The sequence below is a fragment of the Durio zibethinus genome, chromosome 9 (assembly GCF_047325235.1).
Source record: "Durio zibethinus cultivar Kanyao isolate XHJ-2024 chromosome 9, ASM4732523v1, whole genome shotgun sequence".
Taxonomy (NCBI): domain Eukaryota; kingdom Viridiplantae; phylum Streptophyta; class Magnoliopsida; order Malvales; family Malvaceae; genus Durio; species Durio zibethinus.
Window position 1 is genome coordinate 20,737,586 of NC_143170.1, and position 72,089 is coordinate 20,809,674.

Here is a 72,089-nt window from a genome sequence, read left to right on the forward strand (position 1 = left end):
AATTATGATTTAAAACATCGGACTTTATTTCTGAACAATTCTGGGCTTAAAAACCATTCGCACAATTATTGCATGATTTTAATTTTTCATTGTGTTTCATTCTTATTTGCTTTTAGATACATTTTTAGGTGCTCTAAGGATGTTGAGAATAAATAATAATTATCCAATGATGGAACTTTTTGAAATTTCAAATGTTAGTATCTTGTTATTTAAAATTAAACAAATTGAAACTTAAATTAGAATAATATTCAAATAGTTATGAATATTTAATGCATTGACATAACTATATTTATTGTTATAAATAATTTTTAATTAGCTACTTAATAAATCAAATAATATATATTTAACAAAATAGCTACAATTAACACAATAATTAATTATTAATTAAAAATAAATTATAATAAAAAATAAACTATTTGTTATGTGATATAATTATATTACATAATTATATAAATTTATAAGCAATTCAATAAATTTATTCATAATTAATAAATAATTAAAAATTAATATAAATCATAAAAATTAATAATTATATTATGAATAAAAGCTTTAAATTTGTCCTGAGATATTATATCTACTATTATCTAATTTATCGTAAATAAATTTAATTATCTAATAAAATATATATAATAATAATTAAATAAGATTATTAAATTCTTAGTTATAATCTATACAATTATAATTAATTCAATTAAATAATTTTAATTATCAATTAATTTATAATTAATAAAAACTATAGCTATTTCTATAGTTTATTTATTTACTATTTATAAATATTTAATTAACTTCATTCTATTAACTTTAATAAATTAAATTATTTCTTGGTTATAATTATTATTATTATAAATACTTATAATTTATTATTAATTATCTGGAATTGATTTTAATTTAAATATTTTAATTATTGATTTTTATTAATTAATAGATATCTAAAAAGATTTATTTTTTAGATCTATTATTAATTTTTAAAATATTAATAGAGTAGTATTAATTTATTCCAAACAATCTTATATGGACAAAAACATTTGTTTTACGACAAAAAAAAGGTCATAATTATTTGAAATAAATAATTATTCAAATAATTATAATTATTTGAACTGGTTAGGTAAGCAAAATTATTTGTTAAATTTCTTATTAATTTTTGAAATATTAATAAATTCATTTTATTTTATTCTGAATAAGCTAGCATGAATTGAAAAAATTATTTTACGATAAAACAAAAGATCATAACGATTTAAAATAGATAATTGTTCATATAGTCTTAACTATTTAAACTGGTTCGGCAAACATATTTTATTTTTTAAATCTCTTAGTTATTAATTTTTCGAGTATTATTAGACTAGTATTATTTTATTTCGAATTAGCTTGTATGAACATGCATAATTGTTTTATGACAGAAGAAAAAAGGTTTACTTTTTAAATAACTGATTTAAACTATACATTCGTTCCAATAGTCATAACTATTTAAACGGGTTCGATAAATAAATTTATTTTTTAAATTTCTTACTTACTAACTTTTGAAAGGTTAATAAATTAGTGTTATTTTATTAAGAAGCTTGTATGATAAAAAAACATTCATTATATGACCGAACAAAAGGTAATATTGATTTCAAATAGATAATTATTGAAATAGCCATAATTATTTGAACTAATTCAGTAAACAAAATCATTTTTTAAATCACTTGTTAATTTTTGAAATATTAATAAATTACTATTATTTTATTTCGAATAAGCTTGTATGAACTAAAACAGTTATTTTATGACAAAACAAAAGATCATAATGATTTTAAATAGATAATATTCAAATAGCCCTAACTATTTAAATTTGTTAAATAAACAAATTAAGTTTTTTAAACTCTTGCTCATTAATTTTTGAAATATTAAGAAATTAGTATTATTTTATCTTGGATAAGCTTTTATAAACTGAAACAATTGTTTTTTTGTCAAAACAAAAGGTCATAATGATTTTAAATAAATAATTGTTCAAATAGTCACAACTATTTAAACTTGATTGGTAAACAGATTTATTTTTTCATATCCTTTGTTTATTAATATTTTGAATTTTAATAATTAAAAGTTTTAAATATTTAAATTAAAATATTAAAATATTATTAGTTAATTATTGATATTTATTAATAAATAAGCTATGAAATAATAATATAATTTATGAATTTTGTTAAATAATTATTAAAAATAATCATAAATATTTTAAAATGTATATTTGTTATTTTACGATAAATTATCGATAATTAAAATAGATAATTATTCAAAAATCCGATATTTGAGACAAGACAAATATTAATCAACTGTTTTATAAGCTTGTATGAACTAATATTAACAAATTTAAATAGCTATGACTATTTGACCAATTGTCTATTTAAAATTGTTATGACCTTTCGTTTGTCATAAAACAATTGTTTTAGTTCATACAAGCTTATTCAAAATAAAATAAAACTAATTTTTTAATATTCCAAAAATTAATAAGTAAGTGATTTAAAAAGTTAATTTTTTTATCGAATCAGTTCAAATAGTAATGTCCATTTGAATAGTTATCTATTTCAAATCGTTATGACCTTTTGTTTTTTCATAAAATAATTGTTTCAGTATAAAAGCTTATGCAAAATAAAATAATACTACTTTATTAATATTTCAAAAATTAATAAGAGATTTAAAAAATAAATCAGCTTGCCAAATTATATCAAATAATTATGGCCTTGAACAGTTATTTATTTCCAATCATTATTACCTTTCGTTTTGTCATAAAACAATTGTTTTCCAACATACAAGCTTATTAAATAAAATTGTTATTACCTTTTCTTTTTGTAATAAAACAATTGATTTTCAACTTATAAACTTATTTGAAACAAAATAATTCTAATTTTTTAATACTTCAAGAATTAGTAAGAGATTTAAAAAGTAAATTTATTTACCAAACTGGTTTAAATAATTATGACCACTTCAAATAATTATTACTGTTTGAACAATTATCTATTTCAAATTATTATAAATAAAAAAGGGCAAATAGATAATAATTATGATTTAAAACGTCAAATTTTGTTTCTGAACAATTTTGGGCTTAAAAACTATTCGCACAATTGTTGCACGATTTTAATTTTTCATTGTATTTCATACTTATTTGTTTTAGATACATTTTTAGGTGCTCTAAGAATGTTGAGAATAAATAATAATTATCCAATGATGAAATTTTTAGAAATTTCAAATATTAGTATCTTATTATTTAAAATTAAACAAATTGAAACTTAAATTAGAATAATATTCAAATAGTTATGAATATTTGAATGCATTAACATAACCATATTTATTGTTATAAATAATTTTTAATTAGCTACTTAATAAATCAAATAATATATATATTTAACAAAATAGCTACAATTAACACAGTTATTAATTATTAATTAAAAATAAATTATAATAAAAAATAAACTATTTGTTATGTGATATAATTATATTACATAATTATATAAATTTATACGCTATCCAATAAATTTATTCATAATTAAAAATTAATATAAATCTTAAAAATTAATATTTAAATATGTTTACCAATTAATAATTATATTATTAATAAAAGCTTTAATTTTGTCCTGAGATCTTATATCTACTATTATCTAATTTATCATAAATAAATTTAATTCAAATTGAATTATCTAATAATATATATATAACAATAATTAAATAAGAATATTAAATTCTTAGTTATAATCTATACAGTTATAATTAATTTAATTAAAACAATTGATTTTCAACTTATAATCTTATTTGAAACAAAATAATACTAATTTTTTAATACTTCAAGAATTAGTAAACGAGTTAAAAAATAAATTGATTTACTAAACCGGTTTAAATAATTATAACCAGTTTAAATAGTTATTGCTATTTGAACAATTATCTATTTCAAATTATTATAAAAAAAAGCCATATAGATAATAATTATGATTTAAAACATCAGACTTTGTTTCTGAACAATTCTGGGCTTAAAAACCATTCGCACAATTATTGCGCGATTTTAATTTTTCATTGTATTTCATTCTTATTTGCTATTAGATAAATTTTTAGGTGCTCTAAGGATGTTGAGAATAAATAATAATTATCCAATGATGAAATTTTTTGAAATTTCAAATGTTAGTATCTTGTTATTTAAAATTAAACAAATTGAAACTTAAACTAGAATAATATTCAAATAGTTATGAATATTTAATGCATTGACATAACTATATTTATTGTTATAAATAATTTTTAATTAGCTACTTAATAAATCAAATAATATATATATTTAACAAAATAGCTACAATTAACACAATTATTAATTGTTAATTAAAAATAAATTATAATAAAAAATAAACTATTTGCTATGTGATATAATTATATTACATAATTATATAAATTTATAAGCAATCCAATAAATTTATTCATAATTAATAAATAATTAAAAATTAATATAAATCATAAAAATTAATAATTATATTATGAATAAAAGCTTTAAATTTGTCCTGAGATCTTATATCTACTATTATCTAATTTATCATAAATAAATTTAATTACCTAATAAAATATATATAATAATAATTAAATAAGAATATTAAATTCTTACTTATAATCTATACAATTATAATCAATTTAATTAAATAATTTTAATTATCAATTAATTTATAATTAATAAAAACTATAGCTATTTCTATAGTTTATTTATTTACTATTTATAAATATTTAATTAACTTAATTCTATTAACTTTATTAAATTAAATTATTTCTTGGTTATAATTATTATTCTTATAAATACTTATAATTTATTATTAATTATCTGGAACTGATTTTAATTTAAATATTTTAATTATTGATTTTTATTAATTAATAGATATCTAAAAAGATTTATTTTTTAGATCTATTATTAATTTTTAAAATATTAATAGAGTAGTATTAATTTATTCCAAACAAACTTATATGGACAAAAACATTTGTTTTACGACAAAAAAAAAAGGTCATAATTATTTGAAATAAATAATTATTCAAATAATTATAATTATTTAAATTGCTTAGGTAAGCAAAATTATTTGTTAAATTTCTTATTAATTTTTGAAATATTAATAAATTCATTTTATTTTATTCTGAATAAGCTAGCATGAATTGAAAAAATTATTTTACGATAAAACAAAAGATCATAACGATTTAAAATAGATAATTGTTCATATAGTCTTAACTATTTAAACTGGTTCAGCAAACATATCATTTTTTAAATCACTTATTAATTTTTGAAATATTAATAAATTATTATTATTTTATTTCGAATAAGCTTGTATGAACTGAAACAATTGTTTTATGACAAAACGAAAGATCATAATGATTTTAAATAGATAATATTCAAATAGCCATAACTATTTAAATTTGTTAAATAAACAAATTAATTTTTTTAAACTCTTGCTCATTAATTTTTGAAATATTAAGAAATTAGTATTATTTTATCTTGGATAAGCTTTTATGAACTGAAACAATTGTTTTTTTGTCGAAACAAAAGGTCATAATGATTTTAAATAAATAATTGTTCAAATAGTCACAACTATTTGAACTTGATTGGTAAACAGATTTATTTTTTCATATCCTTTGTTTATTAATATTTTGAATGTTAATAATTAAAAGTTTTAAATATTTAAATAAAATATTAAAATATTATTAGTTAATAATTGATATTTATTAATAAATAAGCTATGAAATAATAATATAATTTATGAATTTTGTTAAATAATTATTAAAAATAATCATAAATATTTTAAAATGTATATTTGATATTTTATGATAAACTATCGATAATTAAAATAGATAATTATTCAGAAATCCGATATTTGAGACAAGACAAATATTAATCAACTGTTTTATAAGCTTGTATGAACTAATAATTAATATTATAAACTAATATTAACAAATTTAAATAGCTATGACTATTTGACCAATTGTCTATTTAAAATTGTTATGACCTTTCGTTTGTCATAAAACAATTGTGTTAGTTCATACAAGCTTATTCAAAATAAAATAAAACTAATTTATTAATATTCCAAAAATTAATAACTAAGTGATTTAAAAAGTTAATTTTTTTATCGAATCAGTTCAAATAGTCATGTCCATTTGAATAGTTATCTATTTCAAATCGTTATGACCTTTTATTTTTTAATAAAATAATTGTTTCAGTATAAATGCTTATGCAAAATAAAATAATACTACTTTATTAATATTTCAAAAATTAATAATAGATTTAAAAAATAAATCAGCTTGCCAAATTATATCAAATAATTATGGCCTTAAATAATTATCTATTTCCAATCATTATTACCTTTCGTTTTGTCGTAAAGCAATTGTTTTCCAACATACAAGCTTATTAAATAAAATTGTTATTACCTTTCTTTTTGTGATAAAACAATTGATTTTCAACTTATAAACTTATTTGAAACAAAATAATACTAATTTTTTAATACTTCAAGAATTAGTAAGAGATTTAAAAAATAAATTTATTTACCAGACCGGTTTAAAAAATTATGACCACTTCAAATAGTTATTACTATTTGAACAATTATCTATTTCAAATTATTATAAATAAAAAAGGCATTTAGATAATAATTATGATTTAAAACGTCAGATTTTGTTTCTGAACAATTTTGGGCTTAAAAATCATTCGCACAATTATTGCACGATTTTAATTTTTCATTGTATTTCATACTTATTTGCTTTTAGATACATTTTTAGGTGCTCTAAGAATGTTGAGAATAAATAATAATTATCCAATGATGGAATTTTTAGAAATTTCAAATATTAGTATCTTATTATTTAAAATTAAACAAATTGAAACTTAAATTAGAATAATATTCAAATAGTTACGAATATTTGAATGCATTAACATAACCATATTTATTGTTATAAATAATTTTTAATTAGCTACTTAATAAATCAAATAATATATATATTTAACAAAATAGCTACAATTAACACAGTTATTAATTATTAATTAAAAATAAATTATAATAAAAAATAAACTATTTGTTATGTGATATAATTATATTACAAATTATATAAATTTATACGCTATCCAATAAATTTATTCATAATTAAAAATTAATATAAATCTTAAAAATTTTTGTTTCTGAACAATTTTGGGCTTAAAAACCATTCGCACAATTATTGCACGATTTTAATGTTTCATTGTATTTCATTCTTATTTGCTTTTAGATTCATTTTTAGGTGCTCTAAGAATGTTGAGAATAAATAATAATTATTTGTTAGGTAAGCAAAATTATTTGTTAAATTTCTTATTAATTTTTGAAATATTAATAAATTCATTTTATTTTATTCTAAATAAGCTAGCATGAATTGAAAAAATTATTTTATGATAAAACAAAAGATCATAACGATTTAAAATAGATAATTGTTCATATAGTCTTAACTATTTAAACTGGTTCAGTGAACAAATTTTATTTTTTAAATCTCTTAGTTATTAATTTTCAGAGTATTATTAGACTTCTATTATTTTTATTTCGAATAAGCTTGTATGAACATGCATAATTGTTTTATGACAGAAGAAAAAAGGTTTACTTTTTAAATAACTGATTTAAACTATACATTCGTTTGAATAGTTATAACTATTTAAACAGGTTCGATAAATAAATTTATTTTTTAAATTTCTTACTTACTAACTTTTGAAAGGTTAATAAATTAGTGTTATTTTATTCAGAAGCTTGTATGATAAAAAAAACAATTGTTATATGAACGAACAAAAGGTAATATTGATTTCAAATAGATAATTATTGAAATAGCCATAATTATTTGAACTAATTCAGTAAACGAAATCATTTTTTAAATCACTTATTAATTTTTGAAATATTAATAAATTACTATTATTTTATTTTGAATAAGCTTGTATGAACTGAAACAATTCTTTTATGACAAAACGAAAGATCATAATGATTTTAAATAGATAATATTCAAATAGCCATAACTATTTAAATTTGTTAAATAAACAAATTAATTTTTTTAAACTCTTGCTCATTAATTTTTGAAATATTAAGAAATTAGTATTATTTTATCTTGGACAAGCTTTTATGAACTGAAACAATTATTTTTTTGTCGAAACAAAAGGTCATAATGATTTTAAATAAATAATTGTTCAAATAGTCACAACTATTTGAACTTGATTGGTAAACAGATTTATTTTTTCATATCCTTTGTTTATTAATATTTTGAATGTTAATAATTAAAAATTTTAAATATTTAAATTAAAATATTAAAATACTACTAGTTAATTATTGATATTTATTAATAAATAAGCTATGAAATAATAATATAATTTATGAATTTTGTTAAATAATTATTAAAAATAATCATAAATATTTTAAAATGTATATTTGATATTTTATGATAAATTATCGGTAATTAAAATAGATAATTATTCAGAAATCCGATATTTGAGACAAGACAAATATTAATCAACTGTTTTTATAAGCTTGTATAAACTAATAATTAATATTGTAAACTAATATTAACAAATTTAAATAGCTATGACTTTTTGACCAATTGTCTATTTAAAATTGTTATGACCTTTCGTTTGTCATAAAACAATTGTTTTAGTTCATAAAAGCTTATTCAAAATAAAATAAAACTAATTTATTAATATTCCAAAAATTAATAACTAAGTGATTTAAAAAGTTAATTTTTTTATCGAATCAGTTCAAATAGTCATGTCCATTTAAATAGTTATCTATTTCAAATCGTTATGACTTTTTGTTTTTTCATAAAATAATTGTTTCAGTATAAAAGCTTATGCAAAATAAAATAATACTACTTTATTAATATTTCAAAAATTAATAAGAGATTTAAAAAATAAATCAGCTTGGCAAATTATATCAAATAATTATGGCCTTGAATAATTATCTATTTCCAATCATTATTACCTTTCGTTTTGTCATAAAACAATTGTTTTCCAACATACAAGCTTATTAAATAAAATTGTTATTACCTTTTCTTTTTGTCATAAAACAATTGATTTTCAACTTATAAACTTATTTGAAACAAAATAATACTAATTTTTTAATACTTCAAGAATTAGTAAGAGACTTAAAAAATAAATTTATTTACCAAACCGGTTTAAATAATTATGACCACTTCAAATAATTATTACTATTTTAACAATTATCTATTTCAAATTATTATAAATAAAAAAGGCATATAGATAATAATTATGATTTAAAACGTCAGATTTTGTTTCTGAACAATTTTGGGCTTAAAAACCATTCGCACAATTATTGCACGATTTGAATTTTTCATTGTATTTCATACTTATTTGCTTTTAGATACATTTTTAGGTGCTCTAAGAATGTTGAGAATAAATAATAATTATCAATTGATGGAATTTTTAGAAATTTCAAATATTAGTATCTTATTATTTAAAATTAAACAAATTGAAACTTAAATTAGAATAATATTCAAATAGTTATGAATATTTGAATGCATTAACATAACCATATTTATTGTTATAAATAATTTTTAATTAGCTACTTAATAAATCAAATAATATATATATTTAACAAAATAGCTACAATTAACACAGTTATTAATTATTAATTAAAAATAAATTATAATAAAAAATAAACTTTTTGTTATGTGAAATAATTATATTACATAATTATATAAATTTATACGCTATCCAATAAATTTATTCATAATTAAAAATTAATATAAATCTTAAAAATTAATATTTAAATATGTTTACCAATTAATAATTATATTTTGAATAAAAGCTTTAATTTTGTCCTGAGATCTTATATCTACTATTATCTAATTTATCATAAATTAATTTAATTCAAATTGAATTATCTAATAAAATATATATAACAATAATTAAATAAGAATATTAAATTCTTAGTTATAATCTATACAGTTATAATTAATTTAATTAAATAATTTTAATTATCAATTAATTTATAATTAATAAAAATATAGCTATTTCTATAGTTTATTTATTTACTATTTATAAATATTTAATTAACTTCATTCTATTAACTTTAATAAATTAAATTATATCTTGGTTATAATTATTATTATTATAAATACTTATAATTTATTATTAATTATCTGGAATTGATTTTTATTTAAATATTTTAATTATTGATTTTTATTAATTAATAGATATCTAAAAAGATTTATTTTTTAGATCTATTATTAATTTTTAAAATATTAATAGAGTAGTATTAATTTATTCCAAACAAACTTATGTGGACAAAAACATTTGTTTTACGACAGAAAAAAAGGTCATAATTATTTGAAATAAATAATTATTCAAACAATTATAATTATTTGAACTGGTTAGGTAAGCGCAATTATTTGTTAAATTTCTGATTAATTTTTGAAATATTAATAAATTCATTTTATTTTATTCTGAATAAGCTAGCATGAATTGAAAAGATTATGAATATTTGATTGGTAAACAGATTTATTTTTTCATATCCTTTGTTTATTAATATTTTGAATGTTAATAATTAAAAATTTTCAATATTTAAATTAAAATATTAAAATACTATTAGTTAATTATTGATATTTATTAATAAATAAGCTATGAAATAATAATATAATTTATGAATTTTGTTAAATAATTATTAAAAATAATCATAAATATTTTAAAATGTATATTTGATATTTTATGATAAATTATCGGTAATTAAAATAGATAATTATTCAGAAATCCGATATTTGAGACAAAACAAATATTAATCAACTGTTTTTATAAGCTTGTATGAACTAATAATTAATATTATAAACTAATATTAACAAATTTAAATAGCTATGACTTTTTGACCAATTGTCTATTTAAAATTGTTATGACCTTTCGTTTGTCATAAAACAATTGTTTTAGTTCATACAAGCTTATTCAAAATAAAATAAAACTAATTTATTAATATTCCAAAAATTAATAACTAAGTGATTTAAAAAGTTAATTTTTTTATCGAATCAGTTCAAATAGTAATGTCCATTTAAATAGTTATCTATTTCAAATCGTTATGACTTTTTGTTTTTTCATAAAATAATTGTTTCAGTATAAAAGCTTATGCAAAATAAAATAATACTACTTTATTAATATTTCAAAAATTAATAAGAGATTTAAAAAATAAATCAGCTTGCTAAATTATATCAAATAATTATAGCCTTGAATAATTATCTATTTCCAATCATTATTACCTTTCGTTTTGTCATAAAACAATTGTTTTCCAACATACAAGCTTATTAAATAAAATTGTTATTACCTTTTCTTTTTGTCATAAAACAATTGATTTTCAACTTATAAACTTATTTGAAACAAAATAATACTAATTTTTTAATACTTCAAGAATTAGTAAGAGACTTAAAAAATAAATTTATTTACCAAACCGGTTTAAATAATTATGACCACTTCAAATAATTATTACTATTTTAACAATTATCTATTTCAAATTATTATAAATAAAAAAGGCATATAGATAATAATTATGATTTAAAACGTCAGATTTTGTTTCTGAACAATTTTGGGCTTAAAAACCATTCGCACAATTATTGCACGATTTGAATTTTTCATTGTATTTCATACTTATTTGCTTTTAGATACATTTTTAGGTGCTCTAAGAATGTTGAGAATAAATAATAATTATCCAATGATGGAATTTTTAGAAATTTCAAATATTAGTATCTTATTATTTAAAATTAAACAAATTAAAACTTAAATTAGAATAATATTCAAATAGTTATGAATATTTGAATGCATTAACATAACCATATTTATTGTTATAAATAATTTTTAATTAGCTACTTAATAAATCAAATAATATATATATTTAACAAAATAGCTACAATTAACACAGTTATTAATTATTAATTAAAAATAAATTATAATAAAAAATAAACTATTTGTTATGTGAAATAATTATATTACATAATTATATAAATTTATACGCTATCCAATAAATTTATTCATAATTAAAAATTAATATAAATCTTAAAAATTAATATTTAAATATGTTTACCAATTAATAATTATATTTTGAATAAAAGCTTTAATTTTGTCCTGAGATCTTATATCTACTATTATCTAATTTATCATAAATTAATTTAATTCAAATTGAATTATCTAATAAAATATATATAACAATAATTAAATAAGAATATTAAATTCTTAGTTATAATCTATACAGTTATAATTAATTTAATTAAATAATTTTAATTATCAATTAATTTATAATTAATAAAAATATAGCTATTTCTATAGTTTATTTATTTACTATTTATAAATATTTAATTAACTTCATTCTATTAACTTTAATAAATTAAATTATATCTTGGTTATAATTATTATTATTATAAATACTTATAATTTATTATTAATTATCTGGAATTGATTTTTATTTAAATATTTTAATTATTGATTTTTATTAATTAATAGATATCTAAAAAGATTTATTTTTTAGATCTATTATTAATTTTTAAAATATTAATAGAGTAGTATTAATTTATTCCAAACAAACTTATGTGGACAAAAACATTTGTTTTACGACAGAAAAAAAGGTCATAATTATTTGAAATAAATAATTATTCAAACAATTATAATTATTTGAACTGGTTAGGTAAGCGCAATTATTTGCTAAATTTCTGATTAATTTTTGAAATATTAACAAATTCATTTTATTTTATTCTGAATAAGCTAGCATGAATTGAAAAGGTTATGAATATTTGATTGGTAAACAGATTTATTTTTTCATATCCTTTGTTTATTAATATTTTGAATGTTAATAATTAAAAATTTTCAATATTTAAATTAAAATATTAAAATACTATTAGTTAATTATTGATATTTATTAATAAATAAGCTATGAAATAATAATATAATTTATGAATTTTGTTAAATAATTATTAAAAATAATCATAAATATTTTAAAATGTATATTTGATATTTTATGATAAATTATCGGTAATTAAAATAGATAATTATTCAGAAATCCGATATTTGAGACAAAACAAATATTAATCAACTGTTTTTATAAGCTTGTATGAACTAATAATTAATATTATAAACTAATATTAACAAATTTAAATAGCTATGACTTTTTGACCAATTGTCTATTTAAAATTGTTATGACCTTTCGTTTTTCATAAAACAATTGTTTTAGTTCATAAAAGCTTATTCAAAATAAAATAAAACTAATTTATTAATATTCCAAAAATTAATAACTAAGTGATTTAAAAAGTTAATTTTTTTATCGAATCAGTTCAAATAGTCATGTCCATTTAAATAGTTATCTATTTCAAATCGTTACTTTTTTTTTTCATAAAATAATTGTTTCAGTATAAAAGCTTATGCAAAATAAAATAATACTACTTTATTAATATTTCAAAAATTAATAAGAGATTTAAAAAATAAATCAGCTTGCCAAATTATATCAAATAATTATGGCCTTGAATAATTATCTATTTCCAATCATTATTACCTTTCGTTTTGTCATAAAACAATTGTTTTCCAACATACAAGCTTATTAAATAAAATTGTTATTACCTTTTCTTTTTGTCATAAAACAATTGATTTTCAACTTATAAACTTATTTGAAACAAAATAATACTAATTTTTTAATACTTCAAGAATTAGTAAGAGACTTAAAAAATAAATTTATTTACCAAACCGGTTTAAATAATTATGACCACTTCAAATAATTATTACTATTTAAACAATTATCTATTTCAAATTATTATAAATAAAAAAGGCATATAGATAATAATTATGATTTAAAACGTCAGATTTTGTTTCTGAACAATTTTGGGCTTAAAAACCATTCGCACAATTATTGCACGATTTTAATTTTTCATTGTATTTCATACTTATTTGCTTTTAGATACATTTTTAGGTGCTCTAAGAATGTTGAGAATAAATAATAATTATCCAATGATGGAATTTTTAGAAATTTCAAATATTAGTATCTTATTATTTAAAATTAAACAAATTGAAACTTAAATTAGAATAATATTCAAATAGTTATGAATATTTAATGCATTGACATAACTATATTTATTGTTATAAATAATTTTTAATTAGCTACTTAATAAATCAAATAATATATATATATTTAACAAAATAGCTACAATTAACACAATTATTAATTATTAATTAAAAATAAATTATAATAAAAAATAAACTATTTGTTATCTGATATAATTATATTACGTAATTATATAAATTTATAAGCAATCCAATAAATTTATTCATAATTAATAAATAATTAAAAATTAATATAAATCATAAAAATTAATAATTATATTATGAATAAAAGCTTTAAATTTGTCCTGAGATCTTATATCTACTGTTATCTAATTTATCATAAATAAATTTAATTATCTAATAAAATATATATAATAATAATTAAATAAGAATATTAAATTCTTAGTTATAATCTATACAGTTATAATTAATTTAATTAAATAATTTTAATTATCAATAATTTATAATTAATAAAAACTATAGCTATTTCTATAGTTTATTTATTTACTATTTATAAATATTTAATTAACTTAATTCTATTAACTTTAATAAACTAAATTATTTCTTGGTTATAATTATTATTATAAATACTTATAATTTATTATTAATTATCTGGAATTGAATTGAATTTAAATATTTTAATTATTGATTTTTATTAATTAATAGATATCTAAAAAGATTTATTTTTTAGATCTATTATTAATTTTTAAAATATTAATAGAGTAGTATTAATTTATTCCAAACAAACTTATATGGACAAAAACATTTGTTTTACGACAAAAAAAAGGTCATAATTATTTGAAATAAATAATTATTCAAATAATTATAATTATTTGAACTGGTTAGGTAAGCAACATTATTTGTTAAATTTCTTATTAATTTTTGAAATATTAATAAATTCATTTTATTTTATTTTGAATAAGCTAGCATGAATTGAAAAAATTATTTTACGATAAAACAAAAGATCATAATGATTTAAAATAGATAATTGTTCATATAGTCTTAACTATTTAAACTGGTTCGGCAAACATATTTTATTTTTTAAATCTCTTAGTTATTAATTTTCAGAGTATTATTAGACTAGTATTATTTTATTTCGAATAAGCTTGTATGAACATGCATAATTGTTTTATGACAGAACAAAAAAGGTTTACTTTTTAAATAACTGATTTAAACTATACATTCGTTCGAATAGTCATAACTATTTAAACGGGTTCGATAAATAAATTTATTTTTTAAATTTCTTAATTACTAACTTTTGAAAGGTTAATAAATTAGTGTTATTTTATTCAGAAGCTTGTATGATAAAAAAACAATTATTATATGACCGAACAAAAGGTAATATTGATTTCAAATAGATAATTATTGAAATAGCCATAATTATTTGAACTAATTCAGTAAACAAAATCATTTTTTAAATCACTTATTAATTTTTGAAATATTAATAAATTACTATTATTTTATTTCGAATAAGCTTGTATGAACTGAAACAATTGTTTTATGACAAAACAAAAGATCATAATGATTTTAAATAGATAATATTCAAATAGCCATAACTATTTAAATTTGTTAAATAAACAAATTAATTTTTTTAAACTCTTGCTCATTAATTTTTGAAATATTAAGAAATTAGTATTATTTTATCTTGGATTAGCTTTTATGAACTGGAACAATTGTTTTTTTGTCAAAACAAACGGTCATAATGATTTTAAATAAATAATTGTTCAAATAGTCACAACTATTTGAACTTGATTGGTAAACAGATTTATTTTTTCATATCCTTTGTTTATTAATATTTTGAATGTTAATAATTAAAAGTTTTAAATATTTAAATTAAAATATTAAAATATTATTAGTTAATTATTGATATTTATTAATAAATAAGCTATGAAATAATAATATAATTTATGACTTTTGTTAAATAATTATTAAAAATAATCATAAATATTTTAAAATCTATATTTGATATTTTATGATAAATTATCGATAATTAAAATAGATAATTATTCAGAAATCCGATATTTGAGACAAGACAAATATTAATCAACTATTTTATAAGCTTGTATGAACTAATAATTAATATTATAAACTAATATTAACAAAATTTAAATAGCTATGACTATTTGACCAATTGTCTATTTAAAATTGTTATGACCTTTCGTTTGTCATAAAACAATTGTTTTAGTTCATAAAAGCTTATTCAAAATAAAATAAAACTAATTTATTAATATTCCAAAAATTAATAACTAAGTGATTTAAAAAGTTAATTTTATTTTATCGAATCAGTTCAAATAGTCATGTCCATTTGAATAGTTATCTATTTCAAATCGTTATGACCTTTTGTTTTTCCATAAAATAATTGTTTTAGTATAAAAGCTTATGCAAAATAAAATAATACTACTTTATTAATATTTCAAAAATTAATAAGAGATTTAAAAAATAAATCAGCTTGCCAAATTATATCAAATAATTACGGCCTTGAATAATTATCTATTTCTAATCATTATTACCTTTCGTTTTGTCATAAAACAATTGTTTTACAACATATAAGCTTATTAAATAAAATTGTTATTACCTTTTCTTTTTGTCATAAAACAATTGATTTTCAACTTATAAACTTATTTGAAACAAAATAATACTACTTTTTTAATACTTCAAGAATTAGTAAGAGATTTAAAAAATAAATTTATTTACCAAACCGGTTTAAATAATTATGACCACTTCAAATAGTTATTACTATTTGAACGATTATCTATTTCAAATTATTATAAATAAAAAAAGGCATATAGATAATAATTATGATTTAAAACGTCAGATTTTGTTTCTGAACAATTTTGGGCTTAAAAACCATTCGCACAATTATTGCACGATTTGAATTTTTCATTGTATTTCATACTTATTTGCTTTTAGATACATTTTTAGGTGCTCTAAGAATGTTGAGAATAAATAATAATTATCCAATGATGGAATTTTTAGAAATTTCAAATATTAGTATCTTATTATTTAAATTTAAACAAATTGAAACTTAAATTAGAATAATATTCAAATAGTTATGAATATTTGAATGCATTAACATAACCATATTTGTTGTTATAAATAATTTTTTATTAGCTACTTAATAAATCAAATAATATATATTTAACAAAATAGCTACAATTAACACAGTTATTAATTATTAATTAAAAATAAATTATAATAAAAAATAAACTATTTGTTATGTGATATAATTATATTCCATAATTATATAAATTTATACGCTATCCAATAAATTTATTCATAATTAAAAATTAATATAAATCTGAAAAATTAATATTTAAATATGTTTACCAATTAATAATTATATTCTGAATAAAAGCTTTAATTTTGTCCTGAGATCTTATATCTACTATTATCTAATTTATCATAAATAAATTTAATTCAAATTGAATTATCTAATAAAATATATATATAACAATAACTAAATAAGAATATTAAATTCTTAGTTATAATCTATACAGTTATAATTAATTTAATTAAATAATTTAATTAAAAAAACTGATTTTCAACTTATAAGCTTATTTGAAAAAAAATAATACTAATTTTTAATACTTAAAGAATTAGTAAAAGATTTAAAAAATAAATTGATTTACCAAACCGGTTTAAATAATTATAACCGGTCCAAATAGTTATTACTATTTGAACAATTATCTATTTCAAATTATTATAAATAAAAAAAGCCATATAGATAATAATTATGATTTAAAACATCAGACTTTGTTTCTGAATAATTCTGGGATTAAAAACCATTCACAAAATTATTGCGCGATTTTAATTTTTCATTGTGTTTCATACTTATTTGCTTTTAGATACATTTTTAGGTGCTCTAAGGATGTTGAGAATAAATAATAATTATCCAATGATGGAATTTTTTGAAATTTCAAATGTTAGTATCTTGTTATTTAAAATTAAATAAATTGAAACTAAAATTAGAATAATATTCAAATAGTTATGAATATTTAATGCATTGACATAACTATATTTATTGTTATAAATAATTTTTAATTAGCTACTTAATAAATCAAATAATATATATATTTAACAAAATAGCTACAATTAACACAATTATTAATTATTAATTAAAAATAAATTATAATAAAAATTAAACTATTTGTTATGTGATATAATTATATTACGTAATTATATAAATTTATAAGCAATCCAATAAATTTATTCATAATTAATAAATAATTAAAAATTAATATAAATCATAAAAATTAATAATTATATTATGAATAAAAGCTTTAAATTTGTCTTGAGATTTTATATCTAGTATTATCTAATTTATCATAAATAAATTTAATTATCTAATAAAATGTATATAATAATAATTAAATAAGAATATTAAATTCTTAGTTATAATCTATACAGTTATAATTAATTTAATTAAATAATTTTAATTATCAATTAATTTATAATTAATAAAAACTATAGCTATTTCTATAGTTTATTTATTTACTATTTATAAATATTTAATTAACTTAATTCTATTAACTTTAATAAATTAAATTATTTCTTGGTTATAATTATTATTATTATAAATACTTATAATTTATTATTAATAATCTGGAATTGATTTTAATTTAAATATTTTAATTATTGATTTTTATTAATTAATAGATATCTAAAAAGATTTATTTTTTAGATCTATTGTTAATTTTTAAAATATTAATAGAGTAGTATTAATTTATTCAAAACAAACTTATATGGACAAAAACATTTGTTTTACGACAAAAAAAAAGGTCTTAATTATTTGAAATAAATAATTATTCAAATAATTATAATTATTTGAACTGGTTAGGTAAGCAAAATTATTTGTTAAATTTCTTATTAATTTTGAAATATTAATAAATTCATTTTATTTTATTCTGAATAAGCTAGCATGAATTGAAAAAATTATTTTACGATAAAACAAAAGATCATAACAATTTAAAATAGATAATTGTTCATATAGTCTTAACTATTTAAACTGGTTCAGCAAACATTTTTTTTTTTTTAAATCTCTTAGTTATTAATTTTTCAGAGTATTATTAGACTAGTATTATTTTATTCAAATAAGCTTGTATGAACATGCATAATTGTTTTATGACAGAACAAAAAAGGGTTACTTTTTAAATAACTGATTTAAACTATACATTCGTTCGAATAGTGATAACTATTTAAACGGGTTCGATAAATAAATTTATCTTTTAAATTTCTTACTTACTATCTTTTGAAAGGTTAATAAATTAGTGTTATTTTATTCAGAAGCTTGTATGATAAAAAAACAATTATTATATGACCGAACAAAAGGTAATATTGATTTCAAATAGATAATTATTGAAATAGCCATAATTATTTAAACTAATTCAGTAAACAAAATCATTTTTTAAATCACTTATTAATTTTTGAAATATTAATAAATTACTATTATTTTATTTCGAATAAGCTTGTTTGAACTGAAACAATTGTTTTACGACAAAAGAAAAGATCATAATGATTTTAAATAGATAATATTCAAATACCCATAACTATTTAAATTTGTTAAATAAACAAATTAATTTTTTTAAACTCTTGCTAATTAATTTTGGAAATATTAAGAAATTAGTATTATTTTATCTTGGATAAGCTTTTATGAACTGAAACAATTGTTTTTTTGTCGAAACAAAAGGTCATAATGATTTTAAATAAATAATTGTACAAATAGTCACAACTATTTGAACTTGATTGGTAAACAGATTTATTTTTTCATATCCTTTGTTTATTAATATTTTGAATGTTAATAATTAAAAGTTTTAAATATTTAAATTAAAATATTAAAATATTATTAGTTAATTATTGATATTTATTAATAAATAAGCTATGAAATAATAACATAATTTATTAATTTTGTTAAATAATTATTAAAAATAATCATAAATATTTTAAAATGTATATTTGATATTTTATGATAAATTATCGATAATTAAAATAGTTAATTATTCAGAAATCCGATATTTGAGACAAGACAAATATTAATCAACTGTTTTTATAAGCTTGTATGAACTAATAATTAATATTATAAACTAATATTAACAAATTTAAATAGCTATGACTATTTGACCAATTGTCTATTTAAAATTGTTATGACCTTTCGTTTGTCATAAAACAATTGTTTTAGTTCATACAAGCTTATTCAAAATAAAATAAAACTAATTTATTAATATTCCAAAAATTAATAACTAAGTGATTTAAAAAGTTAATTTTTTTATTGAATCAGTTTAAATAGTCATGTCCATTTGAATAGTTATCTATTTCAAATCGTTATGACCTTTTGTTTTTTCATAAAATAATTGTTTCAGTATAAAAGCTTATGCAAAATAAAATAATACTACTTTATTAATATTTCAAAAATTAATAAGAGATTTAATAAATAAATCAGCTTGCCAAATTATATCAAATAATTATGGCCTTGAATAATTATCTATTTCCAATCATTATTACCTTTCGTTTTGTCATAAAACAATTGTTTTCCAACATACAAGCTTATTAAATAAAATTGTTATTACCTTTCTTTTTGTCATAAAACAATTGATTTTCAACTTATAAACATATTTGAAACAAAATAATACTAATTTTTTAATACTTCAAGAATTAGTAAGAGATTTAAAAAATAAATTTATTTACCAAACCGGTATAAATAATTATGACCACTTCAAATAGTTATTACTATTTGAACAATTATCTATTTCAAATTATTATAAATAAAAAAGGCATATAGATAATAATTATGATTTAAAACGTCAGATTTTGTTTCTGAACAATTTTGGGCTTAAAAACCATTCGCACAATTATTGCACGATTTTAATTTTTCATTGTATTTCATACTTATTTGCTTTTAGATACATTTTTAGGTGCTCTAAGAATGTTGAGAATAAATAATAATTATCAAATGAGGGAATTTTTGGAAATTTCAAATATTAGTATCTTATTATTTAAAATTAAACAAATTGAAACTTAAATTAGAATAATATTCGAATAGTTATGAATATTTGAATGCATTAACATAACCATATCTATTGTTATAAATAATTTTTTATTAGCTACTTAATAAATCAAATAATATATATATTTAACAAAATAGCTACAATTAACACAGTTATTAATTATTAATTAAAAATAAATTATAATAAAAAATAAACTATTTGTTATGTGATATAATTATATTACATAATTATATAAATTTACACGCTATCCAATAAATTTATTCATAATTAAAAATTAATATAAATCTTAAAAATTAATATTTAAATATGTTTACCAATTAATAATTATATTCTGAATAAAAGCTTTAATTTTGTCCTGAGATCTTATATCTACTATTATCTAATTTATCATAAATAAATTTAATTCAAATTTATTATCTAATAAAATATATATAACAATAATTAAATAAGAATATTAAATTCTTAGTTATAATCTATACAGTTATAATTAATTTAATTAAAACAATTGATTTTCAACTTATAAGCTTATTTGATAGAAAATAATACTAATTTTTTAATACTTAAAGAATTAGTAAAAGATTTAAAAAATAAATTGATTTACCGAACCGGTTTAAATAATTATAACCGGTCCAAATAGTTATTAGTATTTGAACAGTTATCTATTTCAAATTATTATAAATAAAAAAAACCATATAGATAATAATTATGATTTAAAACATCAGACTTTGTTTCTGAACAATTCTGGGCTTAAAAACCATTCGCACAATTATTGCACGATTTTAATTTTTCATTGTGTTTCATACTTATTTGCTTTTAGATACATTTTTAGGTGCTCTAAGGATGTTGATAATAAATAATAATTATCCAATGATGGAATTTTTTGAAATTTCAAATGTTAGTATCTTGTTATTTAAAATTAAACAAATTGAAACTTAAATTAGAATAATATTCAAATAGTTATGAATATTTAATGCATTGACATAACTATATTTATTGTTATAAATAATTTTTAATTAGCTACTTAATAAATTAAATAATATATATATTTAACAAAATAGCTACAATTAACACAATTATTAATTATTAATTAAAAATAAAATATAATAAAAAATAAACTATTTGTTATGTGATATAATTATATTACGTAATTATATAAATTTATAAGCAATCCAATAAATTTATTCATAATTAATAAATAATTAAAAATTAATATAAATCATAAAAAATAATAATTATATTATGAATAAAAGTTTTAAATTTGTCCTGAGATCTTATATCTATTATTATCTAATTTATCATAAATAAATTTAATTATCTAATAAAATATATGTAATAATAATTAAATAAGAATATTAAATTCTTAGTTATAATCTATACAGTTATAATTAATTTATAATTAATAAAAACTATAGCTATTTCTATAGTTTATTTATTTACTATTTATAAATATTTAATTAACTTAATTCTATTAACTTTAATAAATTAAATTATTTCTTGGTTATAATTATTATTATTATAAATACTTATAATTTATTATTAACTATCTAGAATTGATTTTAATTTAAATATTTTAATTATTGATTTTTATTAATTAATAGATATCTAAAAAGATTTATTTTTTAGATCTATTATTAATTTTTAAAATATTAATCGAGTAGTATTAATTTATTCCAAACAAACTTATATGGACAAAAACATTTGTTTTACGACAAAAAAAAGGTCATAATTATTTGAAATAAATAATTGTTCAAATAATTATAATTATTTGAACTGGTTAGGTAAGCAAAATTATTTGTTAAATTTCTTATTAATTTTTGAAATATTAATAAATTCATTTTATTTTATTCTGAATAAGCTAGCATGAATTGAAAAAATTATTTTACGATAAAACAAAAGATCATAACGATTTAAAATAGATAATTGTTCATATAGTCTTAACTATTTAAACTGGTTCGGGAAACATATTTTATTTTTTAAATCTCTTAGTTATTAATTTTCAGAGTATTATTAGACTAGTATTATTTTATTTCGAATAAGCTTGTATGAACATGCATAATTGTTTTATGACATAACAAAAAAGGTTTACTTTTTAAATAACCGATTTAAACTATACATTCGTTCGAATAGTGATAACTATTTAAACGGGTTCGATAAATAAATTTATTTTTTAAATTTCTTACTTACTAACTTTTGAAAGGTTAATAAATTAGTGTTATTTTATTCAAAAGCTTGTATGATAAAAAAACAATTATTATATGACCGAACAAAAGGTAATATTGATTTCAAATAGATAATTATTGAAATAGCCATAATTATTTGAACTAATTCAGTAAACAAAATCATTTTTTAAATCACTTATTAATTTTTGAAATATTAATAAATTACTATTATTTTATTTCGAATAAGCTTGTATGAATTGAAACAATTGTTTTATGCAAAACAAAAGATCATAATGATTTTAAATAGATAATATTCAAATAGCCATAAGTATTTAAATTTGTTAAATAAATAAATTAATTTTTTTAAACTCTTGCTCATTAATTTTTGAAATATTAAGAAATTCGTATTATTTTATCTTGGATTAGCTTTTTTGAACTGAAACAATTGTTTTTTTGTCAAAACAAAAGGTAATAATGATTTTAAATAAATAATTGTTCAAATAGTCACAACTATTTGAACTTGATTTGTAAACAGATTTATTTTTTCATATCCTTTGTTTATTAATATTTTGAATGTTAATAATTAAAAGTTTTAAATATTTAAATTAAAATATTAAAATATTATTAGTTAATTATTGATATTTATTAATAAATAAGCTATGAAATAATAATATAATTTATGAATTTTGTTAAATAATTATTAAAAATAATCATAAATATTTTAAAATGTATATTTGATATTTTATGATAAATTATCGATAATTAAAATAGATAATTTTACAGAAATCCGATATTTGAGACAAGACAAATATTAATCAACTATTTTATAAGCTTGTATGAACTAATAATTAATATTATAAACTAATATTAACAAATTTAAATAGCTATGACTATTTGACCAATTGTCTATTTAAAATTGTTATGACCTTTCGTTTTTCATAAAACAATTGTTTTAGTTTATACAAGCTTATTCAAAATAAAATAAAACTAATTTATTAATATTCCAAAAATTAATAACTAAGTGATTTAAAAAGTTAATTTTTTATCGAATCAGTTCAAAGAGTCATGTCCATTTGAATAGTTATCTATTTCAAATCGTTATGACCTTTTGTTTTTTAATAAAATAATTGTTTCAGTATAAAAGCTTATGCAAAATAAAATAATACTACTTTATTAATATTTCAAAAATTAATAAGAGATTTAAAAAATAAATCAGCTTGCCAAATTATATCAAATAATTATGGCCTTGAATAATTATCTATTTCCAATCATTATTACCTTTCGTTTTGTCATAAAACAATTGTTTTCCAACATACAAGCTTATTAAAATAAATTGTTATTACCTTTTCTTTTTGTCATAAAACAATTGATTTTCAACTTATAAACTTATTTGAAACAAAATAATACTAATTTTTTAATACTTCAAGAATTAGTAAGAGATTTAAAAAATAAATTTATTTACCAAACCGGTTTAAATAATTATGACCACTTCAAATAGTTATTACTATTTGAACAATTATCTATTTCAAATTATTATAAATAAAAAAAGGCATATAGATAATAATTATGATTTAAAACGTCAGATTTTGTTTCTGAACAATTTTGGGCCTAAAAACCATTCGCACACTTATTGCACGATTTTAATTTTTCATTGTATTTCATACTTATTGGCTTTTAGATATATTTTTAGGTGCTTTAAGAATGTTGAGAATAAATAATAATTATCCAATGATGGAATTTTTAGAAATTTCAAATATTAGTATCTTATTATTTAAAATTAAACAAATTGAAACTTAAATTAGAATAATATTCAAATAGTTATGAATATTTGAATGCATTAACATAACCATATTTATTGTTATAAATAATTTTTAGTTAGCTACTTAATAAATCAAATAATATATATATTTAACAAAATAGCTACAATTAACACAGTTATTAATTATTAATTAAAAATAAATTATAATAAAAAATAAACTATTTGTTATGTGATATAATTATATTACATAATTATATAAATTTATACGCTATCCAATAAATTTATTCATAATTAAAAATTAATATAAATCTTAAAAATTAATATTTAAATATGTTTACAAATTAATAATTATATTCTGAATAAGAGTTTTAATTTTGTCCTGAGATCTTATATCTACTATTATCTAATTTATCATAAATAAATTTAATTCAAATTGAATTATCTAATAAAATATATATAACAATAATTAAATAAGAATATTAAATTCTTAGTTATAATCTATACAGTTATAATTAATTTAATTAAATAATTTTAATTAAAACAACTGATTTTCAACTTATAAGCTTATTTGAAAAAAAATAATACTAATTTTTTAATCCTTCAAGAATTAGTAAAAGATTTAAAAAATAAATTGATTTACCAAACCGGTTTAAATAATTATAACCGATCCAAATAGTTATTACTATTTGAACAATTATCTATTTAAAATTATTATAAATAAAAAAAGCCATATAGATAATAATTATGATTTAAAACATCAGACTTTGTTTTTGAATAATTCTGGGATTAAAAACCATTCGCATAATTATTGCGCGATTTTAATTTTTCATTGTGTTTCATACTTATTTGCTTTTAGATACATTTTTAGGTGCTCTAAGGATGTTGAGAATAAATAATAATTATCCAATGATGGAATTTTTTGAAATTTCAAATGTTAGTATCTTGTTATTTAAAATTAAACAAATTGAAACTTAAATTAGAATAATATTCAAATAGTTATGAATATTTAATGCATTGACATAACTATATTTATTGTTATAAATAATTTTTAATTAGCTACTTAATAAATCAAATAATATATATATTTAACAAAATAGCTACAATTAACACAATTATTAATTATTAATTAAAAATAAATTATAATAAAAATTAAACTATTTGTTATGTGATATAATTATATTACGTAATTATATAAATTTATAAGCAAGCCAATAAATTTATTCATAATTAATAAATAATTAAAAATTAATATAAATCACAAAAATTAATAATTATATTATGAATAAAAGCTTTAAATTTGTCCTGAGATTTTATATCTAGTATTATCTAATTTATCATAAATAAATTTAATTATCTAATAAAATGTATATAATAATAATTAAATAAGAATATTAAATTCTTAGTTATAGTCTATACAGTTATAATTAATTTAATTAAATAATTTTAATTATCAATGAATTTATAATTAATAAAAACTATAGCTATTTCTATAGTTTATTTATTTACTATTTATAAATATTTAATTAAGTTAATTCTATTAACTTTAATAAATTAAATTATTTCTTGGTTATAATTATTATTATTATAAATATTTATAATTTATTATTAATTATCTGGAATTGATTTTAATTTAAATATTTTAATTATTGATTTTTATTAATTAATAGATATCTAAAAAGATTTATTTTTTAGATCTATTATTAATTTTTAAAATATTAATCGAGTAGTATTAATTTATTCCAAACAAACTTATATGGACAAAAACATTTGTTTTACGACAAAAAAAAAGGTCATAATTATTTGAAATAAATAATTATTCAAATAATTATAATTATTTGAACTGGTTAGGTAAGCAAAATTATTTGTTAAATTTCTTATTAAATTTTGAAATATTAATAAATTCATTTTATTTTATTCTGAATAAGCTAGCATGAATTGAAAAAATTATTTTACAATAAAACAAAAGATTATAACGATTTAAAATAGATAATTGTTCATATAGTCTTAACTATTTAAACTGGTTCAGCAAACATATTTTATTTTTTAAATCTCTTAGTTATTAATTTTCAGAGTATTATTAGACTAGTATTATTTTATTTCGCATAAGCTTGTATGAACATGCATAATTGTTTTATGACAGAACAAAAAAGGTTTACTTTTTAAATAATTGATTTAAACTATACATTCGTTCGAATAGTGATAACTATTTAAACGGGTTCGATAAATAAATTTATTTTTTAAATTTCTTACTTACTAACTTTTGAAAGGTTAATAAATTAGTGTTATTTTATTCAGAAGCTTGTATGATAAAAAAACAATTATTATATGACCGAACAAAAGGTAATATTGATTTCAAATAGATAATTATTGAAATAGCCAGAATTATTTGAACTAATTCAGTAAACAAAATCATTTTTTAAATCACTTATTAATTTTTGAAATATTAATAAATTACTATTATTTTATTTCGAATAAGCTTGTATGAACTGAAACAATTGTTTTATGACAAAACGAAAGATCATAATGATTTTAAATAGATAATATTCAAATAGCCCTAACTATTTAAATTTGTTAAATAAACAAATTAATTTTTTTAAACTCTTGCTCATTAATTTTTGAAATATTAAGAAATTAGTATTATTTTATCTTGGATAAGCTTTTATGAACTGAAACAATTGTTTTTTTGTCGAAACAAAAGGTCATAATGATTTTAAATAAATAATTGTTCAAATAGTCACAACTATTTGAACTTGATTGGTAAACAGATTTATTTTTTCATATCCTTTGTTTATTAATATTTTGAATGTTAATAATTAAAAGTTTTAAACATTTAAATTAAAATATTAAAATATTATTAGTTAATTATTGATATTTATTAATAAATAAGCTATGAAATAATAACATAATTTATTAATTTTGTTAAATAATTATTAAAAATAATCATATATATTTTAAAATGTATATTGATATTTTATGATAAATTATCGATAAATAAAATAGATAATTATTCAGAAATCCGATATTTGAGACAAGACAAATATTAATCAACTGTTTTATAAGCTTATATGAACTAATAATTAATATTATAAACTAATATTAACAAATTTAAATAGCGACCAATTGTCTACTTAAAATTGTTATGACCTTTGTTTGTCATAAAACAATTGCTTTAGTTCATACAAGCTTATTCAAAATAAAATAAAACTAATTTATTAATATTCCAAAAATTAATAACAAAGTGATTTAAAAAGTTAATTTTTTTATCGAATCAGTTCAAATAGTCATGTTCATTTGAATAGTTATCTATTTCAAATCGTTATGACCTTTTGTTTTTTCATAAAATAATTGTTTCAGTATAAAAGCTTATGCAAAATAAAATAATACTACTTTATTAATATTTCAAAAATTAATAAGAGATTTAAAAAATAAATCAGCTTGCCAAATTATATCAAATAAATATGGCCTTGAATAATTATCTATTTCCAATCATTATTACCTTTCGTTTTGTCATAAAACAATTGTTTTCCAACATACAAGCTTATTAAATAAAATTGTTATTACCTTTTCTTTTTGTCATAAAACAATTGATTTTCAACTTATAAACTTATTTGAAACAAAATAATACTAATTTTTTAATACTTCAAGAATTAGTAAGAGATTTAAAAAATAAATTTATTTACCAAACCGGTTTAAATAATTTTGACCACTTCAAATAGTTATTACTATTTGAACAATTATATATTCCAAATTATTATAAATAAAAAAAGGCATATAGAAAATAATTATGATTTAAAACGTCAGATTTTGTTTCTGAACAATTTTGGGCTTAAAAACTATTCGCACAATTATTGCACGATTTTAATTTTTCATTGTATTTCATACTTATTTGCTTTTAGATACATTTTTAGGTGCTCTAAGGATGTTGAGAATAAATAATAATTATCCAATGATGGAATTTTTTGAAATTTCAAATATCAGTATCCTATTATTTAAAATTAAACAAATTGAAACTTAAATTAGAATAATATTCAAATAGTTATGAATATTTGAATGCATTAACATAACCATATTTATTGTTATAAATAATTTTTAATTAGCTACTTAATAAATCAAATAATATATTTATTTAACAAAATAGCTACAATTAACAAAATTATTAATTATTATTTAAAAATAAATTGTAATAAAAAATAAACTATTTGTTATGTGATATAATTATATTACATAATTATATAAATTTATACGCTATCCAATAAATTTATTTATAATTAAAAATTAATATAAATCTTAAAAATTAATATTTAAATATTCTTACCAATTAATAATTATATTCTGAATAAAAGCTTTAATTTTGTCCTGAGATCTTATATCTACTATTATCTAATTTATCATAAATAAATTTAATTCAAATTGAATTATCTAATAAAATATATGTAACAATAATTAAATAGGAATATTAAATTCTTAGTTATAATCTATACAGTTATAATTAATTTAATTAAATAATTTTAATTAAAACAATTGATTTTCAACTTATAAGCTTATTTGAAAGAAAATAATACTAATTTTTTAATACTTCAAGAATTAGTAAAAGATTTGAAAAATAAATTTATTTACCAAACCGGTTTAAATAATTATAACCAGTTCAAATAGTTATTACTATTTGAACAATTATCTATTTCAAATTATTATAAATAAAAAAAGCCATATAGATAATAATTACGATTTAAAACATCAGACTTTGTTTTTGAACAAATCTGGGCTTAAAAACCATTCGCACAATTATTGCACGATTTTAATTTTTCATTGTGTTTCATACTTATTTGCTTTTAGATACATTTTTAGGTGCTCTAAGGATGTTGAGAATAAATAATAATTATCCAATGATAGAATTTTTTGAAATGTCAAATATTAGTATCTTGTTATTTAAAATTAAACAAATTGAAACTTAAATTAGAATAATATTCAAATAGTTATGAATATTCAATGCATTGACATAACTATTTTTATTGTTATAAATAATTTTTAATTAGCTACTTAATAAATCAAATAATATATATATATTTAACAAAAAAGCTACAATTAACACAATTATTAATTATTAATTAAAAATAAATTATAATAAAAAACAAACTATTTGTTATGTGATATAATTATATTACGTAATTATATAAATTTACAAGCAATCCAATAAATTTATTCATAATTAATAAATAATTAAAAATTACTAGAAATCATAAAAATTAATAATTATATTATGAATAAAAGCTTTAAATTTGTCCTAAGATCTTATATCTACTATTATCTAATTTATTATAAATAAATTTAATTATCTAATAAAAATATATAATAATAATTAAATAAGAATATTAAATTCTTAGTTATAATCTATACAGTTATAATTAATTTAATTAAATAATTTTAATTATCAATTAATTTATAATTAATAAAAACTATCGCTATTTCTATAGTTTATTTATTTACTATTTATAAATATGTAATTAACATAATTCTATTAACTTTAATAAATTAAATTATTTCTTGGTTATAATTATTATTATTATAAATACTTATAATTTATTATTAATTATCTAGAATTGATTTTAATTTAAATATTTTAATTATTGCTTTTTATTAATTAGTAGATATCTAAAAAGATTTATTTTTTAGATCTATTATTAATTTTGAAAATATTAATAGAGTAGTATTAATTTATTCCAAACAAACTTATATGGAAAAAAACATTTATTTTACGACAAAAAAAAAAGGTCATAATTATTTGAAATGAATAATTATTCAAATAATTATAATTATTTGAACAAGTTAGGTAAGCAAAATTATTTGTTAAATTTCTTATTAATTTTTGAAATATTAATAAATTCATTTTATTTTATTCTGAATAAGCTAGCATGAATTGAAAAAATTATTTTACGATAAAACACAAGATCATAACAATTTAAAATAGATAATTGTTCATATAGTCTTAACTATTTAAACTGGTTCGGCAAACATATTTTATTTTTTAAATCTCTTAGTTATTAATTTTCAGAGTATTATTAGACTAGTATTATTTTATTTCGAATAAGCTTGTATGAACATGCATAATTGTTTTATAACAGAACAAAAAAGGTTTACTTTTTAAATAACTGATTTAAATTATACATTCGTTCGAATAGTCATAACTATTTAAATGGGTTCGATAAATAAATTTATTTTTTAAATTTCTTACTTACTAACTTTTGAAAGGTTAATAAATTAGTGTTATTTTATTCAGAAGCTTGTATGATAAAAAAACAATTATTATATGATCGAACAAAAGGTAATATTGATTTCAAATAGATAATTATTGAAATAGCCATAATTATTTGAACTAATTCAGTAAACAAAATCATTTTTTAAATCACTTATTAATTTTTGAAATATTAATAAATTACTATTATTTTATTTCTAATAAGCTTGTATGAACTGAAACAATTGTTTTATGACAAAACAAAAGATCATAATGATTTTAAATAGATAATATTCAAATAGCCATAACTATTTAAATTTGTTAAATAAACAAATTAATTTTTTTAAACTCTTGCTCATTAATTTTTGAAATATCAAGAAATTAGTATTATTTTATCTTGGATAAGCTTTTATGAACTGAAACAATTGTTTTTTTGTCAAAACAAAAGGTCATAATGATTTTAAATAAATAATTGTTCAAATAGTCACAACTATTTGAACTTGATTGGTAAACATATTTTTTTTTTCATATCCTTTGTTTATTGATATTTTGAATGTTAATAATTAAAAGTTTTAAATATTTAAATTAAAATACTAAAATATTAAAATATTATTAGTTAATTATTGATATTTATTAATAAATAAGCTATGAGATAATAATATAATTTATGAATTTTGTTAAATAATTATTAAAAATAATCGTAAATATTTTAAAATTTATATTTGATATTTTATGATAAATTATCGATAATTAAAATAGATAATTATTCAGAAATTCGAAATTTGAGACAAGACAAATATTAATCAACTGTTTTATAAGCTTGTATGAACTAATAATTAATATTATAAACTAATATTAACAAATTTAAATAGCTATGACTATTTGACCAATTGTCTATTTAAAATTGTTAGGACCTTTCGTTTGTCATAAAACAATTGTTTTAGTTCATACATGCTTATTCAAAATAAAATAAAACTAATTTATTAATATTCCAAAAATTAATAACTAAGTGATTTAAAAAGTTAATTTTTTTATCGAAGCAGTTCAAATAGTCTTGTCCATTTAAATAGTTATCTATTTCAAATCGTTATGACCTTTTGTTTTTTCATAAAATAATTGTTTCAGTATAAAAGCTTATGCAAAATAAAATAATGCTACTCTATTAATAGTTCACAAATTAATAAGAGATTTAAAAAATAAATCAGCTTGCCAAATTATATCAAATAATTATCGCCTTAAATAATTATCTATTTCCAATCATTATTACCTTTCGTTTTATCGTAAAACAATTGTTTTCCAACATACAAGCTTATTAAATAAAATTGTTATTACCTTTTCTTTTTGTCATAAAACAATTCATTTTCAACTTATAAACATATTTGAAACAAAATAATACTAATTTTTTAATACTTCAAGAATTTGTAAGAGATTTAAAAAATAAATTTATTTACCAAACCGGTTTAAATAATTATAACCACTTCAAATAGTTATTACTATTTGAACAATTATCCATTTCAAATTATTATAAATAAAAAAAAGGCATATAGATAATAATTATGATTTAAAACGTTAGATTTTGTTTCTGAACAATTTTGGGCTTAAAAACCATTCGCACAATTATTGCACGATTTTAATTTTTCATTGTATTTCATACTTATTTGCTTTTAGATACATTTTTAGGTGCTCTAAGAATTTGAGAATAAATAATAATTATCCAATTATGGAATTTTTAGAAATTTCAAATATTAGTATCTTATTGTTTAAAATTAAACAAATTGAAAGTTAAATTAGAATAATATTCAAATAGTTATGAATATTTGAATGCATTAACATAACCATATCTATTGTTATAAATAATTTTTAATTAGCTACTTAATAAATCAAATAATATATATATTTAACAAAATAGTTACAATTAACACAGTTATTAATTATTATTTAAAAATAAATTATAATAAAAAATAAACTATTTGTTATGTGATATAATTATATTACATAATTATATAAATTTATACGCTATCCAATAAATTTAGTCATAATTAAAAATTAATATAAATCTTAAAAATTAATATTTAAATAATTTTTACCAATTAATAATTATATTCTGAATAAAAGCTTTAATTTTGTCCTGAGATCTTATATCTACTATTATCTAATTTATCATAAATAAATTTAATTCAAATTGAATTATCTAATAAAATATATATAACAATAATTAAATAAGAATATTAAATTCTTAGTTATAATCTATACAGTTATAATTAATTTAATTAAAACAATTGATTTTCAACTTATAAGCTTATTTGATAGAAAATAATACTAATTTTTTAATACTTAAAGAATTAGTAAAAGATTTAAAAAATAAATTGATTTACCAAATCGGTTTAAATAATTATAACCAGTTCAAATAGTTATTACTATTTGAACAATTATCTATTTCAAATTATTATAAATAAAAAAAGCCATATAGATAATAATTATGATTTAAAACATCAGACTTTGTTTCTGAACAATTATTGCGCGATTTTAATTTTTCATTGTGTTTCATACTTATTTGTTTTTAGATACATTTTTAGGTGCTCTAAGGATGTTAAGAATAAATAATAATGATCCAATGATGGAATTTTTTGAAATTTCAAATGTCAGTATCTTGTTATTTAAAATTAAACAAATTGAAACTTAAATTAGAATAATATTCAAATAGTTATGAATATATAATGCATTGACAAAACTATATTTATTGTTATAAATAATTTTTAATTAGCTACTTAATAAATCAAATAGTATATATATTTAACAAAATAGCTATAATTAACACAATTATTAATTATTATTAAAAATAAATTATAATAAAAAATAAACTATTTTTTATGTGATATAATTATATTACGTAATTATATAAATTTATAAGCAATCCAATAAATTTATTCATAATTAATAAGTAATTAAAAATTAATATAAATCATAAAAATTAATAATTATATTATGAATAAAAGCTTTAAATTTATCCTGAGATCGTATATCTACTATTATCTAATTTATCATAAATAAATTTAATTATCTAACAAAATATATATAATAATAATTAAATAAGAATATTAAATTCTTAGTTATAATCTCTACAGTTATAATTAATTTAATTAAATAATTTTAATTATCAATTAATTTATCATTAATAAAAACTATAGCTATTTCTATAGTTTATTTATTTACTATTTATAAATATTTAATTAACTTAATTCTATTAACTTTAATAAATTAAATTATTTCTTGGTTATAATTACTATTATTATAAGTACTTATAATTTATTATTAATTATCTGGAATTGATTTTAATTTAAATATTTTAATTATTGATTTTTATTAATTAATAGATATCTAAAAAGATTTATTTTTTAGATCTATTATTAATTTTTAAAATATTAATAGAGTAGTATTAATTTATTCCAAACAAACTTATAGGGACAAAAACATTTGTTTTACAACAAAAAAAAATGGTCATAATTATTTGAAATAAATAATTATTCAAATAATTATAATTATTTGAACTGGTTAGGTAAGCAAAATTATTTGTTAAATTTCTTATTAATTTTTGAAATATTAATAAATTCATTTTATTTTATTCTGAATAAGCTAGCACGAATTGAAAAAATTATTTTACGATAAAACAAAAGATCATAACGATTTAAAATAGATAATTGTCCATATAGTCTTAACTATTTAAACTGGTTCAGCAAACATATTTTATTTTTTAAATCTCTTAGTTATTAATTTTCAGAGTATTATTAGACTAGTATTATTTTATTTCGAATAAGCTTGTATGAACATGCATAATTGTTTTATGACAGAAAATGAAAGGTTTACTTTTAAAATAACTGATTTAAACTATACATTCGTTCGAATAGTCATAACTATTTAAACGGGTTCGATAAATAAATTTATTTTTTAAATTTCTTACTTACTAACTTTTGAAAGGTTAATAAATTAGTGTTATTTTATTTAGAAGCTTGTATGATAAAAAAACAATTATTATATGACCGAACAAAAGGTAATATTGATTTCAAATAGATAATTATTGAAATAGCCATAATTATTTGAACTAATTCAGTAAACAAAATCATTTTTTAAATCACTTACTAATTTTTGAAATATTAATAAATTACTATTATTTTATTTCGAATAAGCTTGTATGAACTGAAACAATTGTTTTATGACAAAACAAAAGATCATAATGGTTTTAAATAGATAATATTCAAATAGCCCTAACTATTTAAATTTAAATAAACAAATTAATTTTTTTAAACTCTTGCTCATTAATTTTTGAAATATTAAGAAATTAGTATTATTTTATCTTGGATAAGCTTTTATGAATTGAAACAATTTTTTTTTTGTCAAAACAAAAGGTCATAATGATTTTAAATAAATAATTATTCAAATAGTCACAACTATTTGAACTTGATTGGTAAACAGATTTATTTTTTTATATCCTTTGTTTATTAATATTTTGAATGTTAATAATTAAAAGTTTTAAATATTTAAATTAAAATATTAAAATATTATTAGTTAATTATTGATATTTATCAATAAATAAGCTATGAAATAATAATATAATTTATGAATTTTGTTAAATAATTATTAAAAACAATCATAAATAGTTTAAAATGTATATTTGATATTTTATGATAAATTATCGATAATTAAAATAGTTAATTATTCAGAAATCCGATATTTGAGACACGACAAATATTAATCAACTGTTTTATAAGCTTGTATGAACTAATAATTAATATTATAAACTAATATTAACAAATTTAAATAGCGACCAATTGTCTATTTAAAATTGTTATGACCTTTCGTTTGTCATAAAACAATTGTTTTAGTTCATACAAGCTTATTCAAAATAGAATAAAACTAATTTATTAATATTCCAAAAATTAATAACTAAGTGATTTAAAAAGTTAATTTTTTTATCGTATCAGTTCAAATAGTCATGTCCATTTGAATAGTTATCTATTTCAAATCGTTATGACCTTTTGTTTTTTCATAAAATAATTGTTTCAGTATAAAAGCTTATGCAAAATAAAAAAATACTACTTTATTAATATTTCAAAAATTAATAAGAGATTTAAAAAATAAATCAGCTTGCCAAATTATATCAAATAATTATGGCCTTGAATAATTATCTATTTCCAATCATTATTACCTTTCGTTTTGTCATAAAACAATTGTTTTCCAACATACAAGCTTATTAAATAAAATTGTTATTACCTTTTCTTTTTGTAATAAAACAATTGATTTTCAACTTATAAACTTATTTGAAACAAAATAATACTAATTTTTTAATACTTCAAGAATTAGTAAGAGATTTAAAAAATAAATTTATTTACCAAACCGGTTTAAATAATTATGAACACTTCAAATAGTTATTACTGTTTGAACAATTATCTATTTCAAATTATTATAAATAAAAAAGGGCATATAGATAATAATTATGATTTAAAACGTCAAATTTTGTTTCTGAACAATTTTGGGCTTAAAAACCATTCGCACAATTGTTGCACGATTTTAATTTTTCATTGTATTTCATACTTATTTGCTTTTAGATACATTTTTAGGTGCTCTAAGAATGTTGAGAATAAATAATAATTATCCAATGATGGAATTTTTAAAAATTTCAAATATCAGTATCTTATTATTTAAAATTAAACAAATTGAAACTTAAATTAGAATAATATTCAAATAGTTACGAATATTTGAATGCATTAACATAACCATATTTATTGTTGTAAATAATTTTTAAATAGCTACTTAATAAATCAAATAATATATATATTTAACAAAATAGCTACAATTAACACAGTTATTAATTATTAATTAAAAATAAATTATAATAAAAAATAAACTATTTGTTATGTGATATAATTATATTACATAATTATATAAATTTATACGCTATCCAATAAATTTATTCATAATTAAAAATTAATATAAATCTTAAAAATTTTTGTTTTTGAACAATTTTGGGCTTAAAAACCATTCGCACAATTATTGCACGATTTTAATTTTTCATTGTATTTCATTATTATTTGCTTTTAGATACATTTTTAGGTGCTCTAAGAATGTTGAGAATAAATAATAATTATTTGTTAGGTAAGCAAAATTATTTGTTAAATTTCTTATTAATTTTTGAAATATTAATAAATTCATTTTATTTTATTCTAAATAAGCTAGCATGAATTGAAAAAATTATTTTATGATAAAACGAAAGATCATAACGATTTAAAATAGATAATTGTTCATATAGTCTTAACTATTTAAACTGGTTTAGTGAACAAATTTTATTTTTTAAATCTCTTAGTTATTAATTTTCAGAGTATTATTAGACTTGTATTATTTTTATTTCGAATAAGCTTGTATGAACATGCATAATTGTTTTATGACAGAATAAAAAAGGTTTACTTTTTAAATAACTGATTTAAACTATACATTCGTTCGAATAGTCATAACTATTTAAACGGGTTCGATAAATAAATTTATTTTTTAAATTTCTTACTTACTAACTTTTGAAAGGTTAATAAATTAGTGTTATTTTATTCAGAAGCTTGTATGATAAAAAAAACAATGATTATATGACCGAACAAAAGGTAATATTGATTTCAAATAGATAATTATTGAAATAGCCATAATTATTTGAACTAATTCAGTAAACGAAATCATTTTTTAAATCACTTATTAATTTTTGAAATATTAATAAATTACTATTATTTTATTTTGAATAAGCTTGTATGAACTGAAACAATTCTTTTATGACAAAACGAAAGATCATAATGATTTTAAATAGATAATATTCAAATAGCCATAACTATTTAAATTTGTTAAATAAACAAATTAATTTTTTTAAACTCTTGCACATTAATTTTTGAAATATTAAGAAATTAGTATTATTTTACCTTGGACAAGCTTTTATGAACTGAAACAATTGTTTTTTTGTCAAAACAAAAGGTCATAATGATTTTAAATAAATAATTGTTCAAATAGTCACAACTATTTGAACTTGATTGGTAAACAGATTTATTTTTTCATATCCTTTGTTTATTAATATTTTGAATGTTAATAATTAAAAATTGTAAATATTTAAATTAAAATATTAAAAAACTATTAGTTAATTATTGATATTTATTAATAAATAAGCTATGAAATAATAATATAATTTATGAATTTTGTTAAATAATTATTAAAAATAATCATAAATATTTTAAAATGTATATTTGATATTTTATGATAAATTATCGGTAATTAAAATAGATAATTATTCAGAAATCCGATATTTGAGACAAGACAAATATTAATCAACTGTTTTTATAAGCTTGTATGAACTAATAATTAATATTATAAACTAATATTAACAAATTTAAATAGCTATGACTTTTTGACCAATTGTCTATTTAAAATTGTTATAACCTTTCGTTTGTCATAAAACAATTGTTTTAGTTCATAAAAGCTTATTCAAAATAAAATAAAACTAATTTATTAATATTCCAAAAATTAATAACTAAGTGATTTAAAAAGTTAATTTTTTTATCGAATCAGTTCAAATAGTCATGTCCATTTAAATAGTTATCTATTTCAAATCGTTATTACCTTTTGTTTTTTCATAAAATAATTGTTTCAGTATAAAAGCTTATGCAAAATAAAATAATACTACTTTATTAATATTTCAAAAATTAATAAGAGATTTAAAAAATAAATCAGCTTGCCAAATTATATCAAATAATTATGGCCTTGAATAATTATCTATTTCCAATCATTATTACCTTTCGTTTTGTCATAAAACAATTGTTTTCCAACATACAAGCTTATTAAATAAAATTGTTATTACCTTTCTTTTTGTCATAAAACAATTGATTTTCAACTTATAAACTTATTTGAAACAAAATAATACTAATTTTTTAATACTTCAAGAATTAGTAAGAGATTTAAAAAATAAATTTATTTACCAAACCGGTTTAAATAATTATGACCACTTCAAATAGTTATTACTATTTGAACAATTATCTATTTCAAATTAAGCTAGCATGAATTGAAAAAATTATTTTACGATAAAACAAAAGATCATAACGATTTAAAATAGATAATTGTTCATATAGTCTTAACTATTTAAACTGGTTCAGCAAACATATTTTATTTTTTAAATCTCTTAGTTATTAATTTTTAGAGTATTATTAGACTAGTAATATTTTATTTCGAATAAGCTTGTATGAACATGCATAATTGTTTTATAACAGAACAAAAAAGGTTTACTTTTTAAATAACCGATTTAAACTATACATTCGTTCGAATAGTCATAACTATTTAAACGGTTCCATAAATAAATTTATTTTTTAAATTTCTTACTTACTAACTTTTGAAAGGTTAATAAATTAGTGTTATTTTATTCAGAAGCTTGTATGATAAAAAAACAATTATTATATGACCGAACAAAAGGTAATATTGATTTCAAATAGATAATTATTGAAATAGCCATAATTATTTGAACTAATTCAGTAAACAAAATCATTTTTTAAATCACTTATTAATTTTTGAAATATTAATAAATTACTATATTTTATTTCGAATAAGCTTGTGTGAACTGAAACAATTGTTTTATGACAAAATGAAAGATCATAATGATTTTAAATAGATAATATTCAAATAGCCATAACTATTTAAATTTGTTAAATAAACAAATTAATTCTTTTAAACTCTTGCTCATTAATTTTTGAAATATTAAGAAATTAGTATTATTTTATCTTGGATAAGCTTTTATGAACTGAAACAATTGTTTTTTTGTCGAAACAAAAGGTCATAATGATTTTAAATAAATAATTGTTCAAATAGTCACAACTATTTGAACTTGATTGATAAACAGAATTATTTTTTCATATCCTTTGTTTATTAATATTTTGAATGTTAATAATTAAAAATTTTAAATATTTAAATTAAAATATTAAAATACTATTAGTTAATTATTGATATTTATTAATAAATAAGCTATGAAATAATAATATAATTTATGAATTTTGTTAAATAATTATTAAAAATAATCATAAATATTTTAAAATGTATATGTGATATTTTATGATAAATTATCGATAATTAAAATAGATAATTATTCAGAAATCTGATATTTGAGACAAGACAAATATTAATCAACTGTTTTATAAGCTTGTATGAACTAATAATTAATATTATAAACTAATATTAACAAATTTAAATAGGTATGACTATTTGACCAATTGTCTATTTAAAATTGTTATTACCTTTCGTTTGTCATAAAACAATTGTTTTAGTTCATACAAGGTTATTCAAAATAAAATAAAACTAATTTATTAATATTCCAAAAATTAATAACTAAGTGATTTAAAAAGTTAATTTTTTTATCGAATCAGTTCAAAAAGTCATGTTCATTTGAATAGTTATCTATTTCAAAACGTTATGACCTGTTGTTTTTTCATAAAATAATTATTTCAGTATAAAAGCTTATGCAAAATAAAATAATACTACTTTATTAATATTTCAAAAATTAATAAGAGATTTAAAAAATAAATCAGCTTGCCAAATTATATCAAATAATTATGGCCTTGAATAATTATCTATTTCCAATCATTATTACCTTTCGTTTTGTCATAAAACAATTGTTTTCCAACATACAAGCTTATTAAATAAAATTGTTATTACCTTTCTTTTTGTCATAAAACAATTGATTTTCAACTTATAAACTTATTTGAAACAAAATAATACTAATTTTTTAATACTTCAAGAATTAGTAAGAGATTTAAAAAATAAATTTATTTACCAAACCGGTTTAAATAATTATGACCACTTCAAATAGTTATTACTATTTGAACAATTATCTATTTCAAATTAAGCTAGCATGAATTGAAAAAATTATTTTACGATAAAACAAAAGATCATAACGATTTAAAATAGATAATTGTTCATATAGTCTTAACTATTTAAACTGGTTCAGCAAACATATTTTATTTTTTAAATCTCTTAGTTATTAATTTTTAGAGTATTATTAGACTAGTATTATTTTATTTCGAATAAGCTTGTATGAACATGCATAATTGTTTTATGACAGAACAAAAAAGGTTTTAAACGGGTTCCATAAATAAATTTATTTTTTAAATTTCTTACTTACTAACTTTTGAAAGGTTAATAAATTAGTGTTATTTTATTCAGAAGCTTGTATGATAAAAAAACAATTATTATATGACCGAACAAAAGGTAATATTGATTTCAAATAGATAATTATTGAAATAGCCATAATTATTTGAACTAATTCAGTAAACAAAATAATTTTTTAAATCACTTCTTAATTTTTGAAATATTAATAAATTACTATTATTTTATTTCGAATAAGCTTGTATGAACTGAAACAATTCTTTTATGACAAAATGAAAGATCATAATGATTTTAAATAGATAATATTCAAATAGCCATAACTATTTAAATTTGTTAAATAAACAAATTAATTTTTTTAAACTCTTGCTCATTAATTTTTGAAATATTAAGAAATTAGTATTATTTTATCTTGGATAAGCTTTTATGAACTGAAACAATTGTTTTTTTGTCGAAACAAAAGGTCATAATGATTTTAAATAAACAATTGTTCAAATAGTCACAACAATTTGAACTTGATTGGTAAACAGAATTATTTTTTCATATCCTTTGTTTATTAATATTTTGAATGTTAAAAATTAAAAGTTTTAAATATTTAAATTAAAATATTAAAATATTATTAGTTAATTATTGATATTTATTAATAAATAAGCTATGAAATAATAATATAATTTATGAATTTTGTTAAATAATTATTAAAAATAATCATAAATATTTTAAAATGTATATTTGATATTTTATGATAAATTATCGATAATTAAAATAGATAATTATTCAGAAATCCGATATTTGAGACAAGACAAATATTAATCAACTGTTTTATAAGCTTGTATGAACTAATAATTAATATTATAAACTAATATTAACAAATTTAAATAGCTATGACTATTTGACTAATTGTATATTTAAAATTGTTATGACCTTTCGTTTGTCATAAAACAATTGCTTTAGTTCATACAAGCTTATTTAAAATAAAATAAAACTAATTTATTAATATTCCAAAAATTAATAACTAAGTGATTTAAAAAGTTAATTTTTTTATCGAATTAGTTCAAATAGTCATGTCCATTTGAATAGTTATCTATTTCAAATCGTTATTACCTTTTGTTTTTTCATAAAATAATTGTTTCAGTATAAAAGCTTATGCAAAATAAAATAATACTACTTTATTAATATTTAAAAAATTAATAAGAGATTTAAAAAATAAATCAGCTCGCCAAATTATATCAAATAATTATTGGCCTTGAATAATTATTTATTTCCAGTCATTATTACCTTTCGTTTTGTCATAAAACAATTGTTTTCCAACATACAAGCTTATTAAATAAAATTGTTATTACCTTTTCTTTTTGTCATAAAACAATTTATTTTCAACTTATAAACTTATTTGAAACAAAATAATACTAATTTTTTAATACTTCAAGAATTAGTAAGAGATTTAAAAAATAAATTTATTTACCAAACCGATTTAAATAATTATGACCACTTCAAATAGTTATTACTATTTAAACAATTATGTATTTCAAATTATTGTAAATAAAAAAAGGCATATAGATGATAAATATGATTTAAAACGTCAGATTTTGTTTCTGAACAATTTTGGGCTTAAAAACCATTCGCACAATTATTGCACGATTTTAATTTTTCATTGTATTTCATACTTATTTGCTTTTAGATACATTTTTAGGTGCTCTAAGAATGTTGAGAATAAATAATAATTATCCAATGATGGAATTTTTAGAAATTTCAAATATTAGTATCTTATTATTTAAAATTAAACAAATTGAAACTTAAATTAGAATAATATTCAAATAGTTATGAATATTTGAATGCATTAACATAACCATATTTATTGTTATAAATAATTTTTAATTAGCTACTTAATAAATCAAATAATATATATATTTAACAAAATAGCTACAATTAACACAGTTATTAATTATTAATTAAAAATAAATTATAATAAAAAATAAACTATTTGTTATGTGATATAATTACATTACATAATTATATAAATTTATATGCTATCTAATAAATTTATTCATAATTAAAAATTAATATAAATCTTAAAAATTAATATTTAAATATGTTTACCAATTAATAATTATATTCTGAATAAAAGCTTTAATTTTGTCCTGAGATCTTATATCTACTATTATCTAATTTATCATAAATAAATTTAATTGAAATTGAATTATCTAATAAAATATATATAACAATAATTAAATAAAAATATTAAATTCTTAGTTATAATCTATACAGTTATAATTAATTTAATTAAATAATTTTAATTAAAACAATTGATTTTCAACTTATAAGCTTATTTGAAACAAAATAATACTAATTTTTTAATACTTCAAGAATTAGTAAAAGATTTAAAAAATAAATTGATTTACCAAACCGGTTTAAATAATTATAACCAGTTCAAATAGTTATTACTATTTGAACAATTATCTATTTCAAATTATTATAAATAAAAAAAGCCATATAGATAATAATTATGATTTAAAACATCATACTTTGTTTCTGAACAATTCTGGGCTTAAAAACCATTCGCACAATTATTGCACGATTTTAATTTTTCATTGTGTTTCATACTTGTTTGCTTTTAGATACATTTTTAGGTGCTTAAGGATGTTGAGAATAAATAATAATTATCCAATGATGGAATATTTTGAAATTTCAAATGTTAGTATCTTGTTATTTAAAATTAAACAAATTGAAACTTAAATTAGAATAATATTCAAATAGTTATGAATATTTAATGCATTGACATAACTATATTTATTGTTATAAATAATTTTTAATTAGCTACTTAATAAATCAAATAATATATATATTTAACAAAATAGCTACAATTAACACAATTATCAATTATTAATTAAAAATAAATTATAATAAAAAATAAACTATTTTATATGTGATATAATTATATTACGTAATTATATAAATTTATAAGCAATCCAATAAATTTATTTGTAATTAATAAATAATTAAAAATTAATATAAATCATAAAAATTAATAATTATATTATGAATAAAAGCTTTAAATTTGTCCTGAGATCTTATATCTACTATTATCTAATTTATCATAAATAAATGTAATTATCTAATAAAATATATATAATAATAATTAAATAAGAATATTAAATTCTTAGTTATAATCTATACAGTTATAATTAATTTAATTAAATAATTTTAATTATCAATTAATTTATAATTAATAAAAACAATAGCTATTTCTAGTGTTTATTTATTAACTATTTATAAATATTTAATTAACTTAATTCTATTAACTTTAATAAATTAAATTATATCTTGGTTATAATTATTATTATAAATACTTATAATTTATTAGTAATTATCTGGAATTGATTTTAATTTAAATATTTTAATTATTGATTTTTATTAATTAATAGATATCTAAAAAGATTTATTTTTTAGATCTATTATTAATTTTTAAAAAATTGATAGAGTAGCATTAATTTATTCCAAACAAACTTATATGGACAAAAACATTTGTTTTACGACAAAAAAAAGGTCATAATTATTTGAAATAAATAATTATTCAAATAATTATAATTATTTGAACTGGTTAGGTAAGCAAAATTATTTGTTAAATTTCTTATTAATTTTTGAAATATTAATAAATTCATTTTATTTTATTCTGAATAAGCTAGCATGAATTGAAAAAATTATTTTACGATAAAACAAAAGATCATAACGATTTAAAATAGATAATTGTTCATATAGTCTTAATTATTTAAACTGGTTCAGCAAACATATTTTATTTTTTAAATCTCCTAGTTATTAATTTTCAGAGTATTATTAGACTAGTATTATTTTATTTCGAATAAGCTTGAATGAACATGCATAATTGTTTTATGACAGAACAAAATAAGTTTACTTTTAAAATAACTGATTTAAACTATACATTCGTTCGAATAGTCATAACTATTTAAACGGTTCCATAAATAAATTTATTTTTTAAATTTCTTACTTACTAACTTTTGAAAGGTTAATAAATTAGTGTTATTTTATTCAGAAGCTTGTATGATAAAAAAACAATTATTATATGACCGAACAAAAGGTAATATTGATTTCAAATACATAATTATTGAAATAGCCATAATTATTTGAACTAATTCAGTAAACAAAATAATTTTTTAAATCACTTATTAATTTTTGACATATTAATAAATTACAATTATTTTATTTCGAATAAGCTTGTATGAACTGAAACAATTCTTTTACGACAAAACAAAAGATCATAATGATTTTAAATAGATAATATTCAAATAGCCATAACTATTTAAATTTGTTAAATAAACAAATTAATTTTTTTAAACTCTTGCTCATTAATTTTTGAAATATTAAGAAATTAGTATTATTTTATCTTGGATAAGCTTTTATGAACTGAAACAATTGTTTTTTTGTCAAAACAAAAGGTCATAATGATGTTAAATAAGTAATTGTTCAAATAGTCACAACTATTTGAACTTGATTGGTAAACAGATTTATTTTTTCATATCCTTTGTTTATTAATATTTTGAATGTTAATAATTAAAAGTTTTAAATATTTAAATTAAAATATTAAAATATTATTAGTTAATTATTGATATTTATTAATAAATAAGCTATGAAATAATAATATAATTTATGAATTTTGTTAAATAATTATTACAAATAATCATAAATATTTTAAAATGTATATTTGATATTTTATGATAAATTATCGATAATTAAAATAGATAATTATTCAGAAATCCGATATTTGAGACAAGACAAATATTAATCAACTATTTTATAAGCTTGTATGAACTAATAATTAATATTATAAACTAATATTAACAAATTTAAATAGCGACCAATTGTCTATTTAAAATTGTTATTACCTTTCGTTTGTCATAAAACAATTGTTTTAGTTCATACAAGCTTATTCAAAATAAAATAAAACTAATTTATTAATATTCCAAAAATTAATAACTAAGTGATTTAAAAAGTTAATTTTTTTATCGAATCAGTTCAAACAGTCATGTCCATTTGAATAGTTATCTATTTCAAATCGTTATGACCTTTTGTTTTTTCATAAATAATTGTGTAAATATAAAAGCTTATGCAAAATAAAATAATACTACTTTATTAATATTTCAAAAATTAATAAGAGATTTAAAAAATAAATCAGCTTGCCAAATTATATCAAATAATTATGGCCTTGAATAATTATCTATTTCCAATCATTATTACCTTTCGTTTTGTCATAAAACAATTGTTTTCCAACATACAAGCTTATTAAATAAAATTGTTATTACCTTTTCTTTTTGTCATAAAACAATTGATTTTCAACTTATAAACTTATTTGAAACAAAATAATACAAATTTTTTAATACTTCAAGAATTAGTAAGAGATTTAAAAAATAAATTTATTTACCAAACCCGTTTAAATAATTATGACCACTTCAAATAGTTATTACTATTTGAACAATTATCTATTTCAAATTATTATAAATAAAAAAAGGCATATAGATGATAATTATGATATAAAACGTCAGATTTTGTTTCTGAACAATTTTGGGCTTAAAAACCATTCGCACAATTATTGCACGATTTTAATTTTTCATTGTATTTCATACTTATTTGCTTTTAGATACATTTTTAGGTGCTTTAAGAATGTTGAGAATAAATAATAATTATGCAATGATGGAATTTTTAGAAATTTCAAATATTAGTATCTTATTATTTAAAATTAAACAAATTGAAACTTAAATTAGAATAATATTCAAATAGTTATGAATATTTGAATGCATTAACATAACCATATTTATTGTTATAAATAATTTTTAATTAGCAATTAATAAATCAAATAATATATATATTTAACAAAATAGCTACAATTAACACAGTTATTAATTATTAATTAAAAATAAAAATATAATAAAAAATAAACTATTCGTTATGTGATATAATTATATTACATAATTATATAAATTTATACGCTATCCAATAAATTTATTCATAATTAAAAATTAATATTTAAATATGTTTACCAATTAATAATTATATTCTGAATAAAAACTTTAATTTTGTCCTGAGATCTTATATCTACTATTATCTAATTTATCATAAATAAATTTAATTGAAATTGAATTATCTAATAAAATATATATAACAATAATTAAATAAGAATATTAAATTCTTAGTTATAATCTATACAGTTATAATTAATTTAATTAAATAATTTTAATTAAAACAATTGATTTTCAACTTATAAGCTTATTTGAAACAAAATAATACTAATTTTTTAATACTTCAAGAATTAGTAAAAGATTTAAAAAATAAATTCATTTACCAAAACGGTTTAAATAATTATAACCAGTTCAAATAGTTATTACTATTTGAACAATTATCTATTTCAAATTATTATAAATAAAAAAAGCCATATAGATAGTAATTATGATTTAAAACATCAGACTTTGTTTCTGAACAATTCTGGGCTTAAAAACCAATTGCACAATTTTTGCGCGATTTTAATTTTTCATTGTGTTTCATTCTTATTTGCTTTTAGAAACATTTTTAGGTGCTATAAGGATGTTGAGAATAAATAATAATGATCCAATGATGGAATTTTTTGAAATTTCAAATGTTAGTATCTTGTTATTTAAAATTAAACAAATTGAAACTTAAATTAGAATAATATTCAAATAGTTATGAATATTTAATGCATTGACATAACTATATTTATTGTTATAAATAATTTTTAATTAGCTACTTAATAAATCAAATAATATATATATTTAACAAAATAGCTACAATTAACACAATTATTAATTATTAATTAAAAATAAATTATAATAAAAAATAAACTATTTGTTATGTGATATAATTATATTACCTAATTTTATAAATTTATAAGCAATCCAATAAATTTATTCATAATTAATAAATAATTAAAAATTAATATAAATCATAAAAAGTAATAATTATATTATAAATAAAAGCTTTAAATTTGTCCTGAGATCTTATATCTACTATTATCTAATTTATCATAAATAAATTTAATTATCTAATAAAATATATATAATAATAATTAAATAAGAATATTAAATTCTTAGTTATAATCTATACAGTTATAATCAATTTAATTAAATAATTTTAATTATCAATTAATTTATAATTAATAAAAACTGTAGCTATTGCTATAGTTTATTTATTTACTACTTATAAATATTTAATTAACTTAATTCTATTAACTTTAATAAATTAAATTATTTCTTGGTTATAATTATTATTCTTATAAATACGTATAATTTATTCTTAATTATCTGAAATTGATTTTAATTTAAATATTTTAATTATTGATTTTTATTAATTAATAGATATCTAAAAAGATTTATTTTTTAGATCTATTATTAATTTTTAAAATATTAATAGAGTAGTATTAATTTATTCCAAACAAACTTATATGGACAAAAACATTTGTTTTACGTCCAAAAAAAAAAAGGTCATAATTATTTGAAATAAATAATTATTCAAATAATTATAATTATTTGAACTGGTTAGGTAAGCAAAATTATTTGTTAAATTTCTTATTAATTTTTGAAATATTAATAAATTCATTTTATTTTATTCTGAATAAGTTAGCATGAATTGAAAAAATTATTTTACGATAAAACAAAAGATCATAACGATTTAAAATAGATAATTGTTCATATGGTCTTAACTATTTAAACTGGTTCAGCAAACATATTTTATTTTTTAAATCTCTTAGTTATTAATTTTCAGAGTATTATTAGACTAGTATTATTTTATTTCTAATAAGCTTGTATGAACATGCGTAATTGTTTTATGACAGAACAAAAAAGGTTTACTTTTTAAATAACTGATTTAAACTATACATTCGTTCGAATAGTCATAACTATTTAAACGGGTTCGATAAATAAATTTATTTTTTAAATTTCTTACTTACTAACTTTTGAAAGGTTAATATATTAGTGTTATTTTATTCAGAAGCTTGTATGATAAAAAAACAATTATTATATGACCGAACAAAAGGTAATATTGATTTCAAATAGATAATTATTGAAATAGCCATAATTATTTGAACTAATTCAGTAAACAAAATCATTTTTTAAATCACTTATTAATTTTTGAAATATTAATAAATTACTATTATTTTATTTCGAATAATCTTGTATGAAATGAAACAATTGTTTTATGACAAAATGAAAGATCGTAATGATTTTAAATAGATAATATTCAAATAGCCATAACTATTTAAATTTGTTCAATAAACAAATTAATTTTTCATTGTGTTTCATTCTTATTTGCTTTTAAATACATTTTTAGGTGCTCTAAGGATGTTGAGAATAAATAATAATTATCCAATTATGGAATTTTTTGAATTTTCAAATCTTAGTATCTTGTTATTTAAAATTAAACAAATTGAAACTTAAATTAGAATAGTATTCAAATAGTTATTAATATTTAATGCATTTATATAACTATATTTATTGTTATAAATAATTTTTAATTAGCTACTTAATAAATCAAAAAATATATATATTTAACAAAATAGCTACAATTAACACAATTTTTAATTAGTAATTAAAAATAAATTATAATAAAAAATAAACTATTTGTTATGTGATATAATTATATTACATAATTATATAAATTTATAAGCAATCCAATAAATTTATTTATAATTAATAAATAATTAAAAATTAATATAAATAGTAAAAATTAATAATTATATTATGAATAAAAGCTTTAAATTTGTCCTGAGATCTTATATCTACTATTATCTAATTTATCATAAATAAATTTAATTATCTAATAAAATATATATAATAATAATTAAATAAGAATATTAAATTCTTAGTTATAATCTATACAGTTATAATTAATTTAATTAAATAATTTTAATTATCAATTAATTTATAATGAATAAAAACTATATCTATTTCTATAGTTTATTTATTTACTATTTATAAATATTTAATTAACTTGATTCTATTAACTTTAATAAATTAAATTATTTCTTGGTTATAATTATTATTATTATAAATACTTATAATTTATTATTAATTATCTGGAATTGATTTTAATTTGAATATTTTAATTATTGATTTTTATTAATTAATAGATATCTAAAAAGATTTATTTTTTAGATCTATTATTAATTTTTAAAATATTAATAGAGTAGTATTAATTTATTCCAAACAAACTTATATGGGCAAAAACATTTGTTTTATGACAAAAAAAAAAGGTCATAATTATTTGAAATAAATAACTATTCAAATAATTATAATTATTTGAACTGGTTAGGTAAGCAAAATTATTTGTTAAATTTCTTATTAATTTTTGAAATATTAATAAATTCATTTTATTTTATTCTGAATAAGCTAGCACGAATTGAAAATTTTATTTTACGATAAAACAAAAGATCATAACGATTTAAAATAGATCATTGTTCATATAGTCTTAACTATTTAAACAGGTTCAGCGAACAAATTTTATTTTTTAACTCTCTTAGTTATTAATTTTCAGAGTATTATTAGACTAGTATTATTCTATTTCGAATAAGCTTGTGTGAACATGACAGAACAAAAAAGGTTTACTTTTTAAATAACTGATTTAAACTATACATTCGTTCGAATAGTCATAACTATTTAAACGGGTTCGATAAATAAATTTATTTTTTAACAAACTTACTTACTAACTTTTGAAAGGTTAATAAATTAGTGTTATTTTATTCAGAAGCTTGTATGATAAAAAAATAATTATTATATGATCGAACAAAAGGTAATATTGATTTCAAATAAATAATTTTTGAAATAGCCATAATTATTTGAACTGATTCAGTAAACAAAATCATTTTTTAAATCACTTATTAATTTTTGAAATATTAACAAATTACTACTATTTTATTTCGAATAAGCTTGTATGAACTGAAACAATTGTTTTACGACAAAACAAAAGATCATAATGATTTAAAATAGATAATAATCAAATAGCCCTAACTATTTAAATTTGTTAAATAAACAAATTAATGTTTTTAAACTCTTGCTCATTAATTTTTGAAATATTAAGAAATTAGTATTATTTTATCTTGGATAAGCTTTTATGAACTGAAACAATTGTTTTTTTGTCAAAACAAAAGGTCATAATGATTTTAAATAAATAATTGTTCAAATAGTCACAACTACTTGAACTTGATTGGTAAACAGATTTATTTTTTCATATCCTTTGTTTATTAATATTTTGAATGTTAATAATTAAAAGTTTTAAATATTTAAATTAAAATATTAAAATATTATTAGTTAATTATTGATATTTATTAATAAATAAGCTATGAAATAATAATATAATTTATGAATTTTGTTAAATAATTATTAAAAATAATCGTAAATATTTTAAAATGTATATTTGATATTTTATGATAAATTATCGATAATTAAAATAGATAATTATTCAGAAATCCGATATTTAAGACAAGACAAATATTAATCAACTGTTTTATAAGCTTGTATGAACTAATAATTAATATTATAAACTAATATTAACAAATTTAAATAGCTATGACTATTTGACCAATTGTCTATTTAAAATTGTTATGAGCTTTCGTTTGTCATAAAACAATTGTTTTAGTTCATACAAGCTTATTCAAAATAAAATAAAACTAATTTATTAATATTCAAAAAATTAATAACTAAGTGATTTAAAAAGTTAATTTTTTTATCGAATCAGTTCAAATAGTCATGTCCATTTGAATAGTTATCTATTTCAAATCGTTATGACCTTTTGTTTTTTCATAAAATAATTGTTTCAGTATAAAAGCTTATGCAAAATAAAATAATGCTACTTTATTAATATTTCAAAAATTAATAAGAGATTTAAAAAATAAATCATCTTGCCAAATTATATCAAATAATTATGGCCTTGAATAATTATCTATTTCCAATCATTATTACCTTTCGTTTTGTCATAAAACAATTGTTTTCCAACATACAAGCTTATTAAATAAAATTGTTATTACCTTTTCATTTTGTCATAAAACAATTGATTTTCAACTTATAAACTTATTTGAAACAAAATAATACTAATTTTTTAATACTTCAAGAATTAGTAAGAGATTTAAAAAATAAATTTATTTACCAAACCGGTTTAAATAATTATGACCACTTCAAATAGTTATTACTATTTGAACAATTATTTATTTCAAATTATTATAAATAAAAAAAGGCATATAGATAATAATTATGATTAAAAACGTCAGATTTTGTTTCTGAACAATTTTGGGCTTAAAAACCATTCGCACAATTATTGCACGATTTTAATTTTTCATTGTATTTCATTCTTATTTGCTTTTAGATACGTTTTTAGGTGCTCTAAGAATGTTGAGAATAAATAATAATTATCCAATGATGGAACTTTTAGAAATTTCAAATATTAGTATCTTATTATTTAAAATTAAACAAATTAAAACTTAAACTAGAATAATATTCAAATAGTTATGAATATTTGAATTCATTAACATAACCATATTTATTGTTATAAATAATTTTTAATTAGCTACTTAATAAATCAAATAATATATATATTTAACAAAATAGCTACAATTAACACAGCTATTAATTATTAATTAAAAATAAATTATAATAAAAAATAAACTATTTGTTATGTGATATAATTATATTACATAATTATATAAATTTATACGCTATCCAATAAATTTATTCATAATTAAAAATTAATATAAATCTTAAAAATTAATATTTAAATATGTTTACCAATTAATAATTATATTCTGAATAAAAGCTTTAATTTTGTCCTAAGATCTTATATCTACTATTATCTAATTTATCATAAATAAATTTAATTCAAATTGAATTATCTAATAAAATATATATAACAATAATTAAATAAGAATATTAAATTCTTAGTTATAATCTATACAGTTATAATTAATTTAATTAAATAATTTTAATTAAAAAATTGATTTTCAACTTATAAGTTTATTTGAAACAAAATAATAATAATTTTTTAATACTTCAAGAATTAGTAAAAGATTTAAAAAATTAATTGATTTACCAAACATGTTTAAATAATTATAACCAGTTCAAATAGTTATTACTATTTGAACAATTATCTATTTCAAATTATTATAAATAAAAAAAGCCATATAGATAATAATTATGATTTAAAACATCAGACTTTGTTTCTGAAAAATTCTGGGCTTAAAAACAATTCGCACAATTATTGCACGATTTTAATTTTTCATTGTATTCCATACTTATTTGCTTTTAGATACATTTTTAGGTGCTCTAAGGATGTTGAGAATAAATAATAATTATCCAATGAGGGAATTTTTAGAAATTTCAAATATTAATATCTTGTTATTTAAAATTAAACAAATTGAAACTTAAATTAGAATAATATTCAAATAGTTCTGAATATTTAATGCATTGGCATAACTATATTTATTGTTATAAATAGTTTTTAATTAGCTACTTAATAAATCAAATAATATATATATTTAACAAAATAGCTACAATTAACACAGCTATTAATTATTAATTAAAAATAAATTATAATAAAAAATAAACTATTTGTTATGTGATATAATTATATTACATAATTATATAAATTTAGACGCTATCCAATAAATTTATTCATAATTAAAAATTAATATAAATCTTAAAAATTAATATTTAAATATGTTTACCAATTAATAATTATATTCTGAATAAAAGCTTTAATTTTGTCCTGAGATCTTATATCTACTATTATCTAATTTATCATAAATAAGTTTAATTGAAATTGAATTATCTAATAAAATATATATAACAATAATTAAATAAGAATATTAAATTCTTAGTTATAATCTATACAGTTATAATTAATTTAATTAAATAATTTTAATTAAAACAATTGATTTTCAACTTATAAGCTTATTTGAAACAAAATAATACTAATTTTTTAATACTTCAAGAATTAGTAAAAGATTTAAAAAATAAATTAATTTACCAAACCGGTTTAAATAATTATAACCAGTTCAAATAGTTATTACTATTTGAACAATTATCTATTTCAAATTATTATAAATAAAAAAAGCCATATAGATAATAATTATGATTTAAAACATCAGACTTTGTTTCTGAAAAATTCTGGGCTTAAAAACAATTCGCACAATTATTGCACGATTTTAATTTTTCATTGTATTTCATACTTATTTGCTTTCAGATACATTTTTAGGTGCTCTAAGGATGTTGAGAATAAATAATAATTATCCAATTATGAAATTTTTAGAAGTTTCAAATATTAGTATCTTATTATTTAAAATTAAACAAATTGAAACTTAAATTAGAATAATATTCAAATAGTTATGAATATTTGAATGCATTGACATAACTATATTTATTGTTATAAATAATTTTTAATTAGCTACTTAATAAATCAAATAATATATATATTTAACAAAATAGCTACAATTAACACAGTTATTAATTATTAATAAAAAATAAATTATAATAAAAAATAAACTATTTGTTATGTGATATAATTATATTACATAATTATATAAATTTATGCGCTATCCAATAAATTTATTCATTGTATTTCATACTTATTTGCTTTTAGATACATTTTTAGGTGCTCTAAGAATGTTGAGAATAAATAATAATTATTTGTTAGGTAAGCAAAATTATTTGTTAAATTTCTTATTAATTTTTGAAATATTAATAAATTCATTTTATTTTATTCTAAATAAGCTAGCATGAATTGAAAAAATTATTTTATGATAAAACAAAAAATTATAACGATTTAAAATAGATAATTGTTCATATAGTCTTAACTATTTAAACTGGTTCAGCGAACAAATTTTATTTTTTAAATCTCTTAGTTATTAATTTTCAGAGTATTATTAGACTTGTATTATTTTTATTTCGAATAAGCTTGTATGAACATGCATAATTGTTTTATGATAGAACAAAAAAGGTTTACTTTTTAAATAACTGATTTAAACTATACATTCGTTCGAATAGTCATAACTATTTAAAAAGGTTCGATAAATAAATTTATTTTTTAAATTTCTTACTTACTAACTTTTGGAAGGTTAATAAATTAGTGTTATTTTATTCAGAAGCTTGTATGATAAAAAAAACAATTATTATATGATCGAACGAAAGGTAATATTGATTTCAAATAGATAATTATTGAAATAGCCATAATTATTTGAACTAATTCAGTAAACAAAATCATTTTTTAAATTACTTATTAATTTTTGAAATATTAATAAATTACTATTATTTTATTTTGAATAAGCTTGTATGAACTGAAACAATTGTTTTATGACAAAACGAAAGATCATAATGATTTTAAAAATATAATATTCAAATAGCCATAACTATTTAAATTTGTTACATAAACAAATTAATTTTTTTAAACTCTTGTTCATTAATTTTTGAAATATTAAGAAATTAGTATTATTTTATCTTGGATAAGCTTTTATGAACTGAAACAATTGTTTTTTTTGTCGAAACAAAAGGTCATAATGATTTTAAATAAATAATTGTTCAAATAGTCACAACTATTTGAACTTAATTGGTAAACAGATTTATTTTTTCAGATCCTTTGTTTATTAATATTTTGATTGTTAATAATTAAAAATTTAAATATTTAAATTAAAATATTAAAATACTATTAGTTAATTATTGATATTTTCTTAATAAATAAGCTATGAAATAATAATATAATTTATGAATTTTGTTAAATAATTATTAAAAATAATCATAAATATTTTAAAATGTATATTTGATATTTTATGATAAATTATCGATAATTAAAATAGATAATTATTCAGAAATCCGATATTTGAGACAAGACAAATATTAATCAACTGTTTTTATAAGCTTGTATGAACTAATAATTAATATCATAAACTAATATTAACAAATTTAAATAGCTATGACTTTTTGACCAATTGTCTATTTAAAATTGTTATGAGCTTTCGTTTGTCATAAAACAATTGTTTTAGTTCATACAAGCTTATTCAAAATAAAATAAAACTAATTTATTAATATTCCAAAAATTAATAACTAAGTGATTTAAAAAGTTAATTTTTTTATCGAATCAGTTCAAATAGTAATGTCCATTTGAATAGTTATCTATTTCAAATCGTTATGACCTTTTGTTTTTTCATAAAATAATTGTTTCAGTATAAAAGCTTATGCAAAATAAAATAATACTACTTTATTAATATTTCAAAAATTAATAAGAGATTTAAAAAATAAATCAGCTTGCCAAATTATATCAAATAATTATGGCCTTGAATAATTATCTATTTCCAATCATTATTACCTTTCGTTTTGTCATAAAACAATTGTTTTCCAACATACAAGCTTATTAAATAAAATTGTTATTACCTTTTCTTTTTGTCATAAAACAATTGATTTTTAACTTATAAACTTATTTGAAACAAAATAATACTAATTTTTTAATACTTCAAGAATTAGTAAGGGATTTAAAAAATAAATTTATTTACCAAACCGGTTTAAATAATTATGACCACTTCAAATAGTTATTACTATTTGAACAATTATATATTTCAAATTATTATAAATAAAAAAAGGCATATAGATAATAATTATGATTTAAAACGTCAGATTTTGTTTCTGAACAATTTTGGGCTTAAAAACCATTCGCACAATTATTGCACGATTTTAATTTTTCATTGTATTTCATACTTATTTGCTTTTAGATACATTTTTAGGTGCTCTAAGAATGTTGAGAATAAATAATAATTATCCAATGATGGAATTTTTAGAAATTTCAAATATTAGTATCTTATTATTTAAAATTAAACAAATTGAAACTTAAATTAGAATAATATTCAAATAGTTATGAATATTTAATGCATTGACATAACTATATTTATTGTTATAAATAATTTTTAATTAGCTACTTAATAAATCAAATAATATATATATATATTTAACAAAATAGCTACAATTAACACAATTATTAATTATTAATTAAAAATAAATTATAATAAAAAATAAAATATTTGTTATGTGATATAATTATATTACGTAATTATATAAATTTATAAGCAATCCAATAAATTTAATCATAATTAATAAATAATTAAAAATTAATATAAATCATAAAAATTAATAATTATATTATGAATAAAAGCTTTAAATTTGTCCTGAGATCTTATATCTACTATTATCTAATTTATCATAAATAAATTTAATTATCTAATAAAATATATATAATAATAATTAAATAAGAATATTAAATTTATGAATTTTGTTAAATAATTATTAAAAACAATCATAAATATTTTAAAATGTATATTTGATATTTTATGATAAATTATCGATAATTAAAATAGATAATTATTCAGAAATCCGATATTTGAGACAAGACAAATATTAATCAACTGTTTTATAAGCTTGTACGAACTAATAATTAATATTATAAACTAATATTAACAAATTTAAATAGCTATGACTATTTGACCAATTGTCTATTTAAAATTGTTATGACCTTTCATTTGTTATAAAACAATTGTTTTAGTTCATACATGCTTATTCAAAATAAAATAAAACTAATTTATTAATATTCCAAAAATTAATAACTAAGTGATTTAAATAGTTAATTTTTTTATCGAATCAGTTCAAATAGTAATGTCCATTTGAATGGTTATCTATTTCAAATCGTTATGACCTTTTGTTTTTTCATAAAATAATTGTTTCAGTATAAAAGTTTATGCAAAACAAAATAATACTACTTTATTAATATTTCAAAAATTAATAAGAGATTTAAAAAATAAATCAGCTTGCCAAATTATATCAAATAATTATGGCGTTGAATAATTATCTATTTCCAATCCGTATTACCTTTCGTTTTATCATAAAACAATTGTTTTCCAACATACAAGCTTATTAAATTAAATTATTATTACCTTTTCTTTTTGTCATAAAACAATTGATTTTCAACTTATAAACTTATTTGAAACAAAATAATACTAATTTTTTAATACTTCAAGAATTAGTAAGAGATTTAAAAAATAAATTTATTTACCAAACCGGTTTAAATAATTATGACCACTTCAAATAGTTATTACTATTTGAACAATTATCTATTTTAAATTATAATAAATAAAAAAAGCCATATAGATAATAATTATGATTTAAAACATCAGACTTTGTTTCTGAACAATTCTGGGCTTAAAAACCATTCGCACAATTATTGCGCGATTTTAATTTTTCATTGTGTTTCATACTTATTTGCTTTTAGATACATTTTTAGGTGCTCTAAGGATGTTGAGAATAAATAATAATTATCCAATGATGGAATTTTTTGAAATTTCAAATCTGAGTATCTTGTTATTTAAAATTAAACAAATTGAAACTTAAATTAGAATAATATTCAAATAGTTATGAATATTTAATGCATTGACATAACTATATTTATTGTTATAAATAATTTTTGATTAGCTACTTAATAAATCAAATAGTATATATATTTAACAAAATAGCTACAATTAACACAATTATTAATTATTAATTAAAAATAAATTATAATAAAAAATAAACTATTTGCTATGTGATATAATTATATTACATAATTATATAAATTTATAAGCAATCTAATAAATTTATTCATAATTAATAAATAATTAGAAATTAATAATTATATTATGAATAAAAGCTTTAAATTTGTCCTAAGATCTTATATCTACTATTATCTAATTTATCATAAATAAATTTAATTCAAATTGAATTATCTAATAAAATATATATAACAATAATTAAATAAAAATATTAGATTCTTAGTAGTAATCTATACAGTTATAATTAATTTAATTAAATAATTTTAATTAAAACAATTGATTTTCAACTTATAAGCTTATTTGCAACAAAATAATACTAATTTTTTGATACTTCGAGAATTAGTAAAAGATTTAAAAAATAAATTTATTTACCAAACCGGTTTAAATAATTATAACCAGTTCAAATAGTTATTACTATTTGAACAATTATCTATTTCAAATTATTATAAATAAAAAAAGCCATATAGATAATAATTATGATTTAAAACATCAGACTTTGTTTCTAAACAATTCTGGGCTTAAAAACCATTCGCACAATTATTGCGCGATTTTAATTTTTCATTGTGTTTCATACTTATTTGCTTTTAGATACATTTTTAGGTGCTCTAAGGATGTTGAGAATAAATAATAATTATCCAATGATGGAATTTTTTTAAATTTCAAATGTTAGTATCTTGTTATTTAAAATTAAACAAATTGAAACTTAAATTAGAATAATATTCAAATAGTTATGAATATTTAATGCATTGACATAACTATATTTATTGTTATAAATAATTTTTAATTAGCTACTTAATAAATCAAATAATATATATATTTAACAAAATAGCTACAATTAACACAATTATTAATTATTAATTAAAAATAAATTATAATAAAAAATAAACTATTTGTTATGTGATATAATTATATTACATAATTATATAAATTTATAAGCAATCTAATAAATTTATTCATAATTAATAAATAATTAAAAATTAATAATTATATTATGAATAAAAGCTTTAAATTTGTCCTGAGATGTTATATCTACTATTATCTAATTTACTTATCTAATAAAATATATATAATAATAATTAAATAAGAATATTAAATTCTTAGTTATAGTCTATACAGTTATAATTAATTTAATTAAATAATTTAATTATCAATTAATTTATAATTAATAAAAACTATAGCTATTCTATAGTTTATTTATTTACTATTTATAAATATTTAATTAACTTGATTCTATTAACTTTAATAAATTAAATTATTTCTTGGTTATAATTATTATTATTATAAATACTTATAATTTATTATTAATTATCTGGAATTGATTTTAATTTAAATATTTTAATTATTGATTTTTATTAATTAATAGATATCTAAAAAGATTTATTTTTTAGATCTATTATTAATTTTTAAAATTTTAATAGAGTAGTATTAATTTATTCGCAACAAACTTATATGGACAAAAACATTTGTTTTACGACAAAAAAAAGGTCATAATTATTTAAAATAAATAATTATTCAAATAATTATAGTTATTTGAACTGGTTAGGTAAGCAAAATTATTTGTTAAATTTCTTATTAATTTTTGAAATATTAATAAATTCATTTTATTTTATTCTGAATAAGCTAGCATGAATTGAAAAAAATTATTTTACGATAAAACAAAAGATCATAACAATTTAAAAGAGATAATTGTTCATATAGTCTTAACTATTTAAACCGGTTCAGCAAACATATTTTATTTTTTAAATCTCTTAGTTATTAATTTTCAGAGTATTATTAGACTTGTATTATTTTTATTTCGAATAAGCTTGTATGAACATGCATAATTGTTTTATGACAGAACAAAAAAGGTTTACTTTTTAAATAACTCATTTAAACTATACATTCGTTCGAATAGTAATAACTATTTAAACAGGTTCGATAAATAAATTTATTTTTTAAATTTCTTACTTACTAACTTTTGAAAGGTTAATAAATTAGTGTTATTTTATTCAGAAGCTTGTATGATAAAAAAAAATTATTATATGACCGAACAAAAGGTAATATTGATTTCAAATAGATAATTATTGAAATAGCCATAATTATTTGAACTAATTCAGTAAACAAAATCATTTTTTAAATCACTTATTAATTTTTGAAATATTAATAAATTACTATTATTTTATTTTGAATAAGCTTGTATGAACTGAAACAATTGTTTTATGACAAAACAAAAGATCATAATGATTTTAAATAGATAATATTCAAATAGCCATAACTATTTAAATTTGTTAAATAAACAAATTAATTTTTTTAAACCCTTGCTCATTAATTTTTGAAATATTAAGAAATTAGCATTATTTTATCTTAGATAAGCTTTTATGAACTGAAACAATTGTTTTTTTGTCATAAAAAAAAGGTAATAATGATTTTAAATAAATAATTGTTCAAATAGTCACAACTATTTGAACTTTATTGATAAACAGATTTATTTTTCCCTATCCTTTGTTTATTAATATTTTGAATGTTAATAATTAAAAGTTTTAAATATTTAAATTAAAATATTAAAATATTATTAGTTAATTGTTGATATTTATTAATAAATAAGCTATGAAATAATAATATAATTTATGAATTTTGTTCAATAATTATTAAAAATAATCATAGATATTTTAAAATGTATATTTGATATTTTATGATAAATTATCGATAATTAAAATAGATAATTATTCAGAGATCCGATATTTGAGACAAGACAAATATTAATCAACTGTTTTATAAGCTTGTATGGACTAATAATTAATATTATAAACTAATATTAACAAATTTAAATAGCAATGAATATTTGACCAATTGTCTATTTAAAATTATTATGACCTTTCGTTTGTCATAAAACAATTGTTTTAGTTCATACAAGCTTATTCAAAATAAAAAAAAACTAATTTATTAATATTTCAAAAATTAATAACTAAGTGATTTAAAAAGTTAATTTTTTTATCGAATCAGTTCAAATAGTCATGTCCATTTGAATAGTTATCTATTTCAAATCGTTATGACCTTTTGTTTTTTCATAAAATAATTGTTTCAGTATAAAAGCTTATGCAAAATAAAATAATACTAATTTATTAATATTTCAAAAATTAATAAGAGATTTAAAAAATAAATCAGCTTGCCAAATTATATCAAATAATTATGGCCTAGAATAATTATATATTTCAAATCATTATTACCTTTCGTTTTGTCATAAAACAATTGTTTTCCAACATACAAGCTTATTAAATAAAATTGTTATTACCTTTTCTTTTTGTCGTAAAACAATTGATTTTCAACTTATAAACTTATTTGAAAAAAAATAATACTAATTTTTTAATACTTCAAGAATTAGAAAGAGATTTAAAAAATAAATTTATTTACCAAACTGGTTTAAATAATTATGACCACTTCAAATAATTATTACTCTTTGAACAATTATCTATTTCAAATTATTATAAATAAAAAAAGGCATATAGATAATAATTATTATTTAAAACGTCAGATTTTGTTTCTGAACAATTTTGGGCTTAAAAACCATTCGCACAATTATTGCACGATTTTAGTTTTTAATTGTATTTCATACTTATTTGCTTTTAGATACATCTTTAGGTGCTCTAAGAATGTTGAGAATAAATAATAATTATCCAATGATGGAATTTTTAGAAATTTCAAATATTAGTATCTTATTATTTAAAATTAAACAAATTGAAACTTAAATTAGAATAATATTCAAATAGTTATGAATATTTGAATGCATTAACATAACCATATTTATTGTTATAAATAATTTTTAATTAGCTACTTAATAAATCAAACAATATATATATTTAACAAAATAGCTACAATTAACACAGTTATTAATTATTAATTAAAAATAAATTATAATAAAAAATAAACTATTTGTTATGTGATATAATTATATTACATAATTATATAAATTTATACGCTACCCAATAAATTTATTCATAATTAAAAATTAATATTTAAATATGTTTACCAATTAATAATTATATTTTGAATAAAAGTTTTAATTTTGTCCTGAGATCTTATATCTACAATTATCTAATTTATCATAAATAAATTTAATTCAAATTGAATTATCTAATAAAATATATATAACAATAATTAAATAAGAATATTAAATTCTTAGTTGTAATCTATACAGTTATAATTAATTTAATTAAAACAATTGATTTTCAACTTATAAGCTTATTTGAAACAAAATAATACTAATTTTTTAATACTTCAAGAATTAGTAAAAGATTTAAAAAATAAAATGATTTACCAAACCGGTTTAAATAATTATAACCGGTCTAGATAGTTATTACTATTTGAACAATTATCTATTTCAAATTATTATAAATAAAAAAGCATATAGATAATAATTATTATTTAAAACATTAGACTTTGTTTCTGAACAATTCTGGGCTTAAAAACCATTCGCACAATTATTGCACGATTTTAATTTTTCATTGTGTTTCATACTTATTTGCTTTTAGATATATTTTTAGGTGCTCTAAGGATGTTGAGAATAAATAATAATTATCCAACGATGGAATTTTTTGAAATTTCAAATGTTAGTATCTTGTTATTTAAAATTAAACAAATTGAAACTTAAATTAGAATAATATTCAAATAGTTATGAATATTTAATGCATTGACATAACTATATTTATTGTTATAAATAATTTTTAATTAGCTACTTAATAAATCAAATAATATATATTTAACAAAATAGCTACAATTAACACAATTATTAATTATTAATTAAAAATAAATTATAATAAAAAATAAACTATTTGTTGTGTGATATAATTATATTACATAATTATATAAATTTATAAGCAATCCAATAAATTTATTCATAATTAAAAATTAATATAAATCTTAAAAATTAATATTTAAATATGCTTACCAGTTAATAATTATATTCTGAATAAAAGCTTTAATTTTGTCCTGAGATCTTATATCCACTATTATCTAATTTATCATAAATAAATTTAATTCAAATTTAATTATCTAATAAAATATATATAACAATAATTAAATAAGAATATTAAATTCTTAGTTATAATCTATACAGTTATAATTAATTTACTTAAATAATTTTAATTAAAACAATTGATTTTCAACTTATAAGCTTATTTGAAACAAAATAATACTAATTTTTTAATACTTCAAGAATTAGTAAAAGATTTAAAAAATAAATTGATTTACCAAACCGGTTTAAATAATTATAACCAGTTCAAATAGTTATTACTATTTGAACAATTATCTATTTCAAATTATTATAAATAAAAAAAGCCATATAGATAATAATTATGATTTAAAACATCAGACTTTGTTTTTGAACAATTCTGGGCTTAAAAACCATTCGCACAATTATTGCGCGATTTTAATTTTTCATTGTGTTTCATACTTATTTGCTTTTAGATACATTTTTAGGTGCTCTAAGGATGTTGAGAATAAATAATAATTATCCAATGATGGAATTTTTTGAAATTTCAAATGTTAGTATCTTGTTATTTAAAATTAAACAAATTGACACTTAAATTAGAATAATATTCAGGTAGTTATGAATATTTAATGCATTGACATAACTATATTTATTGTTATAAATAATTTTTAATTAGCTACTTAATAAATCAAATAATATATATATTTAACAAAATAGCTACAATTAACACAATTATTAATTATTAATTAAAAATAAATTACAATAAAAAATAAACTATTTGTTATGTGATATAATTATATTACGTAATTATATAAATTTATAAGCAATCCAATAAATTTATTCATAATTAATAAGTAATTAAAAATTAATAAAAATCATAAAAATTAATAATTATATTATGAATAAAAGCTTTAAATTTGTCCTGAGATCTTATATCTACTATTATCTAATTTATAATAAATAAATTTAATTATCTAATAAAATATATATAATAATAATTAAATAAGAATATTAAATTCTTAGTTATAATCTATACAGTTATAATTAATTTAATTAAATAATTTTAATTATCAATTATTTTATAATTAATAAAAGCTATAGCTATTTCTATAGTTTATTTATTTACTATTTATAAATATTTAATTAACTTAATTCTATTAACTTTGATAAATTACATTATTTCTTGGTTATAATTATTATTATAAATACTTATAATTTATTATTAATTATCTGGAATTGATTTTAATTTAAATATTTTAATTATTGATTTTTATTAATTAATAGATATCTAAAAAGATTTATTTTTTAGATCTATTATTAATTTTTAAAATATTAATAGAATGTATTAATTTATTCCAAAAAAACTTATATGGACAAAAACATTTGTTTTACGACAAAAAAAAAAGGTCATAATTATTTGAAATAAATAATTATTCAAATAATTATAATTATTTGAACTGGTTAGGTAAGCAAAATTATTTGTTAAATTTCTTATTAATTTTTGAAATATTAATAAATTCATTTTATTTTATTTTGAATAAGCTAGCATGAATTGAAAAAATTATTTTACGATAAAACAAAATATCATAACGATTTAAAATAGATAATTGTTCATATAGTTTTAACTATTTAAACTGGTTCCGCAAACATATTTTATTTTTTAAATCTCTTAGTTATTAATTTTAAGAGTATTATTAGACTAGTATTATTTTATTTCGAATAAGCTTATATGAACATGCATAATTGTTTTATGACAGAACAAAAAAGGTTTACTTTTTAAATAACCGATTTAAATTATACAGTCGTTCGAATAGTTATAACTATTTAGACGGGTTCGATAAATAAATTTATTTTTTAAATTTCTTACTTACTAACTTTTGAAAGGTTAATAAATTAGTGTTATTTTATTCAGAAGCTTGTATGATAAAAAAACAATTATTATATGACCGAACAAAAGGTAATATTGATTTCAAATAGATAATTATTGAAATAGCCATAATTATTTGAACTAATTCAGTAAACAAAATCATTTTTTAAATCACTTATTAATTTTTGAAATATTAATAAATTACTATTATTTTATTCCGAATAAGCTTGTATGAACTGAAACAATTGTTTTATGACAAAACAAAAGATCATAATGATTTAAAATAGATAATATTCAAATAGCCATCACTATTTAAATTTGTTAAATAAACAAATTAATTTTTTTGAACTCTTGCTCATTAATTTTTAAATTATTAAGAAATTAGTATTATTTTATCTCGGACAAGCTTTTATGAACTGAAACAATTGTTTTTTTGTCAAAACAAAAGGTCATAATGGTTTTAAATAAATAATTGTTCAAATAGTCACAACTATTTGAACTTGATTGGTAAACATATTTATTTTTTCATATCCTTTGTTTATTAATATTTTGAATGTTAATAATTAAAAGTTTTAAATATTTAAATTAAAATATTAAAATATTATTAGTTAATTATTGATATTTATTAATAAATAAGCTATGAAATAACAATATAATTTATGAATTTTGTTAAATAATTATTAAAAATAATCATAAATATTTTAAAATGTATATTTGATATTTTATGATAAATTATCGATAATTAAAATAAATAATTATTCAAAAATCCGATATTTGAGACAAGACAAATATTAATCAACTGTTTTATAAGCTTGTATGAACTAATAATTAATATTATAAACTAATATTAACAAATTTAAATAGCTATGACTATTTGACCAATTGTCTATTTAAAATTGTTATGACCTTTCGTTTGTCATAAAACAATTGTTTTAGTTCATACAAGCTTATTCAAAATAAAATAAAACTAATTTATTAATATTCCAAAAATTAATAACTAAGTGATTTTAAAAAGTTAATTTTTTTATCGAATCAGTTCAAATAGTAATGTCCATTTGAATAGTTATCTATTTCAAATCGTTATGACCTTTTGTTTTTTCATAAAATAATTGTTTCAGTATAAAAGCTTATGCAAAATAAAATAATACTAATTTATTAATATTTCAAAAATTAATAATAGATTTAAAAAATATATCAGCTTGCCAAATTATATCAAATAATTATAGCCTTGAATAATTATCTATTTCCAATCATTATTACCTTTCGTTTTGTCATAAAACAATTGTTTTCCAACATACAAGCTTATTAAATAAAATTGTTATTACCTTTCTTTTTGTAATAAAACAAATGATTTTCAACTTATAAACTTATTTGAAACAAAATGATACTAATTTTTTAATACTTCAAGAATTAGTAAGAGATTTAAAAAATAAATTTATTTACCAAACCGGTTTAAATAATTATGACCACTTCAAATAGTTATTACTATTTGAACAATTATCTATTTCAAATTATTATAAATAAAAAAAGGCATATAGATAATAATTATGATTTAAAACATCAGACTTTGTTTCTAAACAATTCTGGGCTTAAAAACCATTCGCACAATTATTGTGCGATTTTAATTTTTCATTGTGTTTCATTCTTATTTGCTTTTAGATACATTTTTAGGTGCTCTAAGGATGTTGAGAATAAATAATAATTATCCAATGATGAAACTTTTTGAAATTTCAAATGTTAGTATCTGGTTATTTAAAATTAAACAAATTGAAACTTAAATTAGAATAATATTCAAATAGTTATGAATATTTAATGCATTGACATAACTATATTTATTGTTATAAATAATTTTTAATTAGCTACTTAATAAATCAAATAATATATATTTAACAAAATAGCTACAATTAACACAATTATTAATTATTAATTAAAAATAAATTATAATAAAAAATAAACTATTTGTTATGTGATATAATTATATTACATAATTATATAAATTTATAAGCAATCCAATAAATTTATTCATAATTAATAAATAATTAAAAATTAATATAAATCATAAAAATTAAAAATTATATTATGAATAAAAGCTTTAAATTTGTCCGGAGATCTTATATCTACTATTATCTAATTTATCGTAAATAAATTTAATTATCTAATAAAATATATATAATAATAATTAATTAAGATTATTAAATTCTTAGTTATAATCTATACAATTATAATTAATTTAATTAAATAATTTTAATTATCAAATAATTTATAATTAATAAAAACTATAGCTATTTCTATAGTTTATTTATTTACTATTTATAAATATTTAATTAACTTCATTCTATTAACTTTAATAAATTAAATTATTTCTTGGTTATAATTATTATTATTATAAATACTTATAATTTATTATTAATTATCTGGAATTGATTTTAATTTAAATATTTTAATTATTGATTTTTATTAATTAATAGATATCTAAAAAGATTTATTTTTTAGATCTATTATTAATTTTTAAAATATTAATAGAGTAGTATTAATTTATTCCAAACAAACTTATATGGACAAAAACATTTGTTTTACGACAAAAAAAAGGTCATAATTATTTGAAATAAATAATTATTCAAATAATTATAATTATTTGAACTGGTTAGGTAAGCAAAATTATTTGTTAAATTTCTTATTAATTTTTGAAATATTAATAAATTCATTTTATTTTATTCTGAATAAGCTAGCCTGAATTGAAAAAATTATTTTACGATAAAACAAAAGATAATAACGATTTAAAATAGATAATTGTTCATATAGTCTTAACTATTTAAACTGGTTCAGCAAACATATTTTATTTTTTAAATCTCTTAGTTATTAATTTTCAGAGTATTATTAGACTAGTATTATTTTATTTCGAATAAGCTTGTATGAACATGCATAATTGTTTTATGACAGAACAAAAAAGGTTTACTTTTTAAATAACTGATTTAAACTATACATTCGTTCGAATAGTCTTAACTATTTAAACGGGTTTGATAAATAAATTTATTTTTTAAATTTCTTACTTACTAACTTTTGAAAGGTTAATAAATTAGTGTTATTTTATTCAAAAGCTTGTATGATAAAAAATAATTATTATATGACCGAACAAAAGGTAATATTGATTTCAAATAGATAATTATTGAAATAGCCATAATTATTTGAACTAATTCAGTAAACAAAATCAATTTTTAAATCAGTTATTAATTTTTGAAATATTAATAAATTACTATTATTTTATTTCGAATAAGCTTGTATGAACTGAAACAATTGTTTTATGACAAAACAAAAGATAATAATGATTTTAAATAGATAATATGCAAATAGCCCTAACTATTTAAATTTGTTAAAGAAACAAATTAATTTTTTTAAACTCTTACTCATTAATTTTTTAAATAATATTTTATAATTAATTTAATTAAAACAATTGATTTTCAACTTATAAGCTTATTTGAAACAAAATAATACTAATTTTTTAATACTTCAAGAATTAGTAAAAGATTTAAAAAATAAATTGATTTACCAAACCTGTTTAAATAATTATAACTAGTTCAAATAGTTATTACTATTTGAACAATTATCTATTTCAAATTATTATAAATAAAAAAAGCCATATAGATAATAATTATGATTTAAAACATCAGACTTTGTTTCTAAACAATTCTGGGCTTAAAAACAATTCGCACAATTATTGCGCGATTTTAATTTTTCATTGTGTTTCATACTTATTTGCTTTTAGATACATTTTTAGGTGCTCTAAGGATGTTGAAAATAAATAATTATTATCCAATGATGGAATTTTTTGAAAATTTCAAATGTTAGTATCTTGTTATTTAAAATTAAACAAATTGAAACTTAAATTAGAATAATATTCAAATAGTTATGAATATTTAATGCATTGACAAAACTATATTTATTGTTATAAATAATTTTTAATTAGCTACTTAAGAAATCAAATAATATATATTTAACAAAATAGCTACAATTAACACAATTATTAATTATTAATTAAAAATAAATTATAATAAAAAATAAACTATTTGTTATGTGATATAATTATATTACGTAATTATATAAATTTATAAGCAATCCAATAAATTTATTCATAATTAATAAGTAATTAAAAATTAATATAAATCATAAAAATTAATAATTATATTATGAATAAAAGCTTTAAATTTGTCCGGAGATCTTATATCTACTATTACCTAATTTATCATAAATAAATTTAATTATCTAATAAAATATATATAATAATAATTAAATAAGAATATTAAATTCTTAGTTATAATCTATACAGTTATAATTAATTTAATTAAATAATTTTAATTATCAACTAATTTATAATTAATAAAAACTATAGCTATTTCTATAGTTTATTTATTTACTATTTATAAATATTTAATTAACTTAATTCTATTCACTTTAATAAATTAAATTATTTCTTGGTTATAATTATTATTATTATAAATACTTATAATTTATTATTAATTATCTGGAATTGATTTTAATTTAAATATTTTAATTATTGATTTTTATTAATTAACAGATATCTAAAAAGATTTATTTTTTTGATCTATTATTAATTTTTAAAATATTAATAGAGTAGTACTAATTTATTCCAAACAAACTTATATGGACAAAAACATTTGTTTTATGACAAAAAAAAGGTCATAATTATTTGAAATAAATAATTATTCAAATAATTATAATTATTTGAACTGGTTAGGTAAGCAAAATTATTTGTTAAATTTCTTATTAATTTTTGAAATATTAATAAATTCATTTTATTTTATTCTGAATAAGCTAGCATGAATTGAAAAAATTATTTTACGATAAAACAAAAGATAATAGCGATTTAAAATAGGTAATTGTTCATATAGTCTTAACTATTTAAACTGGTTCAACAAACATATTTTATTTTTTAAATCTCTTAGTTATTAATTTTCAGAGTATTATTAGACTAGTATTATTTTATTTCGAATAAGCTTGTATGAACATGCATAATTGTTTTATGACAAAACAAAAAAGGTTTACTTTTTAAATAACTGATTTAAACTATACATTCATTCGAATAGTCATAACTATTTAAACGGGTTCGTTAAATAAATTTATTTTTTAAATTTCTTACTTACTAACTTTTGAAAGGTTAATAAATTAGTGTTATTTTATTCAGAAGCTTGTATGATAAAAAAAACAATCATTATATGATCGAACAAAAGGTAATATTGATTTCAAATAGATAATTATTGAAATAGCCATAATTATTTGAACTAATTCAGTAAACAAAATAATTTTTTAAATCACTTGTTAATTTTTGAAATATTAATAAATTACTATTATTTTATTTCGAATAAGCTTGTATGAACTGAAACAGTTATTTTATGACAAAACAAAAGATTATAATGATTTTAAATAGATAATATTCAAATAGCCCTAACTATTTAAATTTGTTAAATAAACAAATTAATTTTTTTAAACTCTTGCTCATTAATTTTTGAAATATTAAGAAATTAGTATTATTTTATCTTGGATAAGCTTTTATGAACTGAAACAATTGTTTTTTTGTCGAAACAAAAGGTCATAATGATTTTAAATAAATAATTGTTCAAATAGTCACAACTATTTGAACTTGATTGGTAAACAGATTTATTTTTTCATATCCTTTGTTTATTAATATTTTGAATGTTAATAATTAAAAGTTTTAAATATTTAAATTAAAATATTAAAATATTATTAGTTAATTATTGATATTTATTAATAAATAAGCTATGAAATAATAATATAATTTATGAATTTTGTTAAATAATTATTAAAAATAATTAAAAATATTTTAAAATGTATATTTGATATTTTAGGATAAATTATCGATAATTAAAATAGATAATTATTCAAAAATCCGATATTTGAGACAAGACAAATATTAATCAACTGTTTTATAAGCTTGTATGAGCTAATAATTAATATTATAAACTAATATTAACAAATTTAAATAGCTATGACTATTTGACCAATTGTCTATTTAAAATTGTTATGACCTTTCGTTTGTCATAAAACAATTGTTTTAGTTCATACAAGCTTATTCAAAATAAAATAAAACTAATTTTTTAATATTCCAAAAATTAATAACTAAGTGATTTAAAAAGTTAATTTTTTTATCGAATCAGTTCAAATAGTCATGTCCATTTGAATAGTTATCTATTTCAAATCGTTATGACCTTTTGTTTTTTCATAAAATAATTGTTTC